This window comes from Sapajus apella, unplaced genomic scaffold (genome assembly GCF_009761245.1).
Source record: "Sapajus apella isolate SASKATOON/1434 unplaced genomic scaffold, GSC_monkey_1.0 scaffold393, whole genome shotgun sequence".
Lineage (NCBI taxonomy): Eukaryota > Metazoa > Chordata > Mammalia > Primates > Cebidae > Sapajus > Sapajus apella.
In genome coordinates this window covers 1-64,128 of record NW_022437330.1, presented here as the reverse complement: position 1 = coordinate 64,128, position 64,128 = coordinate 1, and the positions used below count along the sequence as shown (strand labels likewise).

Here is a 64,128-nt window from a genome sequence, read left to right as displayed (position 1 = left end):
TCTGTGTGTGTGTGTGTGTGTGTGTGTGTGTATAAAAAATATATATATTCTATATATATTTGCATACATATTTATATATTCTATATATCTCTATATATTCTATATGTAGAGAGAGAGTGTCTCTCTGTCGCCCAGGCTGGAGCACAGTGACACACTCTCGGCTCACTGCAACCTCTGCCTCCCGGGTTCAAGCGATTTTCCTGCCTCAGTCTGCTGAGTAGCTGGGGCTACAGGCAAGCACCACAACGCCCGGGTAATTTTTGGACTTTCAGTAGAGATGGGGTTCCCTCATATTGGCCTGGCTGGTGTCAAACTCCTGATCTCATGATCCGCCCGCTTCGGCCTCCCAAAGTGCTGGGATTACAGCGTGAGCCACTGCACCCGGCCCCTGTTACAAACACTGAGTGGATAAATGGATGGATGAGTTCAAGTGAGTTGCCACTAGATGGCACTGTTTATTCGGATCTGTGTGCACATTTTCGCAAGCATCTGATCAGTCCAGGGGAAGGTGGCGGCTTCACATCAGGATCACATCAGCCGCGTATGCCCGAACTCCCCTGATCCAGCCCCGTTATGGCTGCTCCTTCATCCCCTGCCAGCCCTCTAAGGGACTGAGAATCATGAACATTTCTCCTTGGAAATAATCTCACATATTATCTGTTCTATTGCAACTCCCCAGATTTTCATGCCAACAAAATGGAGGACAAGCCATGAAGCATTGCAGTGGGAGTGTAGCTGTCAGCAATTTAGTTCAGATGTCTCAAACTTGGGAGCCAAAAATAACGATAATATGCTAAGCTATTTGTTCCTTCAGAAAAGACAAAAACCAAAAAACAAGAATTTCCTGCAGCAGACTTAACACCTGCACCCTGCACCCACCACGAGCCAGCCCCTGCAGTTACCACGCCCCCCCCCCCCCCAACTCCCCCCACCCCCCTCTGTTGTAGCAGACCCAGAATCTCCTTCCCTAGACTTACATCTAACATTTACGTTTCACCCCGAGAAGCTGTAAGGATCCCTCGCTTTCTGCAAATCAACTAGGTCTGCCGTTTTCATTCTTAAACCTGATCTCCTTCCCCATTTGGCCTCAGGCCTAGCTGACCTGGCCTTGTTTTCCTCATCATAAGTGACAGGTTTTTAAAATCTGAAACATCCTAGCTGCAAATCCCATTATTGCCTCCACAGAATCCAGTGGTTTTAATTTTATCTAATCCCAGCATTGAATAGCAACTGGGTAGCTCTGCTCTATCTGGGCCTGTGGTTGTCTCATTATTATGCATTTTAGCAATTATTCAAAATGCACCTTTTCACACAGAAGAAGAGTAAGTCCAATCCAGCCACAATTCGTTCATTCATATGGTAAGCATTTACTAAATGTATATGACATAGAACCAGGTTCTATTATTATTTATAAAAACAAGTAGGGCGTTTCCATTCCCTAAAACTAGACATGCAATCAGATAAAGTGCAATCAAGTACATTAAATGCTTAGTAGTATAATGAAATTAAATATCCTGGTCCTTTGTCAGACTGAAATGAAATGTTATTCTGGAATACAGGCCACTGCAACTCTGAATTTTTATCTACAAAATAAGAATGCTAAGCCTTATCTCCCAGGCTAGTAAGAAAACTCGGAGTGAATGTAGATACATAAACATGAAATTTTCTCAGTACAACTCTTGGCCTAAAACAGGTGTTCCATAAATACTGTTCCCTTCTGCTTCTTTGTATTACAGATATAAACAAAATTTTGTGGGAACACAGAGGAGGAAGCATGTAATTGTAAGAGGTTCCTGAAAACTCTGCAAAGAAAGTAACATTGGAGTTGAAACTAGGAGGATGAACAGGAATCTGGAAACACAGAAGGAGAAGAAAGATGCCAGCAGAGGGCAAAGTAAATAGAGAGAGGCATCAGTTGGGTCCTCTGGGAAGCAGATCTGAGACAGAGTTAGTGCAAGAGGATTAGTGGGAAGTAATGCCCATGAAAAGTGAATGAGACTGGAGAAGCAGTATTGGGTGGGAAAGCTCAGACAGCATTGCAGATCTGAGTCTCCACCCACCCAGCAGAGAGCTCTGGAGCAATATTGCCTGTTAGAGGGAGTCTTGCATTTGGCAGAAATATCTAGGCCCTGGTGCCCCTCCAGGAAGAACACGACTTTAGCCAAAATGTGGCAGATTCTGGAGGTGGTAACAGCTGGAAGCTGTCAGCTCAATGCATTCTTGGCAGCTGAGCAGCAAAATTTTTTCTTGAAAGGAGATCTGAGGGGCACACCTCTGTGTCTGCCACAAGAGGTATTTTGTTCTATTTCCTTCTAAGATTTATAGAATGCCATTATGTCCAGATGCTGTGCCAGGCACTTATTTTTCACTTATTCTTGCAACAGCTCTTTGAGACAGATAAGATACCCATATTTCAGAGAAGCAAAGTGTGTTTCAGTCCATACCCTTCCCCAGTTGCCTGCTTAAAACAACATCAGTGGTGGTGGTTGTCTGAACCAGCAGAAGTTACTCCAGGGAATGAACCTAGCACAAGATTTGGATGTAGGAGACACAAGCTGAGGCTAAACTGGAAGTGGCAGGTTCAAAATTGTAGTGACCATGGTGGTTCAATAGTCTTGAAAGGGAACTTTCAAAGATAGTAATACAAGGTTCAATTACCTATGGTGTAATTGTGATCAAGTATTTCTCTTACTTGGAATTGTTCATGGCTTTCTATTTGTCTCAGTCGCATCAGATTGCTCTAAAACTTACCATAGATTGGGAGGCTTAAACAACGAATATCTGTTTCTCACAGCTTTGCAGGCCGGGAAGTCCAAGATTGAGGTGCTGGTAGGTCTGGAACCTGGTGAGGGCCAGCTTTCTGATTTACAGATGTCTATCTGATTGCATCCTCACATTGCAGAAAAGCAAACTCTCTCCTGTCTTTTCTTATTGGGGCACTAATTCCCATTCATGAGGGCTCCACCCTCAAGACCTAATCACCCCCCAGAGGCCCCACCTCCTAATACCATCACACTGGGGTTTAGGCCTTCAACATAGGAATTTTGGGGAGTATAACATTATCACACCACTGGACTCAGAAAGAATAAAGTGACTTATCATGGCCTTCAAGGCTGTGCTTAACCTGGCCTTGCCTGAGCCTCCAGCTCAGTGCTTCTCTTGCCTCCCAGGGGACATCTGGTGATGTCTGGGACCTTTTTTGGTAGTCACAGGTTGGGGTGGAGCAGAGGAAGGTGTTGCTGGCATCTAGTGTGGTACAGGCCAGGGATGCTGCTTAACATCCTGCAAGGCACAGGTCAGCCCTCAACAAAGAATTGACCAGCCCAAAATGTCAGGAAACCTGACTCTCTCCTCTCCTACTGCCTGTCTCTCCTCATTCACTTCATTCCAGCTGCACTTGCTCAGCGGAGGCCTTGGCACATGTTCCCTCTCTCTAGAAGCTTGTCTTCCCGCTGCATCTCTCGTGCTCACTCAGGTCTCAGCTGAGATGCGACTTCCCCAGTCAGGAGGCTGGCAACCTGTTCAAGGCATGTTCCTCCCAATCTCTCCTGTTCTCTTTGCTCCCATCCCCCTGTTATCTTTCTCCATGACACTCATCAATGGTTCACAAAGCCAGATTTAATGGAACTTTGTTGTGCTTCTTTCTTGCTATACTATGAACTCTAAACACTGTACTCCCATTCACTAGTAGGTCCTAAGCATATTCTGTGTGCTCAAAACATACTTGAGTGAACTAATAATGTTTTCCAGATTATGCCTTGGTTTGGGGAAGCTAAATCCCAGATGCATTTTTTCATTGCAGTTTAGTTACAGTGTGGCATTTGTCATTTATTTTGTTACTGATTGTCCAGATTTTTGGCCAGCAACATTTTTTCAGAGACTGTCTTACAATATTTGCTTTGTGGTGGAGAACACCTCATTATTTTGATGGCCTTTCTTGCCCACCTGCCCACCGGCCTCCTGTACTCCCCCGGCTATCTTGGAAGTCCTCCTCCTGGTCCTCACGAGTACTAAGCTCCGTCCCCTCCAGGGCTCTGCATTTGCTATTATCTCTGCCCCTCGACCTTCCCACATGGCTCACTTATTTCAGGTCTCGGCTGAAATACAAAATCTCCCCAGATGGGCTTTCCTGAGCATCTCTGTAGAATCATCACTTCCTATCCCACTGTCTTTGCTTTTGGAGAATAGTCACTACTCACTTGTGTACCATCTCCCCAATGTCCGCTTACTGAAACTTTGCCTGTCTTGTTCATGGCCTTCCCAGCCCCTAGAATTGGACCTCTGGTAAAGACTGTTGAGTGAAGGGTGAAATAGACGAGCTCTGGAGCACACAGAAAGGCACACAGCAACAGTAATAAGGATGAGCAACCTCTGTGCAGCAATAACTGTCTACCCTCTAAAAAACTGCCTTCCAGAAAGGAAGGGGCAGACTGTCCAATTTTCTCCAGTAAATGCTGCTACCATCTTCTCTATTAGGAAGAGCGTATTTATTTATTTATTTTTATTTATTTATTTTTTTGAGATGGAGTCTTGCTCTGTCGCCCAGGCTGGAGTGCAGTGGCAAGATCTCAGTTCATTGCAGCCTCTCTCCCAGGTTCAAGTGATTCTTCTGCCTCAGCTTCACGAGTAGCTGGGATTACAGGCACACGCCACCATGCCTGGCTAATTATTATATTTTTAGTAGAGATAGGGTTTCATCGTGATGGCCAGGCTGGTCCCAAACTCTTGATCTCACGTGATCTGCCTGCCTCAGCCTCCAAAAGTGCTGGGATTGCAAGTGTGAGCCACCACGCAAGGCCAGGAAGGGCTTATTTTGGGCCCAACTTGGATGAACTTCTCACGTGTCCGCTAGTATCTCACTGCCTCCCCAGCACACCACCTAGTTATTCTTACAGAAGATGTGGTGCCAACAGCAGTGAGTGAGGCTACCCGAGCTTCCCGAGGGGAGGAATATTCTGGAAACAGAAGGACACAGCTAGAAGAAGTTATAACTGATCTTATACTCAAATCCCCTCTTGGTCATAATCCGATTATAGTCTTAGGTCTAAGTCTCAGAACTATGAAATACTCTCAGGGCATTCTTAGGGTCCTAAGTGACTAGAAGATTTGTCATACAAGGGAAGAGACAAATTAATGATGTTCACAGTTCTGAATCATGCCAAACAGATACTCTTCGTAGTGGCATTTTAAATTATCTCACCATAATATGAGGCCAGAGATCAGCTGTTTCAGTGCAGGGAATGTCATTGACAGAAACGGGAGGATAATTCTTCTTCAGTACTCTCTGGTCTGAATAGGGCCACATTTTCTTTCTTTTGTTACTAAATATCTAATGTCACATCTTCTATTCTTGTTGCCAGATGAATGCGATTTAGCACAATACCATCCTGTTAGCATTTCTGTATAACTGCAAGTCAGTGGTAGTATGCTGAGCTGGAGGTTATATAAAAAGTAATTAACTGCATGGTGGTTCATGTCTGTCATCCCAGGACTTTGGGAGGACACCGTGTCTCACACCTGTAATCCCAGCACTTTGGGAGGCCGAGGTGAGTGGATCACCTGAGATCAGGAGTTTGAGACCAGCCTGGCCAACATGGCGAAACCCTGTTTCTACTAAAAACAGAAAAATTAGCAGGGTGTGGTGGGCTAATCTCTGCTACTCAGAAGGCTAAGGCAAGAGAATTTTGAACCCAGGAGGCGGAGGCTGCAGTGAGGCAGAGGTTAAAGTGAGCCAAGATCGGGCCACCGTACTCCAGCCTGGGTGGCAGAGTGAGACTTTGTCTCAAAAAAAAAAAAATCTTAATTAACCACAAAGACAAATACAGTTTAAGTAGGTGTTTACAAGTCTGAGACAGTGGGAAAGGTTGACCTTTTTTTTTTTTTTTAAAAAAAACACCTAACATTCCTTGAATGTTTTAGAGCTGACCTTTTAGAGCTTTTAGAGCTGAACTACATTCCCTGATCTTTTAGAGTTGAACTACAATACCTGGTTTCATACTTAAGATGAAATTATGCTCATATTAACATCAAAATATCTGGTTTATTTTTTGGAGTTTCCTAGTCCTTGTGGTTGTATTACCAAAACAAAAGAAAAAATATGATTAAGCTATGCTATGTTTGGGTTTTTTTTGTTGTTGTTTGCATTTTTTTTTAATTTTGCTTCAAGTTCTGGGATACATGAGCAGAACGTGCAGGTTTATTACATAGGTTTACATGTGCCATGGTGGTTTGCTGTACCCGTCAACCCTCATCTAGGTTTTAATCCCTGCATGGACTAGGTATTTGTCCTAATGCTCTCCCTCCCCTAGCTCCCCATGTCCCGACAGGCCCCGGTGTGTGATGCTCCCCTCCCTGTGTCCATGTGTTTTCATTGTTCAACTTCCACTTATGAATGAGGACATGTGGCATTTGGTTTTCTGTTCTTGTTTGGGGTTTTTACTTTAAAACAACCCCTACAAACCTGAACCATCATGGTCAGATTTTGCTTTCTTACCGCTGGAAGGTGCTAACAGCACCATCAAACAAAAGTTCACTGTCTACTGTTTCAAATGTGACGAACTATGAGAAGCCCAGTGAGCTCATGGGGAATTATATTCGTCTGCTTATTTTTGCCAAATTTACTGATAGTAGTTTGATTTGAAAAAATAACACATAGCGGCCTGTTTCCTCTGTAATGGGAAGGCACCTAATTATCCATTTTGTTGTTAATATTCAATCTAGAAAAGTGATGAAAAGAAACAATGCTTACAAAAAATACAATTATCTCTAGTCTCAAGTATGTAAAATAAACTGATGTGTTCTCTTGGATTTAATATCAATGCTTCCTGAAATTTGTATCCAGATAAAATATCAGACAGGTGAACAAAAAAATGAATGGATAAGATATTAATCTCAACATTATTTAAAGTACTGTAAAATGGCTATATTACATATCTCCGTATAGTGGAACACTGTGGCCATAAAAATGATGGTGAAGATTATGTTTATTGGCATGGAAAGCTATCCATGCAATATTATCATTATTATTATTTTAAATAGAGATGTGATCTTGCTCTGTTGCCCAGGCTAGAGCATAGCAATGTGATCATAGCTCACTACAGCCTTTAACTCCTGGGCTCAAGCAATCCCCTACCTCAGCCTCCTGAGTAGCTGGGACTACAGGCATGCCCCACCATGCCCTGATAATTACAAAAATTGTTTAGTGACAGGATCTCACTGTGTTGCCCAGGCTGGTCTCAAACTCCTGGGCTCAAGTGACCCTCCTGCCTCAGCCTCCTGGGTAGCTGAGACTACAGGAGTGTGCTACCACATCCGGCTGATGCAATATTATTAGGTTATAAATGCAGGGTTACAGCTGTTTTTCGTGGTGCCTCAGAGGCGATCAGCTGCTTCAAGATGAAGCTGAACATCTTCCCAGCCACTGGCTGCCAGAAACTCATTAAAGCAGACAATGAACACAAGCTTCATACTTTTTATGAGAAGTGTATGGCCACAGAAGTTGCTGCTGATGCTATAGATAAAGAATGGAAGGGTTACATGTTCTGAATCAGCAATGGGATTGACAAGCGAGGTTTCCCCATGAAGCAGGGTGTCTTGACCCATGGCCGTGTCCATCTGCTACTGTGTAAAAGGCATTCCTGTTATAGGACTGGAAAAAGATAAGCAAAAATCTGCTTGTGGTTGCATTGTGGATGCCAACCTGAGCATTCTCAACTTGGTTATTGTAAAAAAAAAAAAACGGAGAGAAGGATATTTCTGGACTGACTGACACTACCGTGCCTCATCACTTGGGGCCCAAAAGAGCTAGCAGAACCTGCATGCGTTTCAGTCTCTCTAAAGAAGGGGATGTCTACCAGTATGTTGTAAGAAAGCCCTTAAACAAAGAAGGTGAGACACCTAGGACGAAAGCACCCAAGATTCAGTATTTTGTTCCTCCACGTGTCCTACAGCACAAATGGCAGCTTATTGCTCTGAAGAAACAGAACACTAAGAAAAATAAGGAGGAGGCTGCAGAATATGCTAAACTTTTGGCAAGAGGATGAAGGAAGCTAAAGAAAAGCATCAAGAACAGATTACCAAGAGACACAGACTGTCCTGTCTGTGAGTTTCTACTTCTAAGTCTGAATCCATTCAAAAAGAAGATTTTTTTGAGTAACAAATAAGACAGACTAAAAAAAATAAATGCAGGTTACAAAATTGTCATTTAACATCTCATTTAAATAAAGATATGATAAAGAAAAGCATGGAAAATAGTCACTGAAATGATGATTGTCTCTAGATAATGTGATTATTTGTGATCCTTATTTTCTGGTTGTTTGACCTTGAGGAAAAAACTTACCCTCTCTGTACCTCTCAGTTTTATCATGGGCAAAATGGAGGCAATAATATTTCCTACCTCATGGGCAATCTGAGGAATTCAACATATTTGTATATGTAAAGCATAACCATTTAGAAGAGTGCTGAACATATACATACTAAAAGCTATTAGCTATCATACTGATCATCCTAATTGTCTGTATTTTCTAATCTTATGATTGTGTTTGTGTTAATTTCATAACCAGAAAAGACAATAAACTACTTTTTTTTCAAAAAGATAGTTCTCATGGAGGAGGAGGGAATTAAATTCATTCCTATCTATAAGAATAGTAAGTAGCTTAATTCCCATTTACCCCAAAAGTTAAAATAGATGTTTTTAATGTCTAATTTTCTAACTATTCTAAATGAGAATTCACTTAACATGTATGTTAGTCCATTCTTGCATTGCTATAAAGAAATACCTGAGGCTAGGTGATTCATAAAGAAAAGAGATTTAATTGTCTCATGGTTTGGCAGGTTTTAAGGAAGAATAGTGCTGGCATCCGCTTCTGGTGAGGCCTCAGGAAGGTTACAATCATGTTGGAAGGCATTTGGGATCCACAATGTCACATGGAGAGCACAGGAGCAAGACAGAGAGGGAGGAAATGCTGCACTCTTTTAAAAATAACCAGATGTCAGGTGAACTAACAGAGTGAGACCCACTCATCATGAAGGTGATGGTGCTGAGTCATTCAGGAAAGATCTGCCCCCCCATGATTTAATATCGCCCACTGGGCCCCACCTTTATGATTGAAGATTATATTTCAACATGAGACTAGGAGGAGTCAAACACATAAGCCATATCATTCCGTTTCTGGCCTCTCAAATCTCATGTCCTTCTCACATTATAAAATACAGTCATCCCTTCCCAACAGTTTCCCACAGTCTTAACTCATTCCAGCATTAATCCAATCAAAAGTCCAAAGTCTCATCTGAGACTTGAGTCAAGCTCCTTCTACCTAGAAGCCTGTGAAATCAAAACAAGTTTCTTACGCTCAAGATACACTGGTAGTACAGGCATTGGGTAGACGTTCCATTCCAAAAGGGAGAAATCAGCCAGAAGAAAGAGGCAGTTGGCCCCACGGAAGTCTGCAACCCAACAGGCTAGGCATTAAACTTTAAATTCTAAAATAATTTCCCTTGCCTCCATGTCCTGTATCCTGGGCACACTGGTGCAAGAAGTGGGTTCCCAAAGCCTTGGGCAGCTTTGACTTTATGGCTTTGCAGAATGCAATCCCCGTGGGTGCTCTAGTGAGCTGCCGTTAACTTCCTGTGGCTTTTCCATGCTCAGATTGCAAGCTGCGGGTGGCTTTTCCATTCTCGGGCTTGGAGGGTAGTGGCCCTCTTCCCACATCTTCACTAGGCAGTTTCCTGCTGGGGACTCTGTGGGGTCTCAAACCCCACATTTCCTCTCAGCACTGCCTGGTAGTGTTTCTCTGCAGGGACTCTGTCCCTACTGCAGGCTTCTGCCTGGGCATGCAGGCTTTCCCATGTATCCTCTGGAATCTAGGTGGGAGTTGCCAAGCCTCCTTACTCTTGCATTCTGTACACCTGCAGGCTTAACACCATGTGGAAGCTGCCAAGGCTTACGGTGGTTTGCACTTTTCAAAGAGACAGCTTGAGCTGTACTTACAGCCCTTTGAGCCGTGGATGGAGCGCAGTGCTGGGATGCAGAGAACAGTGTCCTAAGGCTGAGCAGGGCAGCAATGCCCTGCACCTGGCCCCTGAAATAATTCTTTCCTCCTAGGCCTTTGGCCTTTTGTTGAGAGGGACTGCCTCAAAGATTTCTGAAATGTCTTTAAGGCCTTCTTCCCATTGTCATGTATATTAGCACCTGGCTCCCTTGTAGTTATGCTAGTTTCTTTAGCAAGTGGTTGCTCCACAGCCTGCTTGGATTCTTTCTCCACCACAGAGCCAGGCTGAAAAATCTCCAAACTTTTACGCTCTGCTTCCCTTTTACATATAAGTTCCAACTTATATTTAAGTCTTTTCTTTGCTCCCACATCTGATATAGGCTGTTAGAAGCAGCCATGTTACATCTTGAATAATCTGCTACTTAGAAATTTCTTCTGCCAGATACCCTAGGTCATCATTCTTAAGTTCAAACTTCCACAATTCCCTAGAGTATGGACACAATATAGCCAAGTTTTTTGCTAGGGTTTAACAAGGGTGCCCTTTACCCCAGTTCCCAATAACTTCCTCATTTCCATCTGAGACCTTGTCAGCCTTGCCCTCACTGTCCATATTTCTATCAGCATTTTGGTTACAACCATTTAACCCGTCTCTAAGAAGTTCCAAACTTTCTCTCATCTTCCTGCCTTCTGACTCCTCCAAATTCTTTCAGCCTCTGTTTGTTACCTAGTTGCAAAGCCAGTTTCACGTCTTCAGGTATCTTTATAGCAATGCCTTACTCCTAGGTACCAATTTTCTGTGTTAGTCCATTCTTGCGTTGCTATGTAGAAATACCAGAGGCTGGGTAACTTATAAAGAAAAAAAGTTTTGTGGCTGGGCACGGTGGCTCATGCCTATAATCCCAGCATTTTAGGAGAACGAGGTGGCTGGATCACAAGGTCAGGAGATCAGCTAACACGGTGAAACCCCATCTCTACTAAAAATAAAAAAAAAAAAAAAAGACATTAGCCAGGCATGGTGGTACGCACCTGTAGTTTCAGCTGCTCGGGAGGCTGAGGCAGGAGAATCACTTGAACCTGGGAAACGAAGGTTGTGGTAAGCCCAGATCGCACAATTGCACTCTAGCCTGGGTGACAGAGTGAGACTCCATCTCCAAAAAAGAAGGTTTAATTGGCTTACAATTCTGCAGGCTTTACCAGGAGCATGGTGCTGGCATCTGCTTCTGATGAGGATTCAGGAAGCTTTCGATCATGGCAGAAGTTGATGGGGAGCCAGCATGCCACATGGAGAGAACAGGGGCAAGAGAGAGAGGGAGGAAGTGCCACACTCTTTAACAACCAGATCTCAGGTGAACTGACAGAGTGAGAACTCATGCATTACGAAGGAGATGGTGCTAAGCCATTCATGAAGGATCTGCCCTGTGATCCAATACCTCCCATTAGGTTCCACCTCCAACACTGGGGATTACATTTCAGCATAAGATTTGGAGGCAATGAACATCTAAACCATATCACCATATATGGAATAATTCCAGCATTATGTTCCTTAGTGTTACTTCAGGCTAAAGAGTAAAAATTAAACAAGAGTAAAGACTGGCATATATGTACTGGGCTCAAAATGTGTTGATGTAACAAATGGCAATTGAAAATCATACTGATACTTTACACCACAGTTGTTTGTGGGTAAAGAATAATCTTTGTTTGGAACAGAGGCATTTGATAGGTAAATGTCAGATAAATGGTGGATACCAAAGCCTGGTGTAGATTGGAATAGTGCTTTACAGAGGAAAAAAAAATTGGTGTTCTTCAATGTGAGGGAAAAGATGAGAAGAGAGAGCTGAGGGATGGGAAGGGGAGGAGAAGATGAGAGAGAAAAAGAGGTGGAGGGGATAAAAGGGGACAGCAGAGGAGGTGGGAAGCGGGGGGAAGAGGCAGGAGAAAGAAGTTGGGTGGTGCACTGGAGGAAGAGAGTCTACAAAGGACTTCCTAGAAATGTGCAAGTCATTGTGGGCAGCAAGTGATATGATTGACCCCACTGATTCTGAAGAGTCGACATACCTTAGTTGGTGGAAAATTATGCAAAGGCTGGATTTCACATCTGTCTTGGTGGTGGTTGGTCAGTGATAGCATAGATGAAGATTCTTGAAGCCCAGGGGATTATGGGCCACATAAATTTTCGGTAATTCATAGAAATCTTGGGCATTCCACATCATGCAACTTGAGCTCAAGTCAATCAAGATCTCAAGGGTCAGGATAGCTACCAAGTAGCAGCATCCAGGTTACATAAAGATGTGTGTGTGTGTTGGGGAGAGAGAGAACACATAAGGGGAAGAGAAAGAATTGGAGGATGCAGAGAGACATTAGTTATGCTTATGAAAAATTCAACTACATTTGTACATTTAATCCTATAATAGTCACATTTCATGCAAATAAATTAATAGAATCTCTTTTCGTTTCCTCCCTGCTTCTGGTCAGTAGTTGCATGTATTGCTCAATATCCCTGGCAAGTAACATTCAGTCATAGGAAGCTCCGTGCCACTGAGGGAAAGTTTTTTCCAATTGTGAACACCTCTGTGGTTAGAAAAGTCTTCATATTGAACTAAAATTTTCATTAAATATGTATTAAGTGTCTACTAAGTGGCAGGCACTATTCTATGTTCTGAGGATACAAAGTCCTTGCTCTCATCAGACTTATCTTCTAGTGGGTACAAATTCTAGATGAATAAAAGATAACTATGAAGCCAGGTGGTTACACTGAAATACGCCTAGATATACTATACCAGCAGATACTAAAAAAGCAAATAAATAAATCTCAGTGTAGAAATATAGACTATAGATATAAATTTATAAGCATTCAGCTTACAATTTTCTTCAGATGATGAGTGTAAGTGGCAGTGAGAAAAACCCCAGCGCCTCCACTATCAATATTTGGGGCAATGTGGAGGGACTGGAAAAGAGGCCATACAGCTGCAAATTCCAGCTTCATTTTCCGTCCTCTCGAGTAGAAATGCTTCGTCAGCAAAAAATCAGTTTTCAACTTTGAAGATCACCATTCTGCATTGCATAGTGGAAAATGAACACTTCTTAACTGTGGTGGGATCAGTTAAGCACTTCCTTCTCACCATCTAAGTGTGGTAAAGTGGCAGCGGAACCGAGGATTGGCTGGAGCTTGCCCAGGTAGAAGTGGCAGCAACAGCAACAACCTGCACCCACTGTCAGGACAGAGGCTACAAGGCAGCAAGGCCAGATCAGTGCTAGCAGCACATGAGACCAGAAACACACACCTCATTGCTGTCACAAATACTGTCATGCGGTACTAGTTACTGGAGCTAGTTTCTATATCGCTGTGTGGATATAAACGGCAACAGAAGTTGGAAGAGAATGGTACCTGCCACCTGTTGGCTCAGTCCCACCCCAAATGAATTGTGAGATTAGTAATCATCCCAGCTGGTGTAATACTGAATTGTTTGAATGCTGAAACAATTGTTTCAATACCACAATTGTTTCAAAACCAACTCAAACTGTTCACTGAGAGCCATTCAGTGTGCTGTTGGTGGGTGGGGTGAGCCGGGAGGGCAGGGGGAAAAGGTAGATGGCCAGTAATTATAGTAATCATGGGGCTAGATGTCTAGTAACCATGAGCTAGTAACCATGGAGCTAAATGTGCAGTAATTATAGTAATCAGAGACTACTGACATCATGACCCACAATTCACTTTCCCACTTTCCTGGAACTGTATGTACATACTCCCCACCCCACCCCACCCCAAGCTGGTATAACTTCAGGTAAACACAAATTATACTAAGAATCACATCTCTGCAATTTTATTCTTGAGCTATTTGATGCCCTGGTGAGATACATTTAAACCACAAATTACAACTCTTGAGAGCTGCTTGAATTCTGAGACTATTATCCAATTTACCAGTTATCAAGCCTAGATTTCTACTAGCTATAAATATGATGCCCAGTGTCCTCAGCCGATCTATTATTAATCATGTTCACTAACTATTAAGGACAGATTTGATATGAGATCCCGAGGCATCATCTCTCTAGAGACTGTCCAAATCTTCTGCAGGGAGAAAAGAGTCTGTTTAACAAATATCAAGTTGGATTGAACATCAGATACAATGTGATACTATCATTCAACCTGTTCGTGTCCATTTTGCTACAAAAATATTGTGAGAAACTTGCCAAGTGTTTTAATGAAATTCAGGCATCTGCAGCCTTACCGCCAGTTTCATCGACTTATCAAAACAGGAAGTGGGTGTATTGGGCCCAGATCCTTTCATATGCATGCAGGTTATCACCTGGCAATCACTGCTTCGTTACCTAAAAGTTCACATGCCAATTTTTGACAAATTCATACTAGGATCTTGCTTAAGATGGTTATTAAATGCATTCAGTCTGAATTGTCTGCAGAATCTTCTTCTCCTTTTTGAAAATTAGAATGTTGGCTAATTTTCAGTTCTTCCACTATTTTGTGTGATTTTCAAAAATAATTACATCTGTGCTTAAGTAACATCTTCTGTAATTTTTTTGAAAGCTTTTGTCCAAGATAAGAAAGAAGAATTATTTAGGGCTGCCGTTTGCTTTGTAATAGCCTCCTCCTTCATCTTGACCTGTTTCCTTCTTACTGTTTGCCCCATCCTACTCCCCCAACCTTGCAGAGGAGTCAGGCTGGTCCAGGAGAAGCCCTAACCAAGCAGGTGCTGCTAGAGGAAGGGACCAAAAAAGCTGAAACTAGAACACCATAGTCTGATTTAATTAAGAACAGTGAGGGGCAATGAGTGAGTCCATCAGAAGGGTTAAGAGTCCAATGCACAGCAAACAGTGAGAAGATCAAAGTCAGGATTCAAAAGCAAGCCAGGAACAGTCATATATGGTACAAAGCTGTCATGTTAAATATGATGGCTACTAGCCACGTGGGTGTTTGAGCACTTGAAATGTGGCTAGCACCACTGAGGAAATAAATGTTTAATTTCAGTTTTTTTTTTTTTGAGAGAGTAATTTTTATTTATAATTAAAATTGAACCAATGTAAGATATTTTTGCATTAATACAACTCCATTGGTTTGATAGGGCTACATTTCACTTTAACTGTTGCATCATGTAAGATGTCATTGTGACATTGTTTGGTGCACTGTGCACATGTGTATCATGTTATATGAACACATTACCAGTCTAGTTGGTGTCCACAAAATTATTTAAGTGATTTTTCCTATATACCCATGTAACATTGTAACATGATTATTTGAATGTTTTATGCAGGTTGCACAAGTTAAAGTGATATCTATATAAATTGTAATTGGTAATTAAATGAAAATGCTTATTATTATAACAGAATAATATTTTTGTTCTAATTTTTTTTTTTTTTTTTGAGATGGAATCTTGCTCCCTCACCAGGCTGGAGTACAGTGGCGTAATCTCAGCTCACTGTAACCTCCGCCTCCCTCATTCAAGCAATTCTCCTGCCTCAGTCTCCCAAGTGGCTGGGACTACAGGCACATGCCACCACGCCCAGCTAATTTTTTGTATTTTTAGTAGAGACAGAGTTTCGTCACATTGGCCAGGATGGTCTCAATCACCTGACTTTTGATCTGCCTACCTCGGCCTCCCAAAGTGCTGGGATTACAGGCATAAGCCACTGCACCCAGCCTGTTCTAATTTTAAAAGCAAGTATGGGAAAAAATTTAAGTTTAAAGCTAAGACATACTACTGATGTAGAATCAAATGGTGGTAGCCTACCAGTACTACAACCAGAACAATAAAGAAAAAAAAGCCTGGAAGAAGTTATATCTTAAAGTTCACAATGAATGGCAATTGCAATTTGTTGAGGCAGGGCAAAACAAAAAAGCTGTTTTCTTGTTGTATACAAATATATATATATATATATATATATATATATATATATATATATATATATATATATATATATATATATCTCACTTTAAGTTCTGGAGTACATGTGCAGAACGTGCAGGTTTGTTACGTAGGAATACAAAACTTGCCCTGGTGGTTTGCTGTATCCATCACCCCGTCATCTACATTAGGTATTTCCCCTAATGCTATCCCTCCCCTATCCTCCACCCCCTGTTATCCCTCCCCTAGCCCCCCACCGCCCGATAGGCCCCAGTGTGTAATGTTGCCCTCCCTGTGTCCATGTGTTCTCATTGTTTAACATCCATTTATGAGTGAGAACATGCGGTGTTTGGTTTTCTGTTCTTGTGTCAGTTTGCTGAGAATGATGGTTTCCAGCTTCATCCATAACCCTGCAAAGGACACGAACTCATCCTTTTTTATGGCTGCATAGCATTCCTTGTTGTATATGTGTCACATTTTCTTTGTCCAGGCTATCACTGATGAGCATTTGGGTTGGTTCCAAGTTCTTGCTATTGTGAACAGTGCCGCAATAAACATACGTGTGCATGTGTCTTTATAATAGAATGATTTATAATACTTTGAATATATACCCAGTAATGGGATTGCTGGGTCAAATGCTATTTCCATTTCTAGATCCTTAAGGAATGGCCACACTGTCTTCCACAATGTTTGAACTAATTTACACTCCCACCAAGAGTGTAAAAGCATGCCTATTTCTCCACATCCTCTCCAGCATCTGTTGTCTCCAGATTTTTTAATGATTGCCATTCTTACTGGCATGAGATAATATTTCAATGTGGTTTTGATTTGCATTTCTCTAATGACCAATAATGATGAGCTTTTTTTCATGTTTGTTGGCTGCATAAATGTCTTCTTTTGAAAAGTGTCTGCTCATATACTTCACACACTTTTGGATGGGATTGTTTGTTTTTTTCTTGTAAATTTATTTAAGTTCTTTGTAGATTCTAGATATTGGCCCTTTGTCAGATGGGTAGATTGCAAAAATTTCTTCACATTCTGTTGGTTGCCAGTTCACTCTAATGATTGTTTCTTTTGCTGTGCAGAAGCTCTTAAGTTTAATTAGATCCCATTTGTCAATTTTGGCTTCTGTTGCCATTGCTTTAGGTGTTTTAGTCATGAAGTCCTTGCCCATGCCTGTGTCCTGAATGGTATTGCCTGGGTTTTCTTCTAGGGTTTTATGGTGTTAGGTCTTATGTTTAAATTTTTAATCCATCTGGAGTTAATTTTTGTATAAGGTGTAAGGAAGGGATCCAGTTTCAGCTTTCTGCACATGGCTAGCCAGTTTTCCCAACACCATATATTAAATAGGGAATCCTTTCCCCATTGCTTGTTTTTGTCAGGTTTGTCAAATATCTAATGGCTGTAGATGTGTGGTGTTATTTCTGAGGCCTCTGTTCTGTTCCATTGGTCTATCTCTCTGTTTTGGTACCAGTACCATGCTGTTTTAATTACTGTAGCCTTGTAGTATAGTTTGAGGTCAGGTAGTGTGATGCCTCCAGTTTTTTTTTTTTTTTTTTTTTCGCTTAGGATTATCTTGGCTATGTGGGCTATTTTTTGGTTCCATATGAAGTTTAAAGTTTTTTTTTTTTTCTCCAATTCTGTGAGGAATTGTTGGCTGCATAAATATCTTCTTTTGAAAAGTGTCTGCTCATATCCTTCACACACTTTTGGATGGGGTTGTTTGTTTTTTTCTTGTAAATTTATTTAAGTTCTTTGTAGATTCTAGATATAGAATAGGTAATATATAATATATAATATAGGTAGCTTGATGAAGATGGCATTGAATCTATAAATTACTTCAGGCAATATGGCCATTTTCACAATATTGATTCTTCCTAACCATGGACATGGAATCCTTTTCCATATATTTGTGTCCTCTCTTATTTCCTTGAGCAGTGGTTTGTAGTTCTCCTACAAGAGGTCCTTCACATTCCTTGTTAGTTGTATTCCTAGGTATTTTATTCTCTTTGTAGCAATTGTGAATGGGAGTTCACTCATGATTTGGCTCTCTGTTTGTCTGTTACTTGTGTATAGGAATGCTTGTGATTTTTGCACATTGATTTTGTATCCTGAGACTTTGCCAAAGTTGCTTATCAGCTTAAGAAGATTTTGGGCTGAGATGATGGGGTGTTCTAAATGTACAATCATGTCATCTGCAAATAGAGACATTTGACTTCCTCTTTTCCAAATTGAATACCATTTATTTCTTTTTCTTGCCTGATTGCCCTGGCCAGAACTTCCAATAGTATGATGAATAGGAGGAGTGAGAGAGGGCTTCCTTTCTTGTGCCAGTTTTCAAAGGGAATGCTTCCTGTTTTTGCCCATTCAGTATGACATTGGCTGTGAGTTTGTCATAAATAGCTCTTATTTTGAAATATGTTCCATTAATATCTAGTTTATTGAGAGTTTTAGCATAAAGGGCTGTTGAATTTTGTCGAAGGCCTTCTCTGCATCTATTGAGATAATCATGTGGTTTTTGTCTTTGATTCTGTTTATGTGATGGATTACATTTATAAATTTGCATATGTTGAACCAGCCTTGCATCCCAGGGATGAAGCTGATTTGATCGTGATGGGTAAGCTTTTTGATATGATGTTGGATTTGGTTTGCCAGTATTTTATTATTTTTGCATCAATGTTCATCATGGATATTGGCCTGAAATTTTCTTTTTCACTTGTCTCTCTGACAGGTTTTGGTATCAGGATGACAGTGGTCTCAGAAAATGAGTTAGTGAGGATTCCTTCTTTTTGTATTGTTTGGAATAGTTTCAGAATGAATGGTACCAGCTCCTCTTTGTACCTCTGGTAGAACTCAGCTGTGAACCTGTCTGGTCCTAGACTTTTTTCAGTTGGTAAGCTATTAATTGCTGCCTCAATTTCAGACCGTGTTATTGGTCTATTCAGGAATTCAGCTTCTTCCTGGTTTAGTCTTGGGAAGGTGTAAGGTGGTTCATTGGTAGAATTCTCATCTGCCATGTGGGAGGCCCAGGTTTGTTTCCCAGTCAATGCACCAACTTTTAAAAGATATTAAAGTAATATTAGAGATATTTTCAGATACTACATAGCAAATTTGACGTTTTCTCTCAACAGTCAAAAAATAATTGAAAAGAATAGGTTAAGTTAGTCACCTGAAATCTAAAGTAAATATGTAACAAAAAATATTTTTTAAGGTTTCAAATATACTTTATTTTTTCGATACTGCCATATTTTAATGGGTTCACAGTGTTTTTACCTCGCATCAATTATAAGTTGGTTTTGAAACAATTCAGTATTATACCAGCAGGGATGATTACTTATCTCCCTATTCATTTGGGGTGAGATTCTGCCAACAGAGGGCAGGTTCCATTGTCTTCCAATTTATGTTGCTGTTATGTTCACATAGTAATACAGAAATTAGCTCCACTAGCTAACACAGCAATGCCATATTTATCATGGCAATCAGGTGTATGTTTCTGGTGGCTCTGCTTTGCTATTATTTGCTAAATGCTTCAAACTTGAAAATGACTTAGTGTGGTTTTGGCCAAGGGAAACATCGTGAAACTGAAGCTAGAACAGTAGCAATGGCAGTTGCGGGTCTGCTGCAACTTCGCTTCACATACCCTTGTTTCAAAAAAAATTTTTTCCCCTTGAGACAGAGTCTTGCTCTATGGCCCAGGCTGAAGAGCAGTGGTACGATCTCGGCTCACTGCAACCTCCGCCTCCTCAGTTAAAGCGATTCTCCTGCCTCAGCCTCTCGAGTAGCTGGGATTCCAGGCACATGCCACCACACCTGGCTAATTTTTGTATTTTTAGTAGAGATGGGGTTTCACCATGTTGGCCAGGCTGGTCTCGAATGCCTGACATCATGATGCACATGCTTTGGCCTCCCAAAGTGCTGGGAGCCACTGTGCCCATCTCCCCAGAATTTTTCAAACATTATGCTTAACAGGATCTGGGCTTGTAACTTTAGGCAGTGATTAAACGTCTTGGATTCTGGCATAAAAAAGAAAACCATTTTTAGATGGTGACATGGCAAAATACACTATTATTATAGTTATGAAAATTTAGTTAGAAAACTATTAGGAAAAGAGTAAAAATGATTATTTTACAAAAAGTAAAATATTTTAAATTATGCCACCAAACAATTGCCCATAGCCTACAAGCCCTTTTTAAGAATATCAAAGATAATTGATTAAAATTTTGAAAAATTGCAAGTACTTTCCTTTACCTTTAGATAAGTCATGCCCAGTTAATATTTCAGGTATGTTTCACCTCAAAGAACTTCCAAATATATGAAATGTTGCCAACTTGTAAACTAAAAGGTTGAACTCATGGTATAGAAATATTTGAAACTTTAATATTATCAAAGAAGAATTTCTTCTAGATATGAATTTATGAAAGTTTAAAACAAGAGGTTACTGTGTCCCTTTATTTCTGTCTTTCATCATAAATACATACTGAAAGTATTTGTGCTCAGTGTTCTGAATCAGGCTCATGGAAAGCTTAGTGGATACAGTTATGTAAGTTGTGTGATACATACATGCAAATGCTACAAATCGGTGCCAGCTTACGGAATTGTGGAAAGAAGTGGAAGACATTGACTCGAATGATCTTGTGTTTTCCAATGTTCATTGGTTGAGTTGTAAAAAAGCCTTACTCTTTTGTTAACTCCAATTTAAGATTTTCTTGAAGCAAAAGAATATTTGCAGAATTTTCACTAATCAAAAACGAAAGCTGGCAGCATAATTTATGTTTTCTCACTCGTATCACTTTTTTTTTTTTGAAACGGAATTTTGATCTGTTATCCAGGCTAGAGTGCAGTGGCACAATCTTGCCTCACTGCAACCTCTGCCTCCCAGGTTCAAGAAAGTCTCCCTGCCTGAGCCTCCCGAGTAGCTGGGACTACAGGCACCTGTTACCATGCCCAGCTTTGTATTTTTAGTAGAGATGGGGTTTCACCATATTGGCCAGGGCCAGGCTGGTCTCGAACTCCTAACCTCAGGTGATCCACCCGCTTCAGCCTCCCAAAGTGCTGGGATTACAGGCGTGAGCCACCGTGCCCTATTGTGCCCAGCCTCACTCATATCACAATTATAACCCCAGCTGCTGGGAGTGTTGGCTGTGATGGCTCTCAGCTGACACTATCCTAAGGCATCATACTGAGCTTAAAGCAGCTGCTTCACATACGGTTTCTCAAGCAGCATCCTAAGATGCTAACCAACAGTTCGATATGGGAGTATAAAGCCCGGCCACTTCAATTACACATTTTTCAAGTGCCATCCCAGTTTCAGAGTTTCCCATCAGAACTGCTGAGACCTCTGTTGCAACTGTGTTATGATTTAACTTATACCTCTGCTCAAATTTGCTTTCTACATTCTTTTACAGATGTTGTCTCTAAAAGCACCCCACTATAATCCAGGTCATGCTTGCAATCTTCTGTGTTCCTTTTTCCCTTTCTTTCTTTCTCTCTTCTTTTTTTGAGACATAGTCTTCACATTGTCACCCAGGCTGGGATGTAATGGCACAATCTCGGCTCACTGCAGCCTCCACCTCCCAGGTTCAAGAAATTCTCCTGCCTTGGCCTCCAAGTAGTTGGAATTATAGGCACCTGCTAAGTTTTGTAATTTATGGCTAATTTTTGTATTTTTATTAAAGATGGGGTTTCATCATGTTGGTCAGGCTGGTCTCAAGCTCCTGACCTCAGGTGATCTGCCCGCCTCAGCCTCTCATAGTACTGGGATTACAGGCATGAACCACCATGCCCAGCCAATCTCCCATGTTTCTGAGTCCCTGTACCAATTTCTGCTTCTAGAGAGCCTACCACAGTGGTGACTTGGCAAGTTATCCATTGTGCAGCAATTTGGACCTCAGCTGTAAAATGAGGTTAATAATAATGGTACACATCTTTTAAGAATGTTGTGAGGATTAAATGAGTTAATATTTCTGAGGTACTTAGAAAAGTGTCCGATGTATGGAAAGTTTAGTTCTTATTCTGAGATATTGATGCCATCTGAGATAAAGATTATGGCAGTTCTTTATGTTTAGACCATCAAACATTTTGTAGCTATTTTAAAAAATTAACTTGATTAGTTAAGAAGTGATTGAGTAAATTGTATGTTTAGACTATGGAACATTTTGCAGCTATTTTTAAAAATTAGCTTGCTTGACAGAAGCAAATTCAATTTCTCTCTGGAGGAATGCATCCGAAAATTGGGTCTCAAAAATCCACTGGTAGAGACCCAATGACTATGAGCTTTCACATAAAGTCACAACGCATACTAGAATCATAATAAAATGTAAGAGAAGTACCTTTATTATGTTTAAAAAAATAAAAGCAGATTTGTTTGTTGTTTTTTCCCCTACTGAAACAGGATCTCACTTTGTTGTCCAGTCTGGGGTGCAGTGGCACAATCATAATGCACTGTAGCCTCAAATTCCTGGGCTCAAGCCATCCTTCTGCCTCAGCCTCCTGAGTATATTTGTCTAATTTGAGATCCAGAAAGCAGAAATAAAAAGACTGGGGAAAATCTAATATAAGGACACAGTGGCTGAGACTTTCCAGAAATATTGAAAGACACCAAGCCCACATTCAACAATTTAAGGTGACAATTGCTTTATTAAGCTATAACCAACCAGGAATTGCCAGAGAATATTCACGAACAGATTGTCACTTAGATATATTTGAAAAGTCATTTACAACTACTAATAAAGAGAACTTTGATTTTTCTAGAAGCATATTATGAAATGAGAGTAAATGTCAGATTTTAAGCTATTTTGTTGATAAAATGAGTTTATGGAGAACATTTTGACATATTTTACTCAACTGTATTTTCATACCCTCTATTTATGAGTAGAATAAAAAACTCATAGCAAACTAGGAATAGAAAAAAATTCCTTAATTGATAAATTAATTTGATAAAGAGTAAGAGAAAGTACAATTAAGATCACTTTTCCCCTCAGGTAAGGATATCGATTCTAATCACATCTATTTAACATTGTATTTGAGGTCCTAATCCTAACTAGTGCAATAAAGCAAGGAAAAGAAACAGAATACAGATGTGAAAGGAGGAATATAATTGTTTTTATCTCTAGATGACATCATCATTCACCTAGAACACCCAGAAGAATCCAAGAAACAAGTACAATAAGTGAATTTACCAAGGTAACAGAATACAAGGTCCTTTTACAAAAGATCAATTTTATTACTACACACTAGCTGTAAATATCTGAGAATATACTGTAAAATATTATCAACCGCTGAAAAGCTAAATTTTTAAAAAGTATTTATAAATAGCATAAAAAGAATGAAATACTTAGGAATAAACCTAACAAAAATTGTGAAAGATCTTTGCACTGAAAAGAAAGAAATTAGAGATAAAGTGTTCGGGGATAAAAGAAGTTAAAGAGAACAAACAGGGTAGACATACACTATGTATATGGATTAGAAGATTCAATAACATTAAAATGTCAAAACTTCTGAAATTCCCAGGAGAAAAATAAATCTTTTTTAAAAAGATATTTACAATTCTGAGATACATGAAAAATTAGAGGACCCCAAATAGCCAAGACGATTTTAAAAAACAAAGTTAGAGAATGTACACCCTCTGATATCAATATTTACTATAAAGATACAGTAATCAATACATTATGATATTAGCATAAGGATAGACAAATAGATTAACAAGACAGAGTCCACAAACAGACCTTCATGTATATATTCAGTTGATTTTTGAGAAAGTCACTAAAGCAATTCAAGGGGAAATGAATCTTTTTAATAAATTGTGTTAGGACAATTTTAGAGAAAAAATAAACTTTGACCCTCATCTGATACCACATGCAAAAAATTAATTTGAGATACATGATAGTGAAGTGGAAGGGAAGTGCTAGGGAGGGCATGATCCCTGGCCAGGGCTCCATCCCCTGGCCTGTGCCCACAGACCTAGGTGAGGACAGGCATTTTTGTTTTTCTGCCCAAATGTTGCATTTCCCAAGACCACCCTGGCCTGCCATGTCCCCATCCTGTGCCTATAAAACGGCCGCCCTCCCCTACCAAGACTCTAGCAGGCAGACATACAGGTGGCTGGACATGGAGAGGGGCACAGAGGAGCGCACTGGCATAGGAGCACACCAGCAGGCTGTCAGGCCACTGACCACAGAACAACGCAAAGTTTGGCTGGGGCAGTCAGAGGAAAGCCCAGGCTGGCGCGGGGCTGTCTGACTCCAGGGGAAAACCATCTCCCTTCTGGCTCCCCCATCTGCTGACAGCTACTTCTACTCAATAAAACCTTGCACTCATTCTCCAAGCCCATGTGTGATCCGATTGTTTTGGTACACCAAGGCAAGAATCCTTGGGGTACAGAAAGCCCTCTTTCCTGGAGATAAGGCAGGGGTCTAATTGAGCTAACACAAGCTGCCTACAGACAGCTAAATTAAAAGAGCACCCTGTAACACACACTCATTGGGGCTTCAGCTGTAAACATTCACCCCTAGACACGCTGTGGGATCAAAGCCCCACAACCTGCCTATCTGTATGCTCCCCAAGAGGTTGGAGCAGGGGACACTGAAGAAGTGAGCCATTCCCCCATTGCATGCCCTGCGAGACGGACAAGGGAACTTTTCCAGTTCAATAGTCCTAAATATAAAAGTCAGTATCACAAAGCTACAAGAAAATATAGAAGAAAATATTTGTGATCTTAGGGTAGGCAAAGGGTTCTTAAACAGGATATAAAACACACTGTGCATAAAAAATTATAAGTTGGACTTCATAGAATTAAAATATTCTACTCATCAAAAGAAACTTAATAAAGGGTAGGCAAGCCACAAATGGGGAGAAAATATTCACAATGCACGTGTCAATGACAAGACTCATATCCAGAGTATATAAAGAATTCCCTTAAGTCCAGCAATTCAATTTAAAAATTGAAGGAAGATTTGGACAGGCACCGCACAAAAGATGATATCTAAATTGTTAAGAAACATATGAAATATAGTCAACATCATTAATCACTAGGGACAGAAAAATTAAAAACATAATGGGGTGCTACCATATATCCAAAAGAAGAGCTAAACTTAAAAAGGCTCATATTTCCTTGGGAAAGATGTGTAGCAGCTAGAACTCTTATACACGGCTGGTGGGAGTGTAAAATGGCGCAAAGACTTTGTAAAACTTTTGGCAGTTTCTAATAAATTAAAACATACACTTACCCAATGGCAATTCCATATCCAGGTATTTATCCAACAGAAATGAATTCATAGGTTCACCAAAAAAAAAAAAAAAAAAAAAAGGAGAAAGAAAAAAAGAAAGGAACTAAAATGGGCTGGGCACAGTGACTCATACCTGTAATCCCAGCACTTTGGGAGGCTGAGGTGGGAGGACCACTTGAAGGCGAGCTCGGATGTTTGAGACCAGCCTGGAAAACATAGTGAGACCTCATCTACATCATTAAAGAAAAAAAAAACCTAAAATGTTTATAGGTTCTGGGCTGGGCATGGTGGCTCATGTCTGTCATCCTAGCATATTGGGAGACCAAGGTGGGCAGATCACTTGAGCTCAGAATTTCAAGACCAGCCTGGGCAACATGGTGAAACCCCATCTCTACTAAAAATACAAAAAATTAGCTGGGCGTGGTGGCATGTGCCTGTACTCCCAGATACTCAGGAGGCTCAGGCAGGAGAATCACTTGAACCTGGGAGGTGGAGGTTACAGTGAGCTGAAATGGCGCCACTGCACTCCACCCTGGGCAACAAAGTGAGACTCTGTCTCAAAAAAAGAAAAAAGTTTATAGGTTCTTTTCACAAGAGATTGAACCAGATAATAACCCAAATGTATAACAGTAGGAAAACGGATGAAGAAACTATGGTAGGCCCGGCACAGTGGCTCACGTCTGTAATCCCTGCACTTTGGGAGGCCAAGGCGGGTGGATCACCTGAGGTCAGGAGTTCAAGACCAGCCTGGCCAACATAATGAAACCGCGTCTCTGCTAAAAAATGCAAAAATTAGCCGGGCATGGTGTTGTACACTTGTAATCCCAGCTACTCAGGAGGCTGAGGCAGGAGAATCGCTTGAACCCAGGAGGTAGAGGTTGCAGTGAGCAAAGGCAGGAGAATCGCTTGAACCTGGGAGGTAGAGGTTGCAGTGAGCTGAGATCATGCCACTGCACTCCAGCCTGGGCAACAAGAACAAAACTCCGTCTCAGAAAAAAAGAAAGAAACAAACAAAATATGGTATATTTGTACAGTGGAATACTACTATGTAATAAAAAGAACAAATTACTGATACACACTACAATGTCGATGAAACTAAGAAATATGTTGAGTAAAGGAAGCTAGTATGAGTCATATGATTCCATTTGTATGAAGTTCAAGGACAGACAAATCAGATCTAGGGTGATAAATCATAATAGTGATTGTGGGGGTGGGTGGCTGGGGCATTATAACTTGGTACGGACTGAAAAAGGTCATGAAAGAATTTTCTGACGTAATGGAACATGTCCTTGATCTTGATCTCGTTGATGGTTAACTGAGTGCGTTTGTCAAAAATCATAAAGCTATAAACTTTTAAGATCTGTGTACTTTACATGTTATAAATTATATTTTATTAGAGTACTATCATATAAAATAAAGTAAGCCACCATTTATGAGGGGTAAACCTCATCATATTGACTAAAAGTTAACATTTAAGAAGGTTTCTTTGTAAATTTGATCATCTTTAGCACTTATTCAAGACTGGTCTAATTTTATTTGCAAGATATTATAAAGTTTTCAACAGACCAGGAAATCCTCAGCATTTACAAGGACTCTCAGATGTACAATCAGAACACTGTGTTCTGTTAGATTTCACTTTCACTTTCAGTTCTAGATTCCTGGGTTTCTTTATACATAAAAACCTAAAAACTTACAGTGAAAAAGCGTTAGGCTAGAACTACAGTTGTTGCAACATTATGTGAAATTCCCTCCAGAGAAAAAATATTTTTAATAATAATTCCCCCAAAGGAAAAATACCTCTAAGTTGATTATTAATAATAGGATATGAGAGCATACTGCTATCAGGAATTGTCAGAGTTCTGAGCCAGGAATGGAGTGAAAAACCCTCTCACTCATCCCTTGCTCATACACTGACAGTAGAAGAAAACTGGAAAGCCAAGAGGACAAGTGTGGAGGCTCACGTCTGTAATCCCAGCACTTTGGGAGGTCAAGGCAGACAGATCACTTGAGCCCAGAAGTTTAAGACCAGCTGGGACAACATAGCGAGACTGTGTCTCTATAAAAGATACAAAAATTAGCCAAGTGTGGTAGCTTGTGACTGTAGTCCCAGCAACTCAGGAGGCTGAGGTGGAAGGATCAATTGAGCCCAGTTGGTTGAGGTTGCAGGGAGCTGAGATCATGACACTGCATTTCAGCCTGCGTGACAGAACAAGGATCGGTCTCAAAAAAAAAAAAAAAAAATTAAAATAAACAAAACAAACAAACAAAAAAACCCACAAACAAACCTAGAAAACTGAAGATAGTAACGGCTATACAGTGTATCTCTACCTTGTCACTTTTTTCAAAGGTTTCCTGATGTATTTCTGTCATGATAAGAGTATGTGGAGCTTGGAATCCACTGGCTTGGAAGAAAATAAAAGATAATTTGGAAAGAAAATATATTTAGGCCGTGCTTGCCTTGCCAGCACATATACTAAAATTGGAACCATACTGAGAAGATTAGCATGGCCCCTGCTCAAGGATAACAGCTGGATGCTGAAAGGAAAAGAGGAGCTTTTGTTATATAGTAGGTGAGATATACAAAGGGTTAGAAAGAGAATTCAAGGTACGTTACACCATTAAAAATGTGGATGCACATTTAGAATAGAGAAAGCCCAAGTGGATAGTTTGGATAGATTGGCTCCATTTTTGTTAGTCAGTAAACACAGGTTTACTGAGCATCTACTATGAGCAGACACTTTACTAGTACTAGAATAATGCAGTGAACAAATACATACACATTTATCTAGGGAAATAATTTTTTTAATTGTGCAAAATATTGCAAAGGAGACATGCTAATTTGCTTTCAGCCTAGTAGGTCTGACCCTAGTTCTCATAACCAGTTTGAAGAACATGGGACTCAGTCAGTTCAGGGATTTCTTAAGCCATGGTCTTTATTTTTATTTTTTTGAGATGGAGTCTTGCTCTGTCTCCCAAGCTGGAGTGCAGTAGCAAAATCTCAGCTCACTGCAACCTCCACCTCCTGGGTTCAAGTGATTCTCCTGCCTCAACCTCCAGAGTAGCTGGGATTACAGACGCCCGACACCACACTCAGCTAATTTTTGTATTTTTAATAGAGACAGGGTTTTGCCATGCTGACCAGGCTGGTCTCAAACTCCTGACCTCAAGTGATCCTCCTGCCTCAACCTCCCAAAGTGCTGGGATTATAGGTGTGAGCCACTGTGCCTGGCCAGCCATGGTCTTTAAATTGGGGCAAGTGTGCCCCTGGGTGTTTACAAAGACCTACCAACAGGTCGGTGGGAGCTCAAATAGTTTGAAGGAATTAATAGCCTGACTCTCAACTTCCATGTGTAGTTTCTCCTAAAACTGATCTGCTTGAAAACAAGAGCTGTCAAAGTTGCCAGGCTTGTTTTGTCTTCTTACCTCCCTTTTTTACGATGGTTCTCTGTCTTCCCTTAAAAGACAGGCTCACCTCTCACCTATCATGAGTTTTAAAATGTTGTGTTTCTCTGGGTGTTGAAACCTGGATGATTTGGAATAATCGATCAGCATTAGTGTTGAGAAAATGAATGACTCTAATATCTGAGGATAGGGTTGCTAGGTAAAATACAGGACACCAAATTGAATCTAAATTTCAGATAACTAATGAATAATTTATTAGTATAGGTAGGTACCAAATATTGTATATTCTTATACTAGAAATATATTCATTGTTTATATTAAATAGAAATTTAACTAGATGTTCTCTGTTTTAATTTGCTAACTCTGTTGATCTTATCTGGGTATCAAAAGCTCAATGGTTTCTAAATCACCAATTTCAGCAAAATGGAGTTGTCTACTGATAATTACAAATTTTGATTCAAGATCACTAAATGACTTTTGGAATATAAAACATATTTTTAAAATTGTGAAAAAATTGCCATAATAATATTTCTTCTGGGCCTATCTACTTATTTCTGTGAAATAGGGTTTACAGCATTTATAATCTGTAGAAAAGAAAAAAAGGAACAGAATCTGTGCTGAACCCTAACATACTATAGCCATAAGTAATATTCATGAATGTACACTTGAAAAACTTGCTTAAAATCTAAGCTGCAACCCCTTAAAACTGTATTTGTAATAACATTATTAACATTTACAATATTTTTATATTGTTTTGACCAATTATGTTTTAAAAGTAATAAAAACAATTTCAATGATAATGTAATCAAAGAGGAATTCTTTTTTTTTAAGATGGAGTCTCACTCTGTCACCCAGGCTTGAGTGCAGTGGCATAATCTTGACTCACTGCAACCTGTCTCCCAGGTTCAAGCGATTCTTGTGCCTCAGCCTCCCAAGTAGCTGGGACTGCAGGCGTGTACTGCCACACCTGGCTCATTTTTGTATTTTTAGGAGAGATGGGATTTCACCATGTTGGCCAGGCTGGTCTCAAACTCCTGACTTCAGATGATCCACCTGCCTTGGCCTCCCAAAGTGCTGGTATTACAGGTGTGAGCTGCTGCGCCTGGCCAAAGAGGAATTTTTTTTGTTTGTTTTTTTAACACTTAGAGCCTTATGATCCCAGAGAAAAAAATAGATTTCAATTTATAATATGTGTTTGTTTCAGATATATGACAGAGAGATCATAAAAGATGCCCAGTATAAACATGTATTAACATTCTCTAGGGGAATTATGTTTTAAAAGTAATAAATGTTCAATGACAAAAGGCAATGATAAAATATTTTCAGTTATTAAAGATGGCCTGACATTAATTACTTCATGGATGGTCATGTATTTCAAATGACTATGGTATTAGGATCCATCAAATACATTCAAAAGAGTGCTCTATCAATTTTTCCCCAAAATATCTATGTTTATATTTTGTAGATTCTTGACATGTACAAAAGCTTTTTTTTTTTTTAATTGTACTTTAAGTTCTGGGGTACATGTGCAGATCTTGCAGGATTTTTGCATAGGTACACTCATGCCATGGTGGTTTGCTGTTTCCATCCCCCTGTCACCTACATCAGGCATTTCTCCCAGTGTTATCCCTCCCCAATCTCCCTGCCTCCTTCCCTCCCCTAGCTCCCCACCCCTCAATATACTCCAGTGTGTGATGTTCCCCTCCCTGTGTTCATGTGTTCTCATTGTTCAACACCCGCCTATGAGTGAGAACATGCGGTGTTTGGTTTTCTGTTCTTGTGTCAGTTTGCTGAGAATGATTGTTTCCAGATTCATCCACGTCCCTACAAAGGACACAAACTCATCATTTTTTATGGCTGCACAGTATTCCATGGTGTATGTGTGCCATATTTTCTTTGTCCAGTCTATCATTGATGGGCATTTGGGTTGGTTGCAGGTCTTTGGTATTGTAAACAGTGCCACAATGAACACACATGTGCAGGTGTCTTTACAATAGGACGATTTATAATCCTTTGGATATATACCCAGTAATGGAATTGCTGGGTCAAATGGAATTTCTATTTCTAGATGCTTGAAAAATCGCCATGCTGTCTTCCACAATGGTAAACTAATTTACACTCCCACCAACAGTGTAAAAGTGTTCCTATTTCTCCACATCCTCTCCAGGATCTGTTGTCTCCAGGTTTTTTTAATGATCGCCATTCTAACTGGCTTGAGATGGTATCTCAATGTGGTTTTGATTTGCATTTCTTTAATGACCAGTAATGATGAGCATTTTTTCATATGTTTGTTGGCGTCATATATGTTTTCTTTTGAAAAGTGTCTATCCATGTCCTTTGCCCGCTTTTGAATGAGTTTTTTTGTTGTAAATCTGCAAAAGCTTTATGTTTTAATGTTAAGTTAAAAATGGGCAAGGGAATACAGAGCTTTTCAAAATTCTTCTGGTGAGTACATAATTGAAAAAGTGTAAGGCCCACAAATTGTTTGCAATAATCTCAGTAGTGAGTTGAAAATGGCTTAGAAAGTCTTGAATGAAGCAGACTCAAATGTGGATTAAAATCTCCATGTGATAAATACACTTAGTATTCTGAAATAATTCCAACTGGAACTTCAGCTGCTGTGGACAGCCAAGTCCACCTAAACCAGAAGATGCCTTGCTCAGTCCAAGTGTGTGCAGAATGCACTGGATGCCGTTTCCACAGCATGATGAATTCCCAAACAATCCCAAATAATCTCTGCCTCCGGTTGGTAATTGTCTTTGATCTACTGGAAAACAGAAAATCAGATGAACTCACCCAATCCATCTGTTACCCTGGTAGGGACCGCTCTCAGGTGAAGTTGCTTAAATTTACTGCTTAGAGAACATTGAGGAAAATATGGCAGTGCAGTGTGACTCAAAGATGTCAGGTTTTCCTGAGAAAGGCACTGCAACTCAGAAACCTGCCCTGCGAGAGGCTAAAAGGAGGGATTTTTTAAAATAGCCAACTCCACCCTTATTAAAAACAAAACAAAACAAAACAAAAAAACAAAAAACAAACCTCACCAAAACAAAACAAAGTATTTCACTACAGAAAATTAACAAAGCAATTTCAATCTTTAAACTAGTAAAAAATAAACTGCAATAACTGCTTGATTTTTTTCACATACCGCCGCATTTGCTTTCAACTGTTACTTTCTTGATCAGAACAAAAAGTAAAAATAAATAGAAGGATTTCATAAAGTTTCGATTTTTTTAAAATGCTGGACTTTTGCAGCTATAGTAGATTGAAAAACCTAAACTTTTTACGTGTAAAGTGCATGGCGGTTGGAGGATGGGAACCAGGGCACATTGACCTTTTCCAGGCAGGCTGAGCAATGATCGTCCTCTCTATGTGGGTTATCAAGATTTCCTCTGACCCGAGAGCAATGAAGCAAATGTCTTTCAGTAAATGCCGCGCAGATATGCCACGGTAAAGAGTCATGCTTTTGGGTCATGGAAATCCCCGAGTGGATTTGCCAGGCCACTGAGTAAGAGGAAGTGTGTGTGTGGTTACTACCGCTGGAGTTCCCCTAATTTCTAAAAGAAAAGCCCATGCAAACCACTGGGAGGGGTGCGGAACGCCTAGTGCGGCTAGGGGTGGGGATTCGATGACGCATTTAAAAGGCAGCGTGAGACTCGTGCCCTCCCGCGCGGAGCAGGCCGGGCGACAGGTGTTACTTGAAAAGACTGGGCTCGTCCTTGCTGGAGCGTGCGTCGTCGGCCTTGGGCAGCAGGCGGGTGAGGAAGGAAGGCGAGTGTGAGTGTGAGTGTGTGTGTGTGTGTGTGTGTGTGTGTGTGTGTGTGTGTGTACGCGCGCGCGTACCCTTGCGCCTCCCCAGGGGTAAGAGGTGCGCCGGCGGCTGGCCCAGGGGCGCTCAGGGCTAGAGACCAGGGCGCTGCACAGGTTGAGAATCAGTGGGTGGGGCGCAGTCATCAAACACGGCTCTAAATCCCAAAGTAGGCTCTAGATAGGTTCCAGGTGCTCAATTTCTGTTTTACTTTTGGAGTGAGCCAGTGGAATTGTGAACCTGTGGCATTTTTGATTTGGTTGCCAAGAGTTATCACTGGTTCTTTGCAGGTGCCAAATACATTTCAGGACAGAGCCTAACGCAGAGCTCTGGCACAGGAAGGACTCAGTAAAATGTTTAATGAACAAATGGAGGCATGTTTCCAAGCGGCGGTAGGAAGACAGCAGTTTTTGGTTGTCTTCCTGGGGATCAGCATGGAAACCCAGCATGCTCTTACTCTGGTCAATACATTGTCGAAGGCATTTACCTGGTGCTAACATAAAATAATATTAAATACTGACTTTATTTGCCATTATTTATTACTAACATTAAGTACTGCTACCTGCTATACGCTAGGTTTCTCTGAAGACTTTACATGCATTTTTCACATTTAATTATCATGATCGTAAGAAGCAGTTACCATAATTATCTCCATTTGACAATGAGGCAACTGAGACTCTTGGACATTTACTTGCCAAGGTCACATTTCTGGATACTGGACTGCTTGGTATTGGACACCCCAGATGTCTTGATTCCGAAGCCTGATATTAATCGATCACTGAACAGACTCTGTGGTCATTAATGTAAAATTGATAGAAGTGCTGTGGTCACTCAGGGTTCAGTCACATTTGCTAACATTTACTTCTTCAATGGGAAGTCTTAGTGTCTACCCTATATGCCAAGCTCTGCAGATGCTGTGAGTGGGAAGGCAGGTACAGAGATGAAACATATTAATAGTTGCCATTATAAAAGATCTTACTGTCCCGGGGGAGGCAGAAAGAAAAGGCACACTTGCTCTCCAGTGTCAAAGAAACGGATGTGCTGCGTGGCCAGCAGGGTATGGATGCCCAACAACCCTGGGATGGGGGAGGTTGCCTGCTTGGTAGGTTAAATGAAAGAGTCAGGACAGGAGAGTCTGGGGACTGAGCCAGTCTGAGAAGGAACCCCTAGAAATGAAAGAGGAATTGCAAGAGCTTGGTGCCAGAGAAACCCAGGGAGTGGGACATTTCTAAGAGGAAGTGTGCCCCAGTGTCAGATGCAAAAATTTTCATTAGTTTTGGCAAAGAAGCCATTGGTGTTATCAATACTGAGAGCAGTTTTGAGTGATGCTGATTTAATGAGTAAATGGCAGAGGGAAAACAGAAACATTAACCATACACACATGTTCAGTTTGCTTGGTTGTGATGGGAAGGTGCAATACAGGGTAGGTTGGTAGAATAGAAAGGGATTGAAAGAGTATTTTAAAAACTGCTTTTATTTGAAAGTTGAGATAGATTTAAGCATGAGTGTTATGTGGAAGGAAAAGGGCCAGTCAAGAGTGAGATGAATGAGCTGAAGAAATGAGGGGAATGGGATTAAGAAGAAGATTTCTGAGGCAGTAGGAGAGGGTAGGATCCCATAAGGGGACAAATCTTTGAGGCAGCAAGTAGGTTGTGAGCAAAAAAGGTTTGGATATGAGAATGTGAAAGGGTTCCTACTCAGTGATGCCTCTTTTCTTCGAGAAATAGAAGGCAAAGCAATTGACTGAAAATGGAGTGTAGTGGAGAAATTTGAGGAAGAAGTTAAAGATTTAAAAGAGGTGCATAGGGCAGTGGGCTAGGGAGCTGAGCGGGGCTAAAAGGAATTGCTAAGGATTGGTGAAGAGTCTGAAGTGATGCTGGTCCCAGTCTGCAGGGTTGCATCTAAGTGTTGGAAATGTTTAGGACAAGTGATCTAGGGTTGACATCTTGGCATATTTTTGTATTGTTATTGTATAGTTGTTGCCTAAATTTCCACAAATATATGCCTTGCTGGAGTGCAGTGGTGTGATCTCGGCTCACTGCAACCTTTACCTTCCAGGTTCAAGTGATTCTCCTGCCTCAGCTTCCTGAGTAGCTGGGACTACAAGTGCGTGCCACCACGCCAGGCTAATTTTTTTGTATATTTAGTAGAGATAGGGTTTCACGGTGTTGGCAAAGCTGGTCTTGAGCTCCTCATCTCAAGTGATCTGCATGCCTTGACCTCCCAAAGTGCTGGGATTACAGGTGTCAGCCACTGCACCTGACCTAAATCTTCTTTAGGGTAAGATTTGTGTAAGGGATTTGCAAACTCAAATGCTGGTGATATAAATGAGAAAACCTCTGAGTGTCTCTCTTTTTCTTTTCTTTTTTTTTTTTTTTTTTTTGAGACAGGGTCTTGCTCTGTCACCCAGGCTGGAATGCAGTGATGCAGTCTCATACTCACTGTAACCTCTGTCTCATGGGCTCAAGTGAACCTCCTGCCTCAGCCTCCCAAGTAGCTGGGACCACAGGCATGCACCACCATGTCTAGCTAATTTTTGAGTTTTTCTGTAGAGATGGAGTTTTGCCAAGTCACCCATTTTGAGCAATCAAGCAATCCATCTACCTCGGCCTCCCGAACTGCTGGGTTAAAGGTGTGTGCCATGGCATGAGGCCTTGTGGGTGTCTCTTTTAATAAACTTTCATTTATTTTAAATGAAAGCATACTCTGTTTACATATTTGACATGAAGGAATATTCTTCCTTTCCACAAAGACACATGGTTCTCCTATTTTTCTCAAAAGGTATGTCCTTCTTCCTCTACTTTTCATTTTTGTTACTTTTGATAGACACATGTGTTACACTGATTTCACTTTCCTCATAATTCTGCTGTAAGAAAAACAGTAGTGCCAGTTCAATGACAAATAGCAACAGTCTGTTATTGCTAGACTGTTATTATTAGCAGAGACTACCAGAACAGTCTCAGTATCAGGGAGTCAAAGATAACACGTTCCCTCTCTAAAGGGCACAGTTGCTGCTTAGCTCTGGCTGATTGCTGCCCTGCAGAACTATAGGCCCAGCATTGCTAGATATTTTGATTTTTCAAGAGAAGCTTGGAATCTAGAATGTGATGGGAAGGCTCTTACATTTAAAAATGTTGGCAAATAATGGTAAGATTTAAAAATACTGTGGTCCAAGAAAAAAATATATTTGGAAACTGTATTAAATTCAAATAAGGCATGCAGATTAATCCACAGCGTGGTACAGTGTGAATTTTCTGGTTTCTTTAATTGCACTATGACTATGTAAGATGTTGGCTTTGGTGAAGCTAAGCGCAGAGTATGCAGAAACTGTATTATTTTTGTAAGTTTTCTCTACGTATAAATTTCAAAATAAAAACTTAAAAAACTAGTGAAGTACTATAATGCAATTTTATGTAAGCCAAACATGATATGCCTACCACTTTGAGACCTCTGGTTTTTTGTTTTTGTTTTTTGTTTTTTTGAGATGGAGTCTTGCTGTGTCACCCAGGCTGGATGGAGTGCAGTGGCGCAGTCTCAGGTCACTGCAACCTCTGCCTCCTGGTCTCAAGTGATTCACCTGCCTCAGCCTTCTGAGTAGCTGGGAATACAGGTGCACGCCACCGCACCCAGCTAATAATTGTATTTTTAGTAGCGATGGGGTTTCACCATGTTGGCCAGGTTGGTCTTGAACTCCTGACTCCTGATCTCCTCAAGTGATCTGCCTGCCTTGGCCTCCCAAAGTGCTGGGATTACAGGCCTGAGCCACTGTACCAGAGACCTCTGTTTTTTTGTTTTGTTTTAAATCTCTTTTTGGCCTCTACAGTGCCTAGTAAAGAACCTGATATGTGGTAGACAATCGTAATTACTATTGCTCTACTTTGGAGAAAATGATTTTTTAAAAAAGATCATTGTGCCCTATGTATGAATTGACTTTTAAAACTGTCTTTTTGTTTGTTTTTGAACAGGTTTACAAAGGAGGAAGACTGCTTCTTCTAGATTTTTCTTTTCCAGTTTCTTCTATAAATCAAAACATCTTAAGATGGAGACCTAAAATCCTTAAAGGGACCTAGTCTAATCTTGGGAGGTAGTTTTGTGCATGGGTAAACAAATTAAGTAGTTAACTGGTGTTTTACTATCCAAAGAATGCTAATTTTATAAAGATGATCTATTTATATAAGGTATAACTATAATGAGTTTGATTTTGAATTTGATTTGTGAAAATAAAGGAGAAGTGATTCTAGCTAGGGCATATGGTTAAAGCATTTTTTTTTTTTTAAGAGTTGGCCAGGCAATCTCCTACTGGAGTATTCTCCCATTTTGTAGAACAGAAACAGCACCTGTGATTGGGAAAGATTTTAAAATCAGTTATTTAGAACAAAGAGCTAGTACTCAACCCACTGCAAAATTAAAGAAACATGCAGGTGAAAGCTTTGACATGTTACAATACATCTACAGTGACAAAGAAAAATCAAGAACAAAGATTTTTGATAGGTGCAGCAAATTTAGAGGAAGTAAAAAGATAAATGTGATGATGGGTGAAGAAATTATCTAGTTATCTACAAGGCTACTGATATTTTAAAAATCCAAAAGTTTGTTTAAATGGGCTGTTGTCACTGAGAATGATGAGGATGAGAATGATGGTTGAAGGTTACATTTTTGGAAATGAAGGAGCTTACTCAGAAAATTTATGTAAAGACAGTGATGAATACAAAGAAGACTTTTATGACAGTGTGTAAAGTTTTCATTCAGGGAAAGGAATATTGAAGTTAGGTACAATTACTTACCTTTGAGGGAAGTAATCATTGGTAATGAGATGTGATGTCTCTCCTGCCACCTGGAAACAAAGCATTGAAGTCTGCAGTAGAAATCCCAGTATCTGTGAGATCCAAGAAACCATGCTTGCAAATCGCTGGTAAAAAAGTAAATAAAGAAAAAGCCACAATGACTTGCTTATTGGTCATTGCTAATATTATTGACTCAGAACCTCTTTACTAATGGCTAGTAAGTCATAATTGAGATATTCTGAGTTTTGACAAGGTCTCTGCTGTTGAAATGGTAAATTTATTATTTTTTTTGGTCATGATAAATTCTGGTTCAAGGTATGCTATCCATGAAATAATTTCTAACCAAAACCACATTTATGCAATTGGATTATCCATATTAGCCTATGCATGGCACTTCGTAATTTTTGACTGTTTTAAAAAATAAAACCACTATCAGAGTAGATTTAATGTTGGCTTCAGAAACAATTAGAAAAACAAAAGTTCAAAAATGTTTTCAGTAGGTGATAAGTTGAATAACTACAATGTTAGTTTTTTTGAGGGGGACAAACATTTTTAAAAAAATCTTTGAAAGGTCTGTTATTTTATAGTCATATCTAAATTGTCTTAAGAAATTTTTTAATCAAGGGAATGCAGTATCTATCATGATTCTGTTTTTCCAAAAGTAACCTGAATATAGCAATGAAGTTCAGTTTTGTTATTGGTAGTTTGTGACAGAGTCTCTTTTTGTAGTACCCAGTGTCTACCATAATTACAGAGGACATTTCCGTGTTGTAGCCAAGTATACTATTAGAATTAAAAAAAAAAAAAAAAAAACACTGAGTTGCTTCAGCAGCATGAGGCTGAGTCCAAAAGACCAAATGAACAAATACGTTAATCTCTGATGATTTATTTTAAATAGAATATTTAATTGTATAAGATCTAATTGTATCACTATGCTTAAGCAATCATATTCCTGATGATCTATGGGAAATAACTGTTATTTAATAAATATTGAAACCAAGTTTTAAGATGTGTCAGTCAGTCCTGTTATTAGTTAAGCTCTTGATTTGAAGAGAAATTTTAGATTGTTTTGTTCTCTTTATTAGAATGATTGTACAAAGAAAAAATGACTAATTGGAGAAAAACTTTGGAATATACCATATTTCATTGAATTTAAAATGTCTTCAACTGTAAATCATACCATTATTTTATGTACCTCTAAGAAATAAAAGTGCTGCTAATTAAAATATGATATGCCATTAATTACAAATTACTTCTTGATATCAGAATTTTTAATATAGCCATCTTAGAATCAGTGAAATATGGTAATGTATTCTTTTCCTCCTTTGAGGTAGGTCTTATGCTTTTTTTTCTTGGCTACCAAATTTCAAAATTTCCAAAAGTAAAAATAAACATAATCTGAATATTTTTGCTGTGAGACACTTGAGAGCATGGCTTTCTGCCATGAAAAGAAGCCAGCTTCATGAGTCACACATTTCATCTTCAGGTGGATTGAATGCCACTGAAACACCCTAGTAGCCTGGAGAAGTTGACCTACTTGTGGAGATGCTTGGCATTAAATGGGATCCTGATGTCCTAACGCACTTTACTCTTCTTTGAAGGGTTTTAATTTTCAACACAGTTTACTCTGTAGCATCATGTTTACATTGTATGTATAAAGATTATACAAAGGTGCAATTGTGTATTTCTTCCTTAAAATGTATCAGTATAGGATTTAGAATCTTTCCATGTTGAAATTCTAAATGCATAGAAATAAAAAGAATGAAAAATTTCTAATTTTAGCTTTTTAGCCTGGTATTAAAACTTATAAAAGCAAAGCCATGCACAAAACTACCTCCCCAGAGAAAGGCTAGTCCCTTTTCTTCCCCATTGATTTCATTATGAACATAGTAGAAAATAGCATATTCTTATCAAATTCGATGAAAAGCACCAACATGTTTGAATTGAAATATGACTTCTCATGTGAACTGTACCGAATGTCTACATTTTCCACTTTTCCCGCCGGGGTTCCTGTCTCGGAAAGGAGTCTTGCTCGTGCTGGTTTCTATTACACTGGTGTGAATGACAAGGTCAAATGCTTCTGTTGTGGCCTGATGCTGGATAACTGGAAAAGAGGAGACAGTCCTATTGAAAAGCATAAAAAGTTGTATCCTAGCTGCAGATTTGTTCAGAGTCTAAATTCAGTTAACAACTTGGAAGCTACCTCTCAGCCTACTTTTCCTTCTTCAGTAACAAATTCCACACACTCATTACTTCCAGGTACAGAAAACAGTGAATATTTCATTGGCTCTTATTCAAGCTTTCCATCAAATCTTCTAAACTCCAGAGCAAATCAAGATTTTTCTGCCTTGATGAGAAGTTCTTACCACTGTGCAATGAATAATGAAAAAGCCAGATTACTTACTTTTCAGACGTGGCCATTGACTTTTCTGTCGCCAGCAGATCTGGCAAAAGCAGGCTTTTACTACATAGGACCTGGAGACAGAGTGGCTTGCTTTGCCTGTGGTGGAAAATTGAGCAATTGGGAACCAAAGGATGATGCTATGTCAGAACACCTGAGACATTTTCCCAAATGCCCGTTTATAGGAAAACAGCTTCAAGACACTTCAAGAATCACAGTTTCTAATCTGAGCATGCAGACACATGCAGCCCGCTTTAAAACATTCTTTAACTGGCCCTCCAGTGTTCTAGTTAATCCTGAGCAGCTTGCAAGTGCGGGTTTTTATTATGTGGGTAAGAAACTTAATCTGCTAATTTAAAAGGTACATTTTATTTTATACATTTTAGTGAGCAAATTATGTTTATTCATAAGTTCTGGTCCAAAATTAATTTTAGGTAACAGTGATGATGTCAAATGCTTTTGCTGTGATGGTGGACTCAGGTGTTGGGAATCTGGAGATGATCCATGGGTGGAACATGCCAAGTGGTTTCCAAGGTAATTGTTTTGAAATTCTCTTAGAAAATTTTTGTGATTATCATGAGATTGCTTATATGTGTTTACCTTAAATCAGCTGTTACTCTGTTTTAAATATGTATTTGTGAATAAGTTTAGGATGGATTACTTAGAAAAATACTTAAAAAGTTTTGATGGACTTAAGACAATGAAGAAATAGTTTTGGGGATTTTTGTTTAATTTTTAAAGAAATACATGTATTTAAATAATACATGCTCATTATAAAAACAAAGTCACATGTTGTAGAAAAGCACAGAAAAAGAAAATTAATATGTCCAGAAATCTTACCACCTAAGGAAAGCATGGTTACCATTTTAGTGAATATCCCTGCAGATATCTCTTTATGCATATATACATATAGAAATAAATGTACATGATTTTACATAAATTAAATATTATATTTAGTTTTGAAGCTTTTTCAGTCAACATATGTCTTGGACATATTTCCATTCATTCATTATTCAATAATATTCATTGATCACCTATTGCTAGGCATTGGTTGTGGTTGCATAAAATCAGTTGAGCAAAACAAAGACCCCTGGTCTCCTAAATTTGTATTATAGCCAGAGAGGACAGACAATTAATAAAAACTTGAATAAGTTACAGAGAATGTTGGAAAATAAGTACAGTCAATAAAAAGAACAGAGGAATTTAGAAAAGCCGGGGAGGTTACAATATTAAATTGGGTGGTCAGGGTAAGTATAGACTCATCTCATCTGTTTTAAACACCACACAGCATCTTAATGTGATGTGTGACCCTTTTGATTGTTTAGCTGGCCCTCTAGTGTTCTAGTTAATCCTGATCAGCTTGCAAGTGTGGGTTTTCATTATGTTGGTAAGAAACTTCATGTACTAACTAAAACGTCAGCTTCAAAAAGACATTCTTTTATATTCTCCTTTTTCATCTAAATCATGTGGCCTACAATTACATTTTTTTATGGTCAAAACTTTTGCTATTATTCAACTCATTTCCCTTTTGCCCTGAGAATACTGCATAGGCAACGAGCTGCACTGTGCTTTTCCAAATGGGAAATGGGTTAATATTGATAAATAAGCTTGGCATCTTAACTTATTTTGGTTATTTTTGTTGTCTTGAGTTGGAGTCTGGCTTTGTCTCCCAGGTTGAAATGCAGTGATGGGATCTCAGCTCACTTCAACATCCGCCTCCCGGGTTCAAGCAATTCTCATGCCTCAGCCTTGTCAGTAGATGGGACTACAGGCACATGCTACCATGCCCGGCTAATTTTTGTATTTTTAGTGGAGATGGGGTTTCACCATGTTGTTGTCCAGGCTGCTCGCAAACTCCTGACCTCAGGTGATCCAACCGCCTTGGCCTCCCAAAGTTCTTCAATTATAGGTGTGAGCCACCATGCCCGGCCAACATCAGTGTGTTTTTAAGAATCTCAGAAGAGTTGAAGAGAGCAGCTAAGAGCTGAGACGGCCTCACTTGACCTCAGTAGACTGAGAGGCTCTGACTCTTGTCCACTTGAGCTTTGGCAGATTACTTGGCAGAATAGCCTTCCTCTTGCTTATATCAACCTGCCTTTCACTGTAATATCTCTGACCATTCTCTATATGCTAAATGAATAGTAAAGTGATTATATGTATGTTTATACTCATTTAAAATATTTACCAGTCTACAAATGGCTGAATTAGTCTTGTGCAAATTAAGATAACCATTTAGTACTTTTCAAAATTAGCTGAAGTGGCCGGGTGCGGTGGCTCCCGCCTGTAATCCCAGCACTTTGGGAGGCTGAGGCAGGAGGATCACTTGAGGTCAGGAATTCAAGACCAGCCTGGCCATCATCGTGAAATCCCATCTCCACTAAAAATACAAAATTAGCTGGGTGTGGTGGCGGGCGCCTGCAATCCCAGTTACTCGGGAGGCCGAGGCATGAGAATTGCTTGAACCTGAGAGGCGGAGGTTACAGTGAACCAAGATCATGCCACTGTACTCCAACCTGGGTGACAGAGCGAGCCTCTGTCTAAAAGAAAAAAAGAAAATTTTTAGTGGAAGCATAACATGTCTTGGTAAATACAAAAAAATATTAATTTTGTAAAACATTCAAACGGTATGAAAAATGTTAACCTTCATGAGAAGCACCTTAAAAAACAATTTAAAATTCACACAAGAAAATCTAAATCCTATCATAGGATACTTATGGGATAGTTTTACAAAAATAATGTTTTTTGAAAGCAATACAATAGAATCAGTTCCCACTGGGCTAGGCTTTATTTATTCTTCTAACATTAAGTTTAGAATAAATGATCTTAAATGATTCTGTGATTTGGGGGAAACAACCATATTTGAGATGGAATAAACACCTAGAGATGAGAAATTTGTGTTATTACATTTTCATTTCACTTTTATAAATAACTCCCCAAACTTTATTTTCTTTACATTTTAGGTGTGAGTACTTGATAAGAATTAAAGGACAGGAGTTCATCCATCAAGTTCAAGCCAGTTGCCCTAATCTACTTGAAGAGGTAGGTACGGAAAGTTCTTTTTTAAAATATTGGTTGCCATCAGATAAATTACTTTCTAATAATTACAGAGAGTGCAATTTTAATGAAAAGACAAGAGTTGTTTTAGAAATACATTTTATTTTTCTTACCAAATCTGACATGATCGTAGAAAGTATTATTCTTTGGAGAAAAATATATCCATAAATGGTTGTCTCCTGATAATGACACTTGTGATGTTTCTCTGTAAGCATTTTTTCAATCAAGTTGCAAAAAATTAAACCATTTGAGAAAAAAATGACTGGGATAGTAGTTTTTAATAGTTTTACTATATACATTTTCCTTCAAAAGATCTGAGAAAGAGCATGGTGGCTCACGCCTGTAATCCCAGCACTTTGGGAGGCTGAAGCGGGTGGATCACGAGGTCAGGAGTTCAAGACCAGCCTGACCAACATGGCGAAACCTCATCTCTACTAAAAATAAAAAAATTAGCTGGGCATGGTGGCACACGCCTGTAATCCCAGCTACTCAGGAGGCTGAGGCAGGAGAATTGCCTGAACCTGGGAGACGGAGGTTGCAGTGAGCCAAGATTGTGCCACTGCCACTGCACTCCAGCCTGGGTGACAGAGTGAGACTTTGTCTCAAAAAAAAAAAAAAAAAAGGAAAAAAAGACCTTAGAAAGAGAATTTTACTGCTTTTTCTAATCTTCTTGGAAAAGCAAATAACTTACATAATAGTTTGATGGTCAAACCCATCCTAGCCATGAGCAAAACTGATACAGCGTCCAACTTATCCCAAAGGGTGACCCAGGGAAGGTAAAACCTGTGGATGAAAGGAAAATTAATTGTCTCATAGATTACTGAAAAGGTATAGTCTTTTTCCTGCCTTAATGAAAATAGATTTTATTTGTTAATATATATACACACACACAGAAACTCTATTAGTTTGTGGCCTAGGGAATAACTATCAAATATAAATGAAATATTGTTTTTGGTTAAAAAATTATTTTGCCAGTAAGAAAGTAGTTTTCAATAAATTGAGTAAAAGATGTCTGTTGAGTCATTTTTATTGAAATGGGTAAGATAAGATTTATATTTTAATTTTTATATATATATATATATATTTTTTTCCTGCAGTTGCTATCCACATCAGACACCCCAGAAGATGAAAATCCAGAGTCGTCAAGTAAGTACAGTAGACAATAATGAATGCATTTAAACAGAGTCATTTGGTACTGTTAAGATTGAAAGTTGGCTGGGCATGGTGGCTCACGTTTATAATCCCAGCACTTTTGGAGGCTGAGGCGGGTGGATCGCGAGGTCAGGAGTTTGAGACCAGCCTGGCCAACATGGTGAAACCCTGTCTCTACTAAATACACAAATATTAGCTGGTTGTGGTGGCAGGCACCTGTAATCCCAGCTACTTGGGAGGCTGAGGCAAGAAAATCACTTGAACCCGGAAGGCAGAGGTTAGAGTGAGCTGAGATCATGCCATTGTACTCTAGCCCAGGCGACAGTGTGACACTATCTCAAAAAAAAAAAAAAAAAAAGAAAGATGATTGAAAGTTGATAATCGTAATGTACCTTCATATTGATTTATAATTTACAATGAATGCATTTTCAAATATACTGTGTTGGTATTTCCCAAACTTCAGTGCCTATCAGAGTTGTCTGGAGAACTTAAAAAATAAGACAGATTTCCAGTTTCTACTTTAGACCTACTGAATTAAATCTGAGTGTTTAAGGGTGGGACTCAGACATGTATAGTTTTAACAGACTACATACATCCAACCTAACCTTTGTCTTGGGCCAGTGTGGGAACAGATGTACTATGACGTTCGATTGCTCACATATTCTTTCTGTGAAAGGGAAAGGATAGAACATGTTAGTCTTCTTCTTCAACAGGTACCCTGAATGACTTGTTCTTCACCTTAAACCTAAATGTGATAGAGCTAATATTTGTACAGGCTCTTTGATTCCATTATCTCATGTTCAATTCAGTAAATATTTATTGCGTACCTCCTATTCTGAGGTAAGAATAGAGAACAGGATAAACATAACTCCTGGTCACATGTATCTACAGGATACAGACAAATACACAGACAGGAGAAAGGGATATGGCAGTGAAAGTAAAGTATGATATGAGAGTGCATGTGGGGCAATTAACCCAGACTTTGGAGGGCCAGAAAAGGATTTCCAGAGGATGTATTTGTCTTAGCAGAGAATCCAAGGGAAGAGTAGGAGTTAACCAAGCGACAAATGGAAGAAGTGTATTCCAGGCAGAGATAACAGCATATGAAAGACCAAAGTGACAAAGAATAGAGACCTTTGAAGAACTGAACAGAATTCTATATAATCCGAAGTAGGAGTTGCTAATAGATAAATGAGTGAAGCAGGCCAGTGGTACGAGTGGTCAGCACTACAGGCAGAATTTGACACCAGAGCCATCAGTTTGTGACTTCTGGGCTAGAGTGCAGGATACAAATGACTCAGTGGCAAGGGATGAAGCTGAAGAGGTAAACAGGGTTGAGATTGTATGAGACTTTGTAAGCCAATTATATTTTGGATTTTATCCTAAGATAAAATGGAATTGTTGGTAGAATTTAAGAAGTGTGACACAAACAGCTTTGTGTTTTTAAAAAGTCAATCTGATTGTACTGTTGAGAATGAACTGCAAGGAAGCAATATTCTATGATAATAACCTCTCTGAAAATATGTGAAATGTTCTTGATTTAGAAAGCTCATTTGTTCATTCAACATAGGGAAAAAGAATCTGAATTCTGGTGGGAGGTAATCCCTGCCACCTCTGTTTCACAAAGCTGATTGTGTCACACTTCTGTTCACATATGTATATCCAGTTATGACAGGTAATATGTATTTTGCATCTAAGTACAATATTCCATGTTATTATTTTGATGACTGAACATATATATAATTTTAAATTTAACAGTGTTCATACAAAATGATGCCTACACATTTTGTTGGTTTTATGTTTTTAATATTGTAAAAACTTTCAATTTTGATTTCAATGCAAATTTCAATTTTTCAGAAATATACAGGTTTGTTAAATTTGTTAAATTATTTTTTCCTTATAGTTATGCGTTTCGAACCTGGAGAAGATCATGCAGAAGATGCAATCATGATGAATACTCCTGTGGTTAAAGCTGCCCTGGAAATGGGCTTTAGTAGAAGCCTGGTAAAACAGACAGTTCAGAGAAAAATCCTAGCAACTGGAGAGAATTATAGACTCGTCAGTGATCTTGTGTTAGACCTACTCAATGCAGAAGATGAAATAAGGGAAGAAGAGAAAGAAAGAGCAACTGAGGAAAGAGAATCAAGTATGTAGATTTATTAATACAGTCTCTATTTTCATAAGGATTTGTTACTACTCTATCTGTTATGGAAAGTATACTCATCTAGTATATATACTAAAAATGTACTCAATCCAGTCAGATTTTTTTCATGTTTAGTATTCTGAATTCAAACACCGAAAAATTTCTTTATATTCAAATATATTTGAGTTGCTCATAAATTGAAAATGTATGATGTGCAAAAGTATTATTTTCTGTTTTCCATATTTTTTTCTCTGGATAGTTGGCTTTGTGTGCAATTATGCATTCATGGCACATTTTTTTTTTTCTTAAGACCTTGAAAATGGAATTCTTGTTGCATCTTGGCACATTTTCAATCCTAGGCCAGTTGTTCACTTCCCTTTGGAGTAAATCAGGGTGGGATCAGGGATAATTATTAGATTTATTCTGAGACAGTCTCACTCTGTCACTTAGACTGGAGTGCAGTGGCATGATCTTGATTCACTGCAACTTCTGCCTCCTGCGTTCAAGCTATTTTCCTGCCTCAGCCTCCTGAGTAGCTAGGACTACAGGCTCACGCCACCACGCCGAGATAATTTTTGTATTTTCAGAAGAGACAGGGTTTCACCATGTTGGCCAGGCTGGTCCCAAACTCCTGACCTCAAGTGATCCTCCCGCTTTGGCCTCCCAAAGTGCTGGGATTACAGGTGTGAGCAACTATGTCCAGCCTATAACATTTCTTTAAAATTCCATTTTAAGTTGAAATTTTAATTATTTTCCCCAGTTATACTGATTGCCTTTTCCTAAATATTTTACAGTAAGCAGGGAAAGGCAGTAACAGCATTTTGAATAATAAACCCTATTTTTCAGTAAACTACCGTCTTGTCCTACAAGATCATCTTATTCTCCTTCAAGATCTAGATTTTTTTATCCACTGGTAAAACATTTTATATTTTAAAACTGCAATTTTATTATCTCTTTGGAATATAACTTATGAATCTAAGTTTATTAATTGTCATATAGCTTACCATAATTCATAAAGCTATTTCTGTAAAATAACTAATGATAGAGGCTGACCTATCTGAAGAACTGTTTTGGTAGAGACGATTGTTAGGTTTTAGATACACTGACTTTGTCAAGTAATAGGATGCATAAAAAGAACCATTTAAGGCTGGCGCAGTGGCTCAAGCTGGTAACCCCAGCACTTTGGGAGGCTGAGGCAGGCACATCACAAGGTCAGGAGGTTGAGACCAGCCTGGCCAACATAGTGAAACCCCATCTCTACTAAAAATACAAAAAATTAGCTGGGTGTAGTGGCAGGTGCCTGTAATCCCAGTTACTCGGGAGGCTGAGGCACGAGAATAGCTTGAACCCTGGAGACAGAGGTTGCCGTGAGCTGAGATCATGCCACTGCACTCCACTGCGCTCCAGCCTGGATGACAGGACAAGACGCTGATTTAAAAATAAATAAATAAATAATAATAAAAGAAATTTTGTGGAAGAATGATACTTTAAGAAAAAATTATTTAATGTTCTTTATTTTCTCTTTCCTTAATTTGACTAGATCAAATTGAAATGTCAATTTTAATGGGCTCTAAGTTTCATTTGGTTAAAGACTTAACAGTACTACAAAATGATTGAAAGTACAGTACATGACACCAGACTACCCAGTTTGATTTTTGCTAGTTGTGTGTACTTTGGCAACTTACTTGCCTCACTGTGGCTTCATTTTCTCATCTTTTAAATGAGGCTATTAGGACCTACCTTAAAGAGCTGTTGTGAAGATGAAATGAATCAATACATGTAAAGTTCTTTTTTTTTTGAGACAGAGTCTCACTCTGTCGCCAGGCTCCAGGCTGGAGTGCAGTGGCACAATCTCAGCTCACTGCAACATTTGCCTCCTGAGTAGCTGGGACTATAGGCATGTGACCACCACACCCAGCTAATTTTTGTATTTTTAGTAGAGATGGGGTTTCACCATGTTGGCCAGGATGGTCTCGATCTCTTGACCTTGTGATCCACCTGCCTCGGCCTCCCAAAGTGCTGGGATTACAGGCTTGAGCCACTGCACCCGGCACATGTAAAGTTCTTAACACAGGGCTCACTAAATGTTAGTCTTTACTATAATTAGCATTATTATCATTATTTTTTTTGAGACAGGGTATTGCTATGTTGCCTAGTCTGGTCTCTAACCTCAGGGCTTGAGTGATCCTCCTACTTCAGGCTCCTGATTAGCTGGTGTTACAGGCATGTGCCACTGCACCCTGCATTATAATTATAACAACATTTATTATTAAGCACAGGAGATGAGACACACCTAAACCTAGCAATTAACATCAATGCCTTATTGATTATGAATTAAAGATAGTTTTTATTTTGTTGTATGTATAGGACTGGAAGGAAGTTTGTGAGCAGAGTTTGAACATGTTTATCCTTGTTTTTGTTTTTACAAAGATGATTTATTATTAATCCGGAAGAATAGAATGGCACTTTTTCAACATTTGACTTGTGTGATTCCAATCCTGGATAGTCTACTAACTGCCAGAATTATTAATCAGCAAGAACATGATGTTATTAAACGGAAGACACAGACATCTTTACAAGCAAGAGAACTGATTGATACTATTTTAGTAAAAGGAAATTTTGCAGCCACTGTATTCAGAAACTCTCTGCAAGAAGCTGACGCTGTGTTATATGAGCATTTATTTGGTGAGTGGTAGAAAACTATTTTTTAAAATTTTCTAAGTCAATTAAAAATATGCTCTTATTTGTAATTTATGATTATTGAAAATTATTCAGGCTGAATGTGGTCACTCATGCCTGTAATCCTAACACCTTGGGAGGCTGAGGCAGGTGGATACCTTGAGCCCAGGAGTTTCAGACCAGACTGGACAACATGGCGAGACCCCGTCACTATAAAAATTTTTTTTTTTTTTTTTTTTTTGAGACGGAGTTTCGCTCTTGTTGCCCAGGCTGGAGTGCAATGGCGCGATCTCGGCTCACCGCAACCTCCGCCTCCTGGGTTCAGGCAATTCTCCTGCCTCAGCCTCCTGAGTAGCTGGGATTACAGGCACGCGCCACCATGCCCAGCTAATTTTTTGTATTTTTAGTAGAGACGGGGTTTCACCATGTTGACCAGGATGGTCTCGATCTCTTGACCTCGTGATCCACCTGCCTCGGCCTCCCAAAGTGCTGGGATTACAGGCGTGAGCCACCGCGCCCGGCTAAAAATTTTTTAAAAAATTAGCTGTGATGGTGTATGCCTGGTAATCTCAGCTACTCAGGAGAATAAGGTGGGAGGATGGCTTGAGCCTGAGAGGTAGAGGCTGTCATGAGCTGTGATTGTGCTACTGCACTCCAGCCTGGGGGCATAGCCGAGACCCTGTTTCAAAAAAAAAAATTCAATCTAATTTATAGATATTAATTGCATAAAAAAATTAAAGATTTTTGTTGTCTTGACATGAGTATTTGGCCCAAGTCTAAACTGCTCATTTTTAAAATATATTCTGTAGCTCAATATTAACCTTATTTGTCAGTAGTAATGCTTTTTCTTTTCCTCCCTTAGTGCAACAGGATATAGAGTATATTCCCACAGAAGATATTTCAGGTATTAGTATTAATATTTTAAAGCAATAGAAAACATTGTTTGTATTTTCTTGGTTTTTCATTGAAGAAGTAAATTGCCTTTTATTAAAATTTTTTTCCTCTTTCTAGATCTATCAGTGGAAGAACAATTGCGGAAACTACAAGAAGAAAGAACATGTAAAGTGTGTATGGACAAAGAAGTGTCCATAGTGTTTATTCCTTGTGGTCATCTAGTAGTATGCAAAGATTGCGCTCCTTCTTTAAGAAAGTGTCCTATTTGCAGGAGTATAATCAAGGGTACAGTTCGTACATTTCTTTCATGAAGAACCAAAACTTTGTCTAAACTTTAGAATTAATTTATTAAATGTATTCTAACTTTAACTTTTATTCTGATTTGGTTTCCTTAACATTTTTATTTACAACTCAAAAATATTGTTTTGTGTAACATATTTATATAACTATATGTATCTAAACCATATGAACATACCTATTTTAGAAACCAAGAGAATGAGAGACTTTTGTTCTTATAAACAAAAAAGAGATAGCACTACGAACACAACATTCAATCAAAATGTCATCAGTATTGAAATTGTAAGTCAAGTAAAATTTAAGATATTTGAGTTTACCTTTCAGAATTTTAAATATTTTGGCATTATTAATACCGGGAACACAAAGCCAGGTGTGGTGGTGTGTGCCTGTAGTCCCAGGCTGAGGCAGGAGGATTACTTGAGCCCAGGAGTTTGACTCTAGCCTGGGCAACGTAGTGAGACCCTGCCTTTAAAAACAAACAGAACAAAAACACAATGGAAGGGACACATTTCTGTCCTTTTTGATCAGTGTCTTATACATCAAAGGTGTGCATATATGTTGAATGACATTTTAGGGACATAGTGTTTTTATAAAGAATTCTGTGAGAAAAAAATTTAATAAAGCAAAAAATATTACTCTTATTCTTCATGTCTTTATTTCTATGATATTGTATAGTTTAGTCACTCCCAGACACTTTCCACACCTCCTTAAAAAGCCTCTTAAATATTGAACTACAGTTTATATTCCTTCCTATAACATGCTTCTTCATTGACACTTGTAGAGCACAGGGTCAACACATCATAAAATTTATAAGATTTTATGGAATGCCTGAGACAAAAATTAAACAGTCCCTTTAGTAAGTTTGTTTATTCATTTGTCTATTGATTTATTCAAGAAGTCTCATGCTAGCCCCACCTACTGGGAGAAGGTCTGAGTTTTATTCTTACCTCTTTGGTATTAATTTTGATACTTAGAAAGTACACTGGTTAGCAACCCTTGGGACCAACAGGTTGTTCTGGTAAATAAATCTGTTTCATATTGTCATTGCAACAAAATGTCACCCTCTTCATTACGTTTTTGGTACTCAACATGTCCAATTCATAACTCTCTCTTTTGTTTCTTATAGAAGTATTAGGTCTTTAAGACCAGAAGTAAGACTGTAATAGGGAATACTTAGGGGAAGACAGGCAAAGGCCAGTCATCTAAACCGATTCTAGATGGCTGTATAGCGGCAGATGGCTCTGTAAGGGCAGAAGGGAGAGACCCCTTCATAAGGGTCACAGCTGACAATCCTATCACAAAAGACAGGTTAACAAGAGAAAAGCTTAACAAATTTAATCACAGTTTTACATAACCAGGAGCCTTCAGAATGAAGACCCAAAGATACTGTGGAAACTATGCATTTCTATGCATAGGTTTGATGAAGAATGGACTGCCCTGAAAAACAGTGATTGGAAGAAAAAGGTATGATCTAATGGGAATAGACTCATGTGGGGGACCCAGCGAGGCCTGTCTGTTCAGAATCTTGTTGGTCTCTACGCAGCATTTTTTCCTCATGGGTATAGGGCAGGACCTGTCTGGAATGGGATCTTATAACCTACTATCAAAGAAGGTAGGTCAGAAAATTTATTTTTGCCCAGCTCTTACGTAACGAGGTGAGGAAAGATTAGAGTACTATCTTTATGTTTTAAGGCTGGCATTATGGAAAGGTGGTTCTGGTTTTTATGACCTAACTTGGGGAAGAGGAATTGAGGTTTCTATGGCTTGCTTTTGTGGAGAATGAGGTTGAGACAGGATGGCAGGACAATGTCAGAGGACAGCTTTGCTTCTGAGGCCTTCACTTTGGGTTTTCTGAGCCCCAACATCTGCTAGAGTTGTAAAGAGAAAAATTAGGGACCAAGCCAGGGGAGGAAGGAATCCATCTCTTCATTCTGATGCTGGAAGACTATTTCCTTGAGATGCAATTGATTTTGCCGCTGCTAAAAGGCTCTGCTGGCGAGCCACATGCTAGCCAGTGTCCTGCATAGGTGCTAGGCTGAATTATTTGTAATTGTGCTTAGGTGATTTGTAACTCAGCTATAGGATATTGAAATAGTAGGTACCCTTTTTGCAACACTTTTTAAAATCTAGTTCTTGTATTCTACAGACAATATTTGAACTTACCTTGTCATATCACTGTGAAACTCTTGTTCATTTCTCATTTTGATAATAAATAGCTATTATAACCAACCCATTTTTTCAAATATGTTATTTCCCTAAGTGTTATTTTGAAATTTTGTTTTGGAAAAAATAAATCACCATAGATAATAACAGTAGCTCCATTTGCTCACGAAATGTCAGATGTTTTCAGGTGCTTGACATGCATTAATCCATTTGATTACCTTCAACCCCACCCACAAGCTAACCTGTTCTTCAGTCATTGGGTAGATGATTTAAACCTCAATATATAGTAAGTGCAATCATACAGGACTTTGCAGCAGGTTTAATTTCATACTTCAGCCATGCTCATTATAGTTTCCATCCATCCTGTCTCTGAATTTTCTTATATTGCTTGATACTATTAGCCATTAAGTTCCTTTGTGGTCACAGGCAATGTGATTTAACCATCTTCAGCTTCTGTTGGTGAAGATGTCACCTCCTTTTGGTGTCTTGCACATCATAGTAGACACTATGGGTGTTACTAAGAAAATTCCAGAACAGATGCAGTGGTTCGCACCTGTATCCCAGCACTTGGGGAGGCCAAGGCAGGTGGATCGTTTGAGTCCTGGTGTTCGAGACCAGTCTGGGCAACATAGTAAGACCATGTCTTAATAACTAAATAAAAAGAAATTTCCAGACAAAACAGAAGCGATGTTTAAGAGATTCACTATTTTAAAAGCAATACAAGTATCCTTGAAACAAAAAGGATCAATGGATCAGTATTACTCAATCTTTTAAAAACTATGCCCACTCCTACAACTTGAGTCAAGAAGATTTAGGCAAGGTCTCATTTGCAGAGTTTGTACTGTACAAATAACAGGTATTTTTTCAAGTTGTACAGTATCCCTGCTCCTCCTCAGGTCAGCATGGCCCTTTATAGTCTTCAACTTCATTTTCTGCCACCCTACCCATTGCTCAGTATTTCCCGGCCACCTTGGTTTTCATCAGTTTCTAAATCCGACAAACTCTTTTTTGCTTCAGGTTCTTTGATTGGAATCTTTTTTCATTCACTCTTTCCCTGGCAAATTCCTACTCATTCTTCAGGTGTCAGCCTCCATGTTACTTTCTCAGAGTGTCTTTCTTTGACTTCTCCCATCTAAAGTATATTTCTTTGACAGTCTCTCTAGTAGGACCCTTTCTTCTTTTTCTTCATAACACTTAACCCAATTTATATTTACAGTTTTTAATGTCACAGTCTATTGCCAAAATTTCCATAAGGACAATAATCATGTGTTTTGTTCACCACTGTATGTGTAGTACTGAGCACAGGGCCAGACAGAACAGACCCTTATTGAGTAAATGAATGAATGAATGAATGAATGGCATCCTGAGAGTGAACACGGAATATAAGAGGGGATTTCTTCCTCTTTAAATACCACTGCTGATAAAGTACTAAGGCAGAATCATTGACAAAGTAGAAGTTCATGGGCCAAATTCTGCACTCCTTTAGATACCAAAAGGAATCTTTATAAAGGAAAGATCAAGCTAGTTAAAATGCATTCATGTAGGAGATGGGAATTGGAGCTGATTTCAGATGAGGTGGCATGGCATTTCAGCTCTGGAAAGAACATAAGGTACAGATATAGGCATTAGAGTCTTAACAACAATTAACTGACATTTATTTATTTTTGGTATTCTGTTTTGTTTTTGTTTTTGAGACAGAGACTAACTCTGTTGCCCAGGCTGGAGTGCAATGGCATGATCTCGGCTCACTGCAACCTCCTGTTCCCAGGCTCAAGCAATTCTCATGCCTCAGCCTCCCAAGTATCTGGGATTACAGGTATGTGTCACCACACCTGGATAATTTTTGTATTTTTAGTAGACATGGGGTTTTGCCATGTTGGCTAGGCTGGTTTCAAACTCCTGGCCTCGTGATCCACACACGTCAGCCTCCCAAAGTGCTGGGATTACAGGCGTAAGCCACTGTGTACATTTGAACTCAAATGTACTAAGTGTCTATATGCATTATCTGATCTGAGACACTGTAATTTAGGAGATGCAGTAGCACAGGAATTGAAAGTTCAGACTGGATTCCAATCACAGCAGAGTAAGCTTGGGCAATTATTTAACATCTCTGTGCCTCTATGCACTTAATCCCTACATGATTGCCTTCTGGAAATCGGTAAGAAAGGCTTTTCCTGGAATACCATCGGCTTTTGGGGTCCTAGAATTCTTTTTTCCTTCCTTGACAGGAAATATGTATGGAAAGAACGGTCCTGTCTGCCTTGTATTTGTCAATATGATTTCTTGTGACTATTCTCTAAACGTGAGGTTTTTCTTTTGAGTTCGTTTTTGGGGCTGATTAAAGAAGAGATGTGACCACAAGGTGGCAGCAGCATGCAACAAGCTTTATTTGGGTGGTGCTTGACAGACTATACAAGTAAGGGAGATATCCCTCACAGCTGGAGACCTTCCGGAGGCAGAGATGTGTGGCAACCACCCGGAAGGGGAAGAAGGCAAGGGAACTACTCCTGGCGTAGAGGAGAAGCAGAAATGGGGCTTATCTGTCTAGGTGATGTTGTATAATTGCAAGATGGGGAGTCTGAGTCACAGAACTGCAGAGAAGGACAGCAGAAGTTTGGGGTCTTTTATAGTCCTAAACTTTGTCTTATCTTTGGTTAACAGATGCCACATACAGTTTATCTTTGGCTAGCAGGCAGACTCTAAATGGCTAAAAACATGGCCACCTGAGATACACACACACACACACACACACACACACGCACACACACACGCACACACACACACACATATGGCATATATGGCACAATCTCAGCTGACTGCAGCCTTTGCCTCGTGGGTTCAAGCAATTCTCCTGCCTCGGTCTCCCAAGTAGCTGGGACAACAGGCATGCACCACCATGCCCTGCTATTTTTTTTATTTTTTAGTAGAGACGGGGTTTTACCATGTTGGGCAGGCTGGTCTCAAATTCCTGAAATCGGGTGATCTGCTTGCCTTGGGTTTCCCAAATGCTGGGATTACAGGTGTGAGCTGGCCCATCTGAGCTATATTTAAGTGATTAAATGGATAAAATTTTGAGCTTAGAGAAGGTAAGCTTTTGAACTAATGGTCCCAGTCTGCTGTGAAGAAGCAAACAATCTGTGGCTAATATACCCAGGCCATCTTTAACATCTTTATTTCCCTAACTTTTCATTGATTTTTGCAACTAGAGTTGCTAAAATTCTAATTTACATTAAATGATTAAGGTTTAGTAATTAAGCCTTTAAATAATATTTCTGTAAATTTTTAAAACCTGACTTTTGATACAGATACCAACATTTTAAAGCTGTCATGGATTTTCAGATTATTATCTATAAAAATCTTTTCGGCAATTACCTCGGCTGAGTGCTCATATACAAAATAAACTGATTAAATCAAGTAGCAATTGGATCCTTTCTAGTTCCAAAATCCTAATGAAGGGTTTTATGAAATTAAAATACAAAGTCTTAGCACAGAAATATAAAGTGTTTTTTTTAACAGATGTAAAGGTCATGCTTGGGATGCCTGTAAGTGACTAAAAGTTGGAAAGGGAAGTTCTGATGTGACCACAATTTATAAGTTCTTAATGTCCTCTTTGAATTTTTTTTCTAATTCAAAAATTCAGGAACGTATGCATGTCATCTGTGTACATACTAACAAAGACTATCTCCTTGACCACTTTACTCAGGCTCTTCTGAGCCCTCTTCTTGATTAGGCCTTGACTTTGGGCCCAATCCCCACCCGACCTATAACTGTTGGCCTACCTCAGTCTTAACAAGAATCCTGTCAGTTTAGTGAGGATCCCTGCCACTCTGGATATCTGATCAACCTATATATCTGATCAAGTTCCTCATTCTCCACTTCTGAAGTACAACCCATTAGCCTACCTTCAGCAAGAATCCTACCACCCTTGATGTCTCATCTTAGTACTTTTCCATCCGCTGACCCTCCTTACTCTGGCTGTTGGTTATAAATACCCCAACTGTCTTTGCTGTATCCCCAACTGAACCTAATCTTGCTTGCCTATTACAATGTTTGATTGCATAGTCCTGAATAAAGTCTTCCTTACCATTTTAATGTCAGAATATTTTTTTCTTTAACAATACCACATAACTAATCCCAACATTCTTTTATACTCACCTAACTTTAAAAAATAAAAACATCACATATACAATCAATGAATAGGAAAAGTTTTTCAATCCCATTCGTAATACAACAATAAAAAATCTGAACTGAAATACTATTTATTGTTTAACAGGTTGGCAACAATCCAAAAGTCTGACAACTTACTCCACTGATGAAGCTGTGGGAAAAACAGGTACTCACATACATTGTTGGTTGGACTGCAAAATGCTACATACCCATGGGTGGGTATGTGGTCATCTCAGACAAAATTACATTTGGATTTACCATTTGAACTAACTTCTGGGAATATATCCTAAAATAAGATGTGTTCCCATGACTATTCATTACAGCACTACTTTTAATAGCAAAAGGCTGGAAACCACCCAGATGTCCATCCATAGGGAAGTAGCTGAATATATTATGGTACTAATTTTATATATGGCTGGGGAGTTTATTCAAGTTGGCTCCTTAGTCTCTGACATGGCCCTAGCAGTTTTTGGCTGCTTTCTGAATTACATTGTTTAAGTGGAATATATTATGGTCCATCTACACAATGGAATACTATATAGAAATGAGGAACATCTCAATATGCTAGTACTACATAATGTCTGGAATTTATTATAAAGTGAAAAAAGTGAAGAAAAGTATGCTATTATTTAAGAAAAGGGTAGGTATAAATATGCATAATTACATTTTTAAAATCAAAAAAATGAATCATATTTAAGTCATTACTTATGGGACAGGAAGGAAAAAGTAGAGAGGAGACCAAGGATTTTCAAAATAAAAGGAATTACAGATATACAATCAAAGAGGTTAAATAAAACCTTGACTTCCTGAATTTGAATTGGCAGTATCAATGAATTCATGATATATTTGATTTTAAAAACAAAATCCAAACCAAAACAAACCCATACTAACCAGCTCTGTCCATTGAATAGGTACAGAAACAACCAAACTCATTAACAATTAGCACGACAAACATTTTTTGTTTGTTGTTCCTTGCAGTTCTAGCTCAAAGGAGACAAACATTCAGATTATGCTCTTTAAATACCATTACCCCCTAAAAGATCCAGGGCAATTAGGAGTAATGCCTTATTACGGGTATGGAGTAAGAAATACTTAAAATGAGCCTGGAAAGCAAAGACTACTAGGAAAGTTATCAAAAAGACTCAGGAGCCAGCGTGAGTAAATTCCCACTGGCCTAAAATAAAACAACTTGAGCACCAATACTGATAATAACTGCAGTGGATTACAACTCACCAAACTTGTTTAAATCCCTAGATTCATGATGATGGCTGTTTAAGGATTTTTGTTGTATTTTTTAAAATCCAGCAGGGATTTTAAAATAGTATATGGTAGTGATCTAATTTTATTTCCCATTAGAATGGCTATTCATTCAGCATTACTTATTGACTAATTAATCCTTTTCTCATTAATACATAATACCAGTATATCAAATTCCCAAATACATAGATATGGGTCTCTTTTTGGGGCTCTGTTATCTCCTTCAATTGTCCATCCTATTGCATTTAATAATATATTAAATCACACCTGTAATCCCAGCACTTTGGGAGGCTGAGGCAGGCAGATCACAAGGTGAAGAGATCGAGACCATCCTGGCCAACATGGTGAAACCTCTTCTCTACTATAATACAAAAAAATTGGCCGGGCATGGTGGTGCACATCTGTAGTCTGAGCTACTTGGGAAGCTGAGGCAGGAGAATTGCTTTAACCCGGGTGGCGGAGGATGCTGTGAACCGAGATCCTGTCAATGCGCTACAGCCTGTGTGACAGAGCAAGACTTCATCTCAAAAAAAAAACAAACAAACAAACAAAAAATATAGTGCAGCAGACACTGTTCGTGCTGTCCCCATGGCCCTTGGCATTACCAGCCACATACATGCCAGGGGCTCATGCCTTCAAGAGCACCCTCAGTGTATTCATCATGTCTTTTCATTTCCTGTATTTCCTGATGTGTTGACAGCTGGGGCCTTGCTGTTCCTGGAGAGGCTGCTCCACCTAGGGCAAGCCAGTTCCTAGAGACAGTAAAGGGCTCACCTGCAAGTGCACCTTCCATCTGCAAACCAGCCAATCCAAAGCCCATACCCTCAACTACTTCCTTCATCGACAGTGGCAGAGGCCACTGTCCATCTGCCCTCACCACCCTAGGGCCATGAACCAGACAACTAGGGACAGCCCTATACCCCAGAGCTGAGTGAAATTACTCAAACTATTAATAGCTAATCCTGTGCCTGTTTACCCTGCCTTGCCTTGCCTTTCCCTTGGATGCCACAAATAAAGCTCTTGGCCATGTTTTCCCCTAGCTCCTTTGACTTCTTGACTGACCCTGGTACCTCTCCATGTATCCCTGCATAGAATGGATTGGCACTTGTTTCCAGAGACCTCCGAGTATCAAAAACTCCTTCCTTCAGGACAGTCATTTCCATATCTGTGTGTCTTAGTATATCTGATTAACGTAAATCTTGTGTCCATTTTAAAACAGCCATGAGGAATGACGGTGGATAAATACTGCAGCTCCCCCGCCCCTCAGCTGCAGTATCTTTGAAGGGCCTAGTGAGTTTGAGCCCCAGTTACCCTTTGTGGCAACCTGCTCATAAATGCACCATCTGTTGGCTTTCTTCCCTTCCCTATCTCACTTCCCACCCTCTTACCTGTGCTTCTTGAAAGCACCTTCTTAACAAATGCTTGTACCTGAATCCTTGACTCAGGCTCTGCTTCTAGTAGAACTTAAATGAAGATATTTTCAAAGAATAAGAATGGCATAGAGGTCAGTGGATAATGGAAGGTTGAAGATTTGTGTGCATGCTATTATGGTAAAGGAATTAGGACAGTGAAGTGTTCAGGGGATGCACAAATCAGCCACTGGAAGAGAAGAGGAACCCAGCAAAAGACCCATGACACTTGGAAATTTGAGACAGAAGTTGCCTTGTAGATTATTTGGGAAAGGATGAAATATTCTACAAATGGTGTTTGCACAATTGATTATCCATATGCAAAGCAAATATGGCTAGATCCCTAGTTCACATCATATCAAAAATAAAAGCCAGTTGATTAAAGATCTAGTTGTGAAAGGCAAAACTTTGAAAGTGGACTGGGCGCAGTGGCTCACGCCTGTAATCCCAGCACTTGGGGAGGCCGAGGTGGGCCGATCACGAGGTCAGGAGTTGAGACAGCCTGTCCAATATGGTGATACCCCACCTCTGCTAAAAGTACAAAAATTAGCCGGGCATGGTGGCTTGCACCTGTAGTCCCAGCTACTTGGGAGGGTGAGGAGGGAGAATCTCTTGAAGCTGGGAGCGGAGGTTGCAGTGACCCAAGATCATGCCACTGCACTGCATCCTGGGTTACAGAGCGAGACTCTGTCTCAAAAACAAACAAACAAACAAACAAACTTTGAAAGTATTTAGAAGGAAACGTAGGGGGATCATTAAGATTGGAGCAGTGTCTTAGTTTGGGCTGCTCTAACAAAATGTCATAGACTGAGTGGTTTAAACAACAAACACTGATTTTTCCTAGTTCTGGAGGCTAGATGTCCAAGATCAGGGTGTCAGCATGGTTGGCTCCTGTGGCGGGCCCACCTCCTGGTTCACAGAGGGCCATTTTCTTGTATCCTCACATGGCAGAGAGGAAGAAAGACAGGAAGCAATTGTTTTGTATCCCCCCGCTTGTTTTTTTCCAAGGTTTAGTCTCACTCTGCTGCCCAGGTTGGAGAGCAGTGTAGCGAACCCAGCTCACTGCAACCTCCACCTCCCAGGTTCAAGCAGTTCTCCTTCCTCAGCCTCCTGGGTAGTTGGGATTACAAGCACCTGCCACCACGCATAGCTTATTTTCGTATTTTAGTAGAGACGGGGTTTCACCATGTTGGCCAGATTGGTCTCGAATTCCTGATCTTGTGATCTGCCTGCCTCGGCCTCCCAAAGTGCTGGGATTACAGGCGTGAGCCACCTTGCCCAGCCTGATTCTTTTTATTTAAAAATTTACTTTAAGTTCCTGGATACAAGTATAGAATGTGTAGGTTGGTTACATGAGGAATATGTGTGCCATGGCGCTTTGCTGCACCTATCAACCCGCCATCTAGGTTTTAAGTCCTGCCTGCATTAGCTGTTTGGCCTAATGATTCTTGAAAAATTCTCTGAATACTGGCAGTTGGCTCAAGCCTACCAGATTTAGGTCCTGAGTGAGGCTGGAGGCAGGTCTGTACCTTTATTTTAAAATTTATTTATTTCATTTTTTAAAGTGATAGGGTCTTGTTCTGTCACCAAGGCTGGAGTGCAAGCTGCATGATCATAGCTCACTGCAGACTTGAACTGCTGGGCTCAAGTGAGCCTCCCGCTTCAGCTTTCAAAACATTGGGATTACAGGTGGGAGCCACTCTTCCTGGCCCTAGGCTTATATCTTTCATCCTGTGGACTGTGGACATCAGCCACTCACTGCTGGGTGCTGGGATGGGGTTTAATTTCCAGTGACTGGCCCAGAGCCTGCCCAAGGGAAGATCTCAAGGGAGGCTGTTGAAGGAACAAGCATGCAACTTGCCCGACCGAACACATTCACACAGATGGGGGTGGGGGTTGGAGGAGGTGGGAGAGTTGTGTTGATCAGCTTCAGGCACAGCTGTCTGGTTTCCTACAGGATGTGACCACATAACGGTCAGGCAAGATGACTGAATTCTTGGAATCATTGCTTCCTAATTGTTGCTTCCCACCACTGCCATTGAAGAAAGGCTGGGCCACAGGAGGCTGGATGAACTTTGTGTTGGCCAAGTAAGCAGAATATCTATCCAGGTGGAAAGTAAGCAGTGAAGGTATGCTCACCTGAGCGGGGAGGGGGTCACGAACCTCGCTGGCCTGCCCCAGCTCTGCCTTTGCCCCTTTGTTTGGCCCTGTGGCTACAAAGCTGCCCTACCAGGAGCAGCCCCCACTGGCAGCTCTGGCCCTTGGGGATTTGTGAGTGTTTGGTGGGGGCAGAGTGAGGAGAGGCCAATTCCACACTGTATCTAACCCTAGTGCAGCTCAGGATTTGGCTTCCCCAGCCCCTTCTTCTCAGGGTCTCAGCTCGGGCCCTCAAGGCAGCAGGAAGATGGGCTCTCCTCACCCCCTAGGTCTCCTGTCCTTCTTTACCCCCCCCACTTCGGACACAGCTTCACCTAATCCAGCCTCAAGGAGAAAAGAGGGCAAATCACTCAGAGAGGTAGGCACCTGAGCCCCCACTCTGCCCAGACAGGGCACCCTGTGCGTCTCCCACAGCTTACCACGTCTGCCTGGGACTCGATGAAAGGGCCAGAGGCCGAAGGTGACACCGGAGTCTCCGGCACGACCTTCCAGGGCCTCCAGGGAATTCCTCACGCTGTGGGGGCGAAGACTGGCTCCCCTGGGGATGTGTGTGTGCACCCCAGAGCGCCACGTAGGTCAGGGTCCTCTCCATTCAGGACACGGAGGAGAGAATGGCCTGGAGTGAGGCCCTAGGGTTGGGGACGAAAGCAGCACAGGGTATCTGAAACGGGGTGCTGGGGTACTTAGAGGGGATCGTAGGGAAGACTTCGTCTTGCATGCGCCCAGGGGAGCTGCCGTGGGGGGACAGCCTCTCCTGCCGGATGGGGCCTTCGGAGGTGGCGATCCCTGAGGGTTCCTTGCTCTAGGGTCGTCTTACAACGGCGGTGGTGGTGGGGAAGAGTGAGCAGGGCGCAGTGCGGCAGCCGTGGCACGGTGGGAGCCTCGTTTTCACCGGCTCTACCCGCAGGACCGGATCCCTGCAGCTCCCCTGCCAGCAGGGCCAGGACGTGCCTCAGGAATCTGCGTGCTCCCCAGGTCCCCGGGCATTCTGGGGCCGCTGCTTCCAGCGTCTGAGCTCCAGCACCGTGTGAGCTCCGAGAGACCAGCCCCGCGCACGACGGTCAGGGTGCACCCTCCCGCCCTGCCGACTGTCCCAGCGCCGGGGCCAGGGTGCGCAGGGCCTTGTGCACGCCCGGCTCGGACACATCATCTTTGTATTCCATCTCTTTCCGCCGCGCCGTGTCTCCGGGAAGCGTTTACCGCCCTAGTGACCCAAGAGAGGGTGAGGGAAAGGGAGCGGTTCCGGGCGGGTGTCACGCAGGCTCGGGTGAATGCGCATGCGCCCGGTAGAGGCGGCCCTGCGCGCTTGCCGTACGCGGCTTCCGGGACGCGCCCGGGGCTGCTCCGCTGTAGAAGGTATGTACTGCTCCGCGCGGGCTCGCTGAGGAGCTCGGCTTCGCGGACCGAGCGGGCGGCGACTCGGCAGAACCGCAGCGCGCTGCAGCCCTCCCCACCAGCCCGCCCTGGCCAGGTAAGCTCTAGGACCCGGGCTGCCTGACTCGCAGGTGGCAGCTTGCGGCGCCGCAGGGACCTCGAGGAGTGTGGGGCGGCGCGGAGATTGCGGCACTACGAGCGCTGCACGCTGGGCTTCGCAGGGCCGCGGGGTTGCGGGGTGGCTGTTGCTGGGATCTGGGGGTGCAGCCCGGCGGCTCCACTCCTCTCCTACGGCCTCTTCCTCCTCCCACGACCGGCAGGCGGGTGTAGCAGGGACCAGACGGCGGCTCTCGCATCCTGCGCGGGGTCACCGCAGCGACAGGCCACTTGGCGCCGGCTACAGGCGCTGCCTGACGGGGGCGAGGTTGGGGGTGGAGGGTAGTGGTGACGGAGGGAGGGCGCCTGCTCGGGTTCCACCGGGCTGGCCGGGGCGCTGGTACCTTCCGTGGCTGGAGAACCCGAGCCCGGATCTTGTCCCATTTCCTTTTCCTTTTATAGTAAGGCCCAGAGGGAAAACCTCAATTGAAAATCCTACACCGTTGCCCCTGGGCCGCAGGCGCTGGGTTGGGTGTGTGCGGCTGGGCGCGGGCTCTCTGAGGAGCTCGGCTTCGCGGACCGAGCGGGTGGCGGCGGGGTGGGGACGGCAGCTCGCTGAAGCAGCCCCGAGCCTTGGACACGTAAGCTGGGGGACCCGGGCTGCCTGACTCGCCGGCTGTGGCAGCCTGGGGCCTCCCGCGGCGCTGCAGGGACCCGGCTGCGTCGGGGCGTCCGGAGGTTTCAGTCCTAGTGCTCCCGAGCGCTGCCCTGTGGACTTGGCGGGGCTGCAGGGCGGCTGTTTCTGGGATCTGGGGGTGCAGCCCAGTGGTACCACTCCCCTCCTACTGGCCACTTCCCTTTCCCACGACCGGTGGGTGAGTGCAGCGGGTACTAGGCGGCGCTGTCGCATCCCCGGGTTGGGTGGGAGAACCTCGCTGCGAATGGCCACCCGGCGCTGGCTAGAGGCGCTGTCTGGGGGTTGGGGAGGAGGCACTCGGGTCCCGCTGCTGGGCTGGGCCAGCCGCTGGTGCGTTCCCCCGTCTCCTCTTGGCGCTGGCATCAACTCCCGGTGCCTGAGGGCAACGGGGTTGGGGTTGCCTCTGGGTTCGCTGTCCGCTGTGAACCTGAGCCCCCTTCCCTTTCCCTTTATAATAAGGCCCAGAGGGAAAAACTTGTCAGTTAAAGATCCCACACCCTGTTGCCCCTGGACTGCAGGCACAAGGTTGGGGGCACGGCGGGGACCTGCCCCTGGGCCGGGCCCCTTCCTCAAGGCAGGCACTGCCTGGCAAGGCTGCTGGTGGTAGAACTGGCCGCAGATGGTGAAGCAGGACATTGAGGACAGTTTCCCTGCCTTGGCTGTGCTGAGCCCATCCGGAGTGTTTCTGGTTCTAATCACAAGTGGAACAGTTTCAGTGCAGCTTATACGTTCATGTTAGTGATGAACTTGGGTGCTGGTGGTGACACAGCTTGTTCTCTCCTCCTAGGCTCTTAGTGCATCCAGGATCCTGAGCTGCTAGGAGTCTGGCCACTCCCGCCCGGAGCCCTGCCTTGGCTGAGCTAGTCACCGCTGCATGTCCTGGGCTGCCAGCCTGCCTGTCATCTGCAGTGCACAGGTATGCATGTGTTTGCATATGTATATGCACCACACACATACTATGCCCACCTTACACTGCACACGTACCATGCCCACCTCACACACCCTGCATACTGAACCCATATACATCAGACACACTACACACATATCTGCCTCACACACCACACACATACCATGCCCACCTCACACACACCACAGACGTACCCTATGCCCACCACACAGAACATAC

The 64,128-nt window shown here is 41.0% G+C and overlaps 2 protein-coding genes, 2 long non-coding RNA genes, 1 other non-coding gene and 1 pseudogene across 7 annotated transcripts; 4 read left to right on the top strand and 2 right to left on the bottom strand.

Annotated features, from left to right (window-relative positions):
* Nucleotides 1-7,395: 7,395 nt before the first annotated feature.
* On the top strand, nt 7,396-8,404 carry LOC116545834 (annotated as a pseudogene).
* A 19,113-nt stretch (nt 8,405-27,517) lies between these two features.
* LOC116545836 lies at nt 27,518-27,625 on the top strand. The gene has a single exon (XR_004266472.1). It is a non-coding gene; the product is annotated as a U6 spliceosomal RNA (small nuclear RNA).
* A 4,475-nt stretch (nt 27,626-32,100) lies between these two features.
* LOC116545831 (baculoviral IAP repeat-containing protein 3) lies at nt 32,101-51,911 on the top strand. 3 transcript variants are annotated; one of them, XM_032272273.1, is made up of 9 exons: nt 32,101-32,228; nt 36,244-39,795; nt 39,898-39,997; nt 42,424-42,502; nt 43,615-43,663; nt 45,573-45,815; nt 48,243-48,497; nt 49,354-49,395; nt 49,503-51,911. In XM_032272273.1, exons 2-9 carry the CDS (start codon nt 38,943-38,945, stop codon nt 49,694-49,696), a joined length of 1,815 nt encoding a protein of 604 aa, XP_032128164.1. In that variant the 5' UTR covers nt 32,101-32,228; nt 36,244-38,942; the 3' UTR covers nt 49,697-51,911. The 3 variants fall into 3 exon arrangements, with proteins under 3 accessions (XP_032128164.1, XP_032128166.1, XP_032128165.1); XM_032272274.1 differs by lacking the exon at nt 32,101-32,228 and adding an exon at nt 32,230-32,247 and having other exon boundaries at nt 49,503-49,696; XM_032272275.1 differs by lacking the exon at nt 48,243-48,497.
* Nucleotides 48,465-61,530, bottom strand: LOC116545832. The gene is made up of 3 exons (XR_004266470.1): nt 61,519-61,530; nt 53,487-53,492; nt 48,465-48,551 (listed from the first exon to the last, which is right to left on the bottom strand). It is a non-coding gene; the product is annotated as an uncharacterized LOC116545832 (long non-coding RNA).
* On the bottom strand, nt 57,304-59,169 carry LOC116545833. Its single transcript, XR_004266471.1, has 2 exons — nt 58,389-59,169; nt 57,304-58,004 (listed from the first exon to the last, which is right to left on the bottom strand). It is a non-coding gene; the product is annotated as an uncharacterized LOC116545833 (long non-coding RNA).
* A 21-nt stretch (nt 61,531-61,551) lies between the features above and the next one.
* LOC116545830 lies at nt 61,552-64,122 on the top strand. Its single transcript, XM_032272272.1, has 3 exons — nt 61,552-61,627; nt 61,681-62,306; nt 63,790-64,122. The coding sequence occupies exons 1-3, from the start codon at nt 61,552-61,554 to the stop codon at nt 63,820-63,822; spliced, it is 735 nt and encodes a 244-aa protein (XP_032128163.1). The 3' UTR covers nt 63,823-64,122.
* Nucleotides 64,123-64,128: the final 6 nt, after the last annotated feature.

What these genes read in the sequence shown, in the direction of transcription:
- LOC116545831 (XM_032272273.1), top strand. Translation starts at nt 38,943, where the DNA reads ATGAACATAGTAGAAAATAGCATATTCTTATCAAATTCGATGAAAAGC. An exon ending in TGCGGGTTTTTATTATGTGG is followed by an intron (nt 39,796 to 39,897) that starts GTAAGAAACTTA and finishes AATTAATTTTAG; the next exon opens with GTAACAGTGATGATGTCAAA. An exon ending in TCCCACAGAAGATATTTCAG is followed by an intron (nt 49,396 to 49,502) that starts GTATTAGTATTA and finishes TCCTCTTTCTAG; the next exon opens with ATCTATCAGTGGAAGAACAA.
- LOC116545830 (XM_032272272.1), top strand. Translation starts at nt 61,552, where the DNA reads ATGCGCCCAGGGGAGCTGCCGTGGGGGGACAGCCTCTCCTGCCGGATG. An exon ending in GGAGGTGGCGATCCCTGAGG is followed by an intron (nt 61,628 to 61,680) that starts GTTCCTTGCTCT and finishes GGGAAGAGTGAG; the next exon opens with CAGGGCGCAGTGCGGCAGCC. An exon ending in CACCAGCCCGCCCTGGCCAG is followed by an intron (nt 62,307 to 63,789) that starts GTAAGCTCTAGG and finishes CTCTCCTCCTAG; the next exon opens with GCTCTTAGTGCATCCAGGAT.